General features: G+C 41.4%; 1 protein-coding gene across 2 annotated transcripts; it reads right to left on the reverse strand.

Moving 5' to 3' along the window:
• Nucleotides 1–9,847: 9,847 nt before the first annotated feature.
• On the reverse strand, nt 9,848–28,034 carry LOC118896595 (L-threonine 3-dehydrogenase, mitochondrial). Of its 2 annotated transcripts, XM_036854574.1 has the most exons (10): nt 27,909–27,994; nt 26,949–27,024; nt 19,002–19,199; nt 17,376–17,418; nt 16,660–16,730; nt 15,263–15,412; nt 14,995–15,167; nt 13,919–14,009; nt 10,926–11,195; nt 9,848–10,355 (listed from the first exon to the last, which is right to left on the reverse strand). In XM_036854574.1, the coding sequence occupies exons 3-10, from the start codon at nt 19,183–19,185 to the stop codon at nt 10,216–10,218; spliced, it is 1,122 nt and encodes a 373-aa protein (XP_036710469.1). In that variant the 5' UTR covers nt 19,186–19,199; nt 26,949–27,024; nt 27,909–27,994; the 3' UTR covers nt 9,848–10,215. The 2 variants fall into 2 exon arrangements, with proteins under 2 accessions (XP_036710469.1, XP_036710468.1); XM_036854573.1 differs by lacking the exon at nt 26,949–27,024 and having other exon boundaries at nt 27,909–28,034.
• Between the last annotated feature and the right edge of the window lie 40,442 nt (nt 28,035–68,476).

Raw genomic sequence — 68,476 nt, forward strand, 5'->3', positions numbered from 1 at the left:
TTGTAAATAGTGCTGCAATGAACATTGGGGTGCAAACCATTTTTGAATTATGGTTTTCTCTGGGTATATGCCCAGGAGTGAGATTGCCGGGTCATATGGTAATTCTATTTTTAGTTTTTTAAGGAACCTCCATACTGTTCTCCATAGCAGCTGTATCAATTTACATTCCCACCAACAGTGTAAGAGGCTTCCCTTTTCTCCACACCCTCTCCAGCATTTATTGTTTGTAGATTTTTTGATGATGGCCATTCTGACTGTGTGAGGTGATACCTCATTGTAGTTTTGATTTGCATTTCTCTTACAATTAGTGATGTTGAACATCTTTTCATTTGTTTGTTGGCCATCTGTATATCTTCTTTGGAGAAGTGCCTATTTAGGTCTTCTGCCCATTTTTGAATTGGTTTGTTTTTTTGATATTGAGCTGCATGAGCTGTTCGTATATTTTGGAGATTAATCCTTTGTCAGTTGCTTCGTTTGCAAATATTTTCTCCCATTCTTTTTGGGTTGTCTTTTTGTCCTGTTTATGGTTTCCTTTGCTGTGCAAAAGCTTTGAAGTTTCATTACGTCCCACATGTTTATTTTTGTTTTTATTTCCATTACTCTAGGAGGTGGGTCAAAAAGGATCTTGCCACAATATATGTCAGAGTGTTCTGCCTATGTTTTCCTCCAAGAGTTTTATAGTGTCCAGCCTTACATATAGGTCTTTAATCCATTTTGAGTTTATTTTTGTGTATGGTGTTAGGGAGTGTTCTAATTTCATTCCTTTACATGTAGCTGTCCAGTTTTCCCAGCACCACTTATTGAAGAGACTGTCTTTTCTCCACTGTACAGTCTTGCCTCCTTTGTCATAGATTAGGTGACCATAGGTGCGTGGGTTTATCTCTTGGCTTTCTATCCTGTTCCATTGATCTATATTTCTGTTTTTGTGCCAGTAGCATACTGTCTTGATTACTGTAGCTTGTAGTATAGTCTGAAGTCAGGGAGCCTGATTCCTCCAGCTTATTTTTTAAGTTATGAAGTCAGTCTGGGTTCCCTGATATTTGTTGTAAAAAATGATAGCAAAACAGCACTCATTAAAGTGAGTATTAAAATATAAAATAAAGGACATTATTTATTAATGCAAAGGAATCTTCCCAGGGAGTCATAAATTGTCTTTAAACAGAAGTGTTGAAAACAGTTTCCATACAATTATACAAACTACCGGATGACCAAAATTCAATATGAACAGGGACAGTTTTTTAATCTTTTACTAAAACAGAAAGATTCTAAAAAATCATTTCTCCCCTTCAAACAGAATCCCATCTGTTTCAAGACTGAATAAATATGTCAGCACAGCTGTTCATTTCCAGAGTTTAGTAAACATTGCAAACTTAGTATCAGAGCATATGGGAGATATTTAGCAAAAATTTTCCCCCCAAAACTCAATGACTTAAGGAGAAAATGAGAAATTTTCATACTGTTGCCATATATATATTCTACCTATTTCACTGACTGGAAATCCACACTTCAGCTTTATATATTCTTCAGCAAGACAACCAAATAATTTTGCTTTAATATGAATGTGCTGAATAATTTTAAGGAAACTATTTTTTAATTTAGGTATTTTGATAATTGTTTATTTAAAGGAGAAAAAGGAACAGAAATATTGATTCATCTTCCATTAGAACCCTAATGTCTCACCAGTGAAGTGAGGAAACAGACTGCCACGACCAGCTCTAATGAGCAAAACCGCACAAGAGAAGGAAAATGTGGCAGGTGGGTGGGAAGGGGGCCCGTGGGAATGGGCAGTTCCTGAGCACAGCTGTGGGTTTGTGGCAGTTGATTTTTTCTTTCTTTCTTTTTTTTTTTTTATAATTTTTATTGGAGTCTAGCTGATTTACAATATTGTGTTAGTTTCTGCTGTACAGCAAAGTGAATCAGTTATACATATACATCTATCCACTCTTTTTTAGATTCTTTTCCCTATAGACCATTACAGAGTATTGAGTAGAGTTCCCTGTGCTATACAGGAGGTCCTTATTACTTATCTATTTTATATATAGTAGTGTGTGTATGTCAATCCCAATCTCCCAATTTATCCCTCCCCCAGTTTGCCCCCCAGCTGGTTTTCTTATACTTCATAATTTACATGTTTACAGATATTCTTTCAAATGTACGCAATGTTACTTTTGCAGAAAACATTTAACTATGGGCACGTGTCTAGTCCCTCCACTAAAACCACAGCTTTGGAAGGCGGGGAAGCAGCAGCCCTGCAGGGCCAGGTTCACACCATTTCTCACGGGTGAGGAAGTGGAGACCCAAGACAGGAAGTGGACTTGGTCCAATCCACAACCGGGGGGCAAAGCGACAGCCAGGATTCATTTCTCCTCCAGGTGCAAAGCTTTTTCCCCAAATCAAACCTCCCTCTAAAACCAGATTTTCTGGGACTTCCCTGGCGGTCCAGGGGTTAAGACTGTGCCCTTCCGATACAGGGGGCGCAGGTTCGATCCTTGCTTGGGGAACTAAGATCCCACATGCTGCGTGGCCAAAAAATAAAAATTAAATAAAATCAGATTTTCACACTTTTGTACTTGTTTGGAAGATGTGTAATTTCCAGCATGCCAGACAGGCTCATGTTCAAATACAAAATTGTCATCAAGGAAAGAATGGGGATGACATTTAAAGCGTCGTTGGGTATTTGCTAGGCGATTGGTCTCCTTTGGGTCGTTGGATCATGATTCCTGGCAGATCTAGTGCTGTCTGCAGGCGTCAGTGCAGGGGGCAGGAGGGGCATGGACACCTCCCACCATAGACAAGTGAGTGTCTGTGAACAGCACCTGCTGAGTGATGCTGGGAACACAGGCCTCCCTCCTTCCATCCTCCACTTGCATTTAAGTGTCTATTCATTATCAATTCAACATGATACTTGATGACTTTGTGAAGAAATTGGTATAGTGGATCTGCATATCCTGATAATGCTGGATGATTCTTTTCAGATAATGAACATTTCAAAATGAAAAAATTCAAGAGGATTATTTTGTTGTTATTAATTTGAAATAGAATATAAATCATGAACATCAACAATTAAAACCTAGTAATAATGAAGTAAGGACCCAGAAAATGATGGTTGGTCCACTTCTAAAGCAGCTGCTCTGTCTTAGTAATAGCCTCCCAATTGTAAACCCAATTGAGAAGAACATGAGACATTTATTCTATGTAGCTCTTTTCATAAAAACATTTGGGTAAATACAATAGCACTATGTTCTGAGTTTGTGGTATGATTCAATACATTTTTATTATGGTAGGAAAAAAGGGATATTAAGGAACTTAGTTATTTGTATATAAATAAATTACAAATTTATTCTGTAATTCCCAAAAAGTGTCCTTCAAATTCCCAAAAAGTGACTTTGGTTCTTTCAGACAATAAAAGTTTACCATACTTGCAGTGATGTTCTTTGCAGCACTGCTTGTAATAGTAAAAGACTGAAAAGAGTGTAAATGTCCATCATCAGAGAATCAGTTAAGTATATGTTTGTACATCCATACAATGAAAAGTAATGCAGCTTTTAAAATAAATGAGGAAAATTCAAATGAATCCAGTTTAGTCTCATAGGTTGTTAATGAGAAAGGCATGACATACACACACGCGATATATATATATTTTTTATTTTATATATATTTTATATATTTTAGTTTATTTTTTTATATATTTATTTTATATATATATTTATATACATATATATAAATCTGAATATGCAACTATGTAACCAGTCACGATCACCTCTAGAGAGGTCCACGGGGAGACATTACTTTTCACTATGTTTACCCATTCATGCTGCTTGAATATTGTGAAGTGATCACCATAGTAAGTCTAGTTCACCTCTGAAGATTTTTAAAACTAACTAAAAACTAAAAAAAAAAAAAAAAGGTAGATACCTAAAATGGAACCTCAACTTCTATGGTTATCAGCTAATACTGAAAAAAACTATGCAGTATATAAGTTTTTTCTTTTTTGGAAAATTTCTGGTTTCATGTTGATACATAACCTGCTATAAAATAATTAGTGGATGACCAATTGTGCGTAAATTATTCTAAAAACAATGAAAGCTCCTTGTCTTCTTATTCCAGCCTCTTCCTTTCTAAATTTGGAAGGTGCTGGTGTCATCAAGGCCAGGCCTCCCACTGGCTGTCTCCCATTCTACCCACACCCTGGGTGGCCATTCCCAGCCCTCTGCAGTAGCCTCACCCTCCAAAATACCCAAATAGTTGCAACTTCATTAATGGGAAATTGAAATTTTACCTAACATTTTATGGAACAAAAGGGATGGGTCACCTCAGGGACCATAAGCCTAACGTGACTTAACCCCCTGTTGGGCTGCCCCCCGCAGGCCTACAAGGCCTGCAATTGCCCAGCTTCAAGATCAAAGAAAGAGCCCAGTCAGTAAGAGAGACATGAGTGGCTTAATGGATGGAGTAGCTCACACGTCTGAAGCAAGGTCCTGGAGCGACACCCCACTGTCTGCATCGGATGGGCGGGCAGGACATGGCGGCAGTCTTCGCTCCTGGGGCAGGGCAGGGGTGGGGGCTGGGAGATTGCCAGTTATAGGGGGATTGATGCCAGGTGGGCTCATTAGTTACCAGGGAAACTAGCAGAGGGGCACGCCCCTCACAGCCCCTTAGGTAAGAACAATCAGTAGCTGGGGTCTGGGGCAAGGACATAGGAAGGTCAGTCATGTGCGTAGGGTGTAGGTGAAACAGGCACCAGTTGGGCAGGGGATGTACAGAGAGCAGTATGAGCACACAGCCCCCATTAGACAACCTGCTCTTTCCCTGAAGTTCTCTCCCGGCAGTTCACATCTCCTCTCCTCCTCCGCCGGTGTACACATCCTATCACCCTCAGCAACTCATCTAGCGCCCACTGGATCTGTTAACCCACCAGCAATGCAAAAGGCAGGTGGTGAGCCCAACAGTGGCCCAGCTGCAGGGCTCCCCCTGGCCCTGCCGCGTACAAATGCAGCCCCATCTCGATACGTGCGCTCAGACTCAAATGTTCTTCACACTCAAACATCTTTGAAATCAGGCTCCATTGCACAACCACTATCGACCAGGGGGCAATTGGAATAGCGTCAGTATCACCTACCTGAGCACCATCAAAAACAGCATCAAACCTGCAGGGTGGGCGTCAGCTTTTCAACCCCTAGGAACCAGAGTTGTAGTTTTGGGGTGAGTCCGGTACATTTAGCCACATTCCTGAAGCAGGTGTTAAAAGTAGACTAACTTGATATCCTTGTAAAGCTGGTTTATAGCACCAATGATTTTTAGTTTTTATAAATTCTTTTCAGAAATGCTCTCATCCACACACTTATTGGCACAGAGAATAACACTAAGCAACTAAGCCCATGTGTCACAACTACCGAGCCTGCGCTCTAGAGCCCACGAACCACAACTACTGAGCCTGCATGCCACAACTGTTGAAGCCGTGCACCTAGAGCCCGTGCTCCGCAACAAGAGAAGCCACCGCAATGAGAAGCCCGCGCGCCGCAACGAAGAGTAGCTCCCGCTCGTCACAACTAGAGAAAGCCCCCATGCGGCGACAGAGACCCAACGCAGCCAAAAGTAAATTAATTAATTTAAAAAAAAAACAGATTTGCTAACGCTCCCTGAGATCATAGAGCTACAATTTCAAGTGTTGGGTGTCACCATTTAAAAAGCACCGAAAGCAACACCGTAGGTGATGCGTAGCAATCACAGGATGGATTTTGAATGCCCTGGTGTTATGCGCAGGGGTCCTTGTGGTCTGGGATAAAATTTCCAGTAACAGCATCACACAATGGAAGAAAAGAATGCTGCATCTCAAACAAATCGGAAGGAAAGATCGTTTGCTCTTGATTTGTTAGGTGACTACAAAAGGCAACGTTCAACAGTGAATTTGAAGTGTGTGTAACACTCATGAAACATGAAGGTAATGATGGAAAAGCTCATTTCTTGGTTTATAGATGAACAAATTCGAAACACATAGCTAAAGTTAAAAGTAGATATTTTACCATCTCATCTGCAACCCTAAAAGTTAAATGTTTAAGTTGGGCAGAAAGAAAGCTTTTGGGAGGATCTTCCTTCACGTTGGAAGAAGAGGCATTGTCTGTTCAATTTAGTCTCAGTATAGTCAAGCATACATGATATTAAAACCATAAAAATTGATGAGATCATTCTATTTTCAAAACAGCAAGTACCCTAATTTATCTTGATGAAATGTGATTAAAAAACAGAATTACTATCTCATGGGTGGCTTACGGAACCAATACACTGAAGTTAGAGGCAGTTGCCGTTAGATTAGTCTGAGATTTAGTACCTTTCTTACATTAATTCTAATCTATTTCAATTAGAATCTTAAGGTTATCCAGCAAAAAATAAAGTTTATATTCCCAAACTTTTTAAAAAAATCAAACTTTTAAATACATGTAAACTATATCTTACTAAGTAAATATGTACCAAGGGCTGCTGATAGTAGAGCAGAATTTCATCATCAATTAATTCAACACTCTCAATAGGAATGTGACTATGTAAAATTAAGAGGCAAGGAAAGTGTTTATACCTTTTGACTTAGTAGGCATACGTCTGGGTTTCTAAGTAAAGCAATTAAATAGTGGAATGACTGCATAATTATGATATTCCACTCAATGAATTATTACACAGCTATTTTTAAATGGTAAATATCAACACTATATTTAAGTTACTTGTAACACGTATGAGAAGACTGAATGGGAATATTAAAAAAATAGCTAGTATGTCAGGGAGCAAAAATTGCAAGTGACTCTTCCAAAACTTTCAGCAGTGTTGTCTTAGCACTACTTTTATAGTAAAAAAAAAAAAATTTGACTATCTAATACCATGTTATATAAGCATACGGGGAAAAACATAGGCACACACTATACTGTTTAACATCAGTTATTGACTGGGTTTAGAGAAGACAACTTTTTTCATTACGTATCTTTTAATTTTTAAATTCTTAATAGAAACATTTTTAAATACAAAAAATTTTTAATGCCTCTTGAAAACACTCATGCCCTTACCATAAAATACAATAACAAATTGGCATCTGGCCTATATGAGTTAAAAAAAAATAGTATTAGCACCCATCCCCTTCTACAGTAAGTATCCTAAACGGTGCAATAGTATTCATTGCCCAGAGCCTGCTTCTCGATTTTAAACAGTACACCTTGATGGCAGCCATGGGCTGTGCTGTCTGTGGAGTGACACAAAGGCACATCATGGCAATGCCACATAGAAAACACACCAGCAGATCTAGTAACCACACTGGTAGCCTGTAGAAATCTTCAAGATGAAAAACATCAGAGCAAGGTCAACCTTTGTATTCTTCTTTATTTAAAAATCAAAAAACTATTTTTGTGATGCAACCCACACTTCCCCCTTCCAAGTAGCTTTTCAGATCACTTTCAAATTAACTATAAAAAACCCTTTCTCCCAACAGAAAGGAAAGCTTTTATAGTAAAGTATTGAATCATCTCCTGGGATCCCAAGATATGCACCCGATATTAAGTATCTGGATAGAAAGGGCAACTCTAATTTTAGTCTTAAAGTGCAAAGCTGTCGGTGACTAAGAATCACCTATGTAATTTGAAGGATTCATTTGTTCTTTTATGCTTCTTTGAGGTTCTCCCGGAGGTGCATTTATAGATTTAGAAGGATTAAAGGAAGCCATTCTAGAAAAAATCCCTCCAGAGGGCCCCAATTACAAGGTCATCCAAGGAACCTGGTGGAAATTCTGGAAGACTAGGGTCTGAGGGACAAAGGGTCATTCAATTCAGTTGCTTCTTCCCTTCACATGGAAGGAATTAATTTCTGTTCCTTTAAGATAACTGAGAATAAATTAAGAGAACTTAAGAACTGTTTTTCAAACTGAACAATTAGAAATATTGTTTCTAATGAGCTTCAAAACCAAATTATCTACTCAAGTATTCATAACAGCATTTATTCCTAAAAACTAAAAAAAGTGTAAATAACCTAAACATCCCTCACCTGATGAACTGACAAACAATGTCGTACATTCACACAACGGAACACTGTTTAGCGATGAAATAAAGCATTGACACATGCTACGACATGGATGAACCTTGAAAACATTATGCTAAATTAAAGAAGCCAGTCACAAAAGACCACATATTGTATGATTCCACTTATGTGAAATATCCAGAAGAGGCAAATCCATAGACACAGAAAGTAAATTAGTAGTGGCGTAGGCTGGGGAAGGTTTTTTTGTGAGATGCTGAAATGGCCTAAGATTAGATTATGGTGACAGTTGCACGATTCTGAATATACTGCAAAATCACCAAACTGCAATCTTTAAATGAGTGAATTTTACGGTATGTGAAACGTATCTCAATAAAGTTGAAAAAAAAAAAAAAAAAGACCTTAACACTAGCTGTTTGGTTTTAGCAAATAAAACGTACAAATGTAAGCTTAATTATACTAAGTAGGGAAGGAAACTGTATCAACATAACTATTAAATAATTATCTAGAAGTTCAAATCTAATTATGTCTCAAAAGAAAAAAATTCACGCTTCTACCCAGCAGTTACAAGTTCCAAATACATAACACTGTCATCAAGCAGATAGTAGAAATGCCTTTTAATCCTTGACAGCTGTGTCCGTGAGATCCATGATTAGTTAACTGGAGTTTCACTTTCCAGTGATTTCAGGGGCAGCACATCCTGAGGTAGCTGGAGAAAGTAAGTCTATATATTTAGACAGTAACTGCTTCAGAGGGTTAGCGTAGCTTTTCTGAAGGGTCATCTAAGAGTGTATAGAAAGGCTGTAGTAAGGAAGCTCTCTTTAGAAAATCGCGTTTGGAATTGGTCTAAATTAGGGGGCTGAAGCTGGAAGAGAATAACCAGTGGTGCTTCGAGATTGCCATCTCTATCAATTGAGTCCACCTGAAGGGGTGGAGCCCAGGAACCTGTATATTGAGACAAGCTCCTCCGGAGGCTGACATGGCAGGTAAGGGACCACAGTCCCGGTCACCACCCCTCAGCTCACCAACAGGAAGGCAATCAAAGTAAGAGGTGCTCCCCTTTACTAGTTAGATCATCTCTTTTCTTTCTTTTCTTTTTTTTAAATTTTATTTATTTATTTTTGGCCAAGCTGTGCGGCATATGGGATCTTAGTTCCCTGACCAGGGATCGAACCTGTGTCCCCTGCATTGGCAGCATGGAGTCCTAACCACTGGACCGCCAGGGAAGTCCCCTAGATCATCTCTTGATATTCTTAGTTTCCTACCAGTATATCTTCTTACAGACAAATAAATTAGAAGTGATCATTTTTGACACATTAAAAATCTCTCGAACAGGGGCTTGCCTGTTGGCACAGTGGTTAAGAATCCGCCTGCCAATGCAGGGGACATGGGTTTGAGCCATGGTCCAGGAAGATCCCACATGCCACAGAGCAACTAAGCCCGTGCGCCACAACTACTTAGCCTGCGCTCTAGAGCCTGCGAGCCACAACTACTGAGCCCGCATGCCACAACTACTGAAGCCCGTGCACCTAGAGCCTGTGCTCCGCAACAAGAGAAGCCACCGCAAGGAGAAGCCTGTGCACCGCAACGAAGAGTAGCCCCCACTCGCCGCAACTAGAGAAAGCCCACACGCAGCAACGAAGACCCAACACAGCCAAAAATCAATCAATCAATCAACAATCAATCAACCTCTTGAACGTTGTGAATATGGGATTAATACATCAGGCATTTTTTATGTTCTGATGGGATAGTAAAGAATTCTTTTAAATTGGGAGATTATCTTTGATAGTCTTTAAAATGTAATCTTCAGTCTTAGTCAAGAGAATAATGGAGTCTTAGGAGCAATATTTAAGTTTAATTTAGTACAAACATCACATACTTCTACCTTCTCGGAAATGGTTGCTTCATCTTAACTAAGGAAATGGAAAACTATTATGACTTAAGTCTTCATTCTGTGATTTGTGTGTTTGGACAAGTTTAGGCAGACAGCAAAAGCTCCAGAGGTCCTGCCACCAAACCTACAGCATTGGGAAAATGCTAAAGCCAAGTCAATTCTCCATCTGGCAGTTCCATATGAGCTGCGAAAACTCAGTCCAGTTAGTCCTTCAACCCCACATCATCTAGATTCCTCGGGGTCCGGAACCTCGGGGTTGTTTTGACTTTCCCTGGACAGCCGCCCAGGACTCACGAGCGCTTCCTCCGGCCCCTTCAGTTAGCCTGGGCAACTCTGCTCTCGGAACCGTGGAAGTTCAACATCGTCGTCACCAGCTCCGGGAGGTCAAAATCGTGCTTCCACCCCCAGTCCTTCCGGGCGTTGCTATCATCAAAGTTCATTGGCCAACTATCGGCTAGGACAAGATATGGAAGAGGAGCTTAAGTTATTCAGGCTCTAGATTTGCAAAAAGGTCTAGAACATTTTAAACAAAGGATTATCATCCACGAAAGAAACGTCCTATTTGAAATCCCCCCCTGAGCAGAGCAGAGCAGCTATTACGGGCACACACACAGTCACCTTCTTAGATTAGAAGTCTGTCACCTCGGAGGAAAGTCTCGTGCAGACTTGTAAGGTGGGACTGCATGCTCAGATGGCACTCACACAGGGGCACAGTCACAGCCCTTGAGAGCCCAGGGCTGCTCTCATACTACACCTGCTTGTTTCACGTTTAAACTGGCAAATGGTGAAGTGCCGACAAGCTGTTTATTTGGAATGGTTCCCGTCTACCCATTTTAGGCATCATTTCCCAAAACCGCAGCATCTGCCGGCTCTGGTGCAACAGCAGCTCCTTCTCCAGAAGCTGTCGGGCCCCTTGGGAAGGTGCTGAGCTCTCCTTATCCTCCACCGGTTATGTTCTCAAGGACTCGTGGGGCGGACTGAAGCTTAATTTTGGCTTTGAGGGGTTCTGCAACGGTGTACCAACCTATGGCCTGTCGGACAGGATCCACGTTGTAGGTGATCTGGAATTCTGGAACGTGCTTGAGAACCTCCTGGGCCAGCTCCGCGGGGGTGAAGCTCATGGCATTGACATTGTAAGTCCTCATGGAGAGGGACTCTGCCGGGGCCTCCATGACCTCCAGGGTGGCCCGGAGGCAGTCATCAATGTACATCATCGGGAGCCTCGTGTTGGGTTCCAGGTTGCACTCAAATCTGCCATGCTTGACGGCGTCATGGAAAATCTGGACCGCGTAGTCTGAAAGAGAATCTGGCCTGTGGGTCTTCTCGTAACAGAAAGGTGAGTGAGCCTCCTGCATTAAGGCAGTGGTTCTCACATGTCTTAAGTCTCAGGACCTCTTTATGCGCTTAAAAATCACTGAGGATCCCCAAAGAGGTTTTATTAAGGTGAGCTGTAGCAACATCTACTATATCAGAAATCAACTGAGAATTTAAAAAAATATTTCTGCATTTTAAAATGACAATAATAAACCCACACATTCACATGTATAATATTTTATGTGAAAAAGAACCTATTTTCCAAACAAGAGAAAATTTAGAGAGAAGAATAGCGTGTTTTACATTCTGAAAACCTCTCTGCTGTCTTAATGGGCGACAGCAGGAATCTCTGTTTCTGTGTTCAGTCCACTGTGCTACACACATCATGTAGCCTCTGAAAAACTCCACGGTGTACTTGTAAAGGAGAGTGAAAAGGGCAAATAACATCTTAGTACTGATATGAAAATTGTTTTGACCTCCGGGACCCCCTGAAAGGGTCTCAAGGATTCCCAGGGGTTCCTAGTGCATACTTGGAGATGCACCACATTAAGGCAAAATTTTTTAAAGTAACCAAAACCAAAGGCTCTTTTAAAATCCCTCAAATTTTAATTGAAGATATTCAAAGAAATGGGAAGATATCCCATGCTCTTGGACTGGAAGAATTAGTATTGTTAAAACGGACATAGTACCCAAAGCACTCTACAGATTGAATGCGATCCCTATCAAATTACCCACGACACTTTTCACAGAACTAGAAGAAATAGTCCTAAAAGTTATATGGAGCCACAGGAGACTCAGAATTGCCAAAGCGATCCCGAGGAAAAAGAACGAAGCTGGAGGCACAACCCTCTCGGACGTCAGACAATACTACAAATCTACAGTAAAAAATCCCTTGGATTTTGTCAAGTATCTTTTACATTTTACATTGTATCTCAGAAGCCCTCATATGGGAGGGATCTCTAATACGGGAGTTACTGAATATAACAGCATGCTCAAGTCCAAACTGATAACAACGACAGTGTGGAAACAGTAGGGAGGGTCCTCAAAAAACTAAAAATAGAACTACCATATGACCTGGGTACATATTCGAAGAAAAACGAAAACACCAATTCGAAAAGATACACGCAGCCCAACGTCCCTTGCAGCACCATTTACAATAGCCAAGACATGGAAGCAACCTAAGTGTCCATTGACAGATGAATGGCTAAAGATGTGGCACATATATATATATATATGTGTGTATACACACACACACACACACACACACACACACACACAATGGAATACTACTCACTCATAAAAAAGAATGAAATTTTCCCATATGCAACAACATGGATGAACTTGGAAGGTATTTTGCTTAGTGAAATAAGTCAGAGAAAAACAAATATATGATATCACTTATATATGGGATCTAAAAAATAAACTAGTGAATATGACAAAAAAGAAACAGACTCCCAGACATAGAGAACAACTAGTGGTTACCAGTAGGGAGAGGGAAGTGGGGAGGGGTAAGATGGGGGTAGGGAATTAAGAGGTACAAACTACTATGCATAAACCAAATAAGCTACAAGGATATATTGTACAGACAAGGGAATATAGCCAATATTTTATAACTATAAATGGAATACAACCTTTAAAAACTGTGAATCACTATGTTGTACACCTGAAACTTACATAATATTATAAATTAACTATTCCTCAGTGAAAAAAAAAAAGAAAAAAATGAAGTTAACCAGGCCTGGTGGTCCACTCACCAATGAATAATACAGGCTCCTAAACAGGCAAGTAACCAACTGCACTAGAGATGAGCAGTAACCCACTCTCATTTTGGGGCAAGCTTTTCTGAAATAAAAACTAAGACAGGGCTTCCCTGGTGGCGCAGTGGTTGAGAGTCTGCCTGTTAATGCAGGGGACACGGGTTTGAGCCCTGGTCTGGGAGGATCCCACATGCCGTGGAGCAACTGGGCCCGTGAGCCACAATTACTGAGCCTGCGCGTCTGAAGCCTGTGCTCCGCAACAAGAGAGGCCGCGACAGTGAGAGGCCCGCGCACCGCGATGAAGTGTGGACCCCGCTTGCCGCAACTAGAGAAAGCCCTCGCACAGAAACGAAGACCCAACACAGCCATAAATAAATAAATAAATGTTAGCTTAAACTTAAAAAAAAAAAAAAACTAAGACAATTTGGATAAATAGTAATAAGCACAATAACAAGAGCAGGAGGAGCGATGCTTATGTTCTTTCTAAACATGCAGAGTCCATTTTAATAGAACTCTCTGTATTAAGAAACAAAGGTATATTCAAAGAAAGAGGCTTTTCTTTTCTGGCGGCTTGTGGGATCTTAGTTCCCCGACCAGGGATTGAACACCCAGGCCCACAGCAGTGAAAGCGCCGAGCCCTAACCACTGGACCGCCGGGGAATTCCCAAGAGGTGATTTCTCATTTGGTGTCTTCCTACATGGTGGGTAACAAACTCGAATGTCAGTTTGACTCCGGCACTGTGGGTGGCCAATCCCACTGGACTTACAGCATCGGCATGAGTTTAAGACAGTAGGGTTCAATGAGCTTCTCAGATGCACTTCCCAGAAAGGATGCAAAAACTCCGGTCAGCCATACGATTAAAAAGACAACAGATCCATCTCCACTTCGCCTGGCCATTAGAAAGCTTATCTTACGTAAAAAAAAGAAATCGAAGATAACACTTACCAGTCGTTCCTCCTCCAGGTTGGGAGTCAGCAGAAATGATTCCAGGATATCTCAGGCATCGGAAATCTAACCCATACCGGTAATAATAATACTACAAAAAAGAGAAAACTTAACTTTAAAAAGAATCTTTTAAATCAGGTAGAGCAATGCAAAGAAATAACAGCCTTTTCCTGAAACTTCATCCCATACAGTCATATTAAAATCCTCCTAGAACTTCCCTGGTGGTCCAGTGGCTAAGACTCTGTGCTCCCAATGCAGGGAGCACAGGTTCAATCACTGGTCAGGGAACTAGATCCCACATGCTGCAACTAAAAAAAAAAAAAAAATGATCCTGCATGTTGCAACGAAGATCCCGCACAGCCAAATAAATATTTTTTAAGTGAAAAAAATAAATAAATAAAAATAAATCCTCCTCAAGGAAATGAAGACTCTAGAATTGCTAAGAGTCACTCATTTTTCTTTAACAAATAACACTGAAGTTTTTATCTTCAAAGAATCGTCATTCTGGTGATAACATCACTAGATAACACTGTAAATAACAAATCAGCCGACAGCAAGGATTTCCAGCCTTTCTTTGGAAGGGAGACCCTGCTCCTAGTCCTGAACAACTCTCCACAAGCCTGTCCTGCAGTGCAGCGCTGGGAAGAGTACAGGGAAAGATGGTGACTGTGATACATCAGATGAAGGCTCAGAAACCGGCTAAAATGTGCTATAGAGTTATAAAGACAAAGCGTATTAAAACATAAAACCAAAAAGATGTCTGAGGTTATTTTAAAATTATCTGATAACTACCAATATCGGGAACCTGAAAGAACAGTGCCGTACAAATAAGACGGGCAGCAAACGAAAGACGGGGTGCCATTCGAGGGGCGTGTACGAAGTCTTGTGTTAGCATAGGACTGAAGATTCCTCTGGAGCTGTCGGTACTGACCACTTGGCAAACACACTCAGTCCCCGAGCATTTCTGGGGGCAGAGATTAAGGGAGGGAGAGAGTCCCCTCCAAGGATGAACCAGCAGGTGTCTGAGGCAGAAATAGAAAAGGAAACACTGAGTCATCTTGCCAAGTGATGCTTACCTCGCCCATGAGCTCCGCGTGGACCTTGGACACCCCGTAGATAGTCCTGGGTCTCTGGATACAGAGGTCGGGGGTTGGGTTCCGCGGAGAAGTAGGTCCAAACGCCCCGATGGTGCTTGGCACAAACAATCGCAGACCGTGCTCCTCGGCAACGTCCAGGACATTGTGCAGTCCTGAAACAAGCAGATGTCGTAACCTGGGAAACCTCTTCCCAAAGAACTGGGAAATCTGGCAGACGGGTCACCTGGGGCAAGATCCAGAGACTCACCAGTGATGTTCACAGCTCTGGCCAGGGACACGTTTGCCTCTCCCACTGCACTGAGCAGGGCGCTGTAATGAAATAGCCAGGTGACACGGTTGTTCACCACGATCTCCCGCAGATTCTTGTAATCCAGGATGTCGGAATAAATAAACGGGCCTGCAAGGAGCAGTGAAACCAGGAAGTAAAAGAGTTCCGGGCTTGGAAAGCTCAACAGATCTTTTCCCCTCCCCCGCTGACTTTGAATTCCATTGGTACCGACCTGGTAGCAACAACTTGGACACTCCCCAGCATTTTCCTTATGGAGAATAACGAATCCCAGCCACCCCACGGCTAACAGCCCCTAATGCTTATACAGGACATACACCTGCCGGGTGCTGTTCTAAGGGCTTTCTGTATATTTAAACTCTCACAGCCTTCGAGGTGGATATTTTGTTGATGAGGAAACTGAGGCATAGAGAAGTTAAGTAGCTTGCCAGTATCAAACAGAATAAAATTAAGAACTGGAGTAATGACCAGGCAACTGGCTTGAGTTGCCAAACCTATAGGCACACAGAGATTTCACCCTGCTTAAAAGTTGCACAGTTTAGGACTTCCCTGGTGGTCCAGTGGTTAAGACTCTGCGCTTCCAGTGCAGGGGGCACGGGTTCAATCCCTGGTTGGGGAAGATCCGCATGCCGCGCGGTGCAGCCAAAAAAAAAAAAAAAAAAAAAGTTGCATATTTTAAAGGAATAGAGAAATGGGTTTACAAAAACAAAAAACCCACCATGGTATAAAAGAACTATAAATTAAGAGTTCGCCACACCTGGTTAGGCTAGAGGTAGAGCCGATTTTGTGCCAATTTCCCCCACTTTCAGTGAATTACTGCTCTTCCCCATGGTAAATAGCAAAAGGCTGACACAGAACCAGGAAGGACTAGGAGAATTATAAAAACATCTTTGAGGTGTAGACAACCTGACTAGAGGAGTCTGGGGTCTGTGTGTGTGCACAGTAGTTTAAGAACAAGTCCACGCTGAAATATGAGGATTAATTTCTCCAAAATTTAAAGTTCCTTTTCATTTCAGAACTTGATTTTTGTTTGCTTTCTCTCTCAGCTAAGTTCACTAAAAACTCTGAAAGATAGGAATCCGTTTTATTCCACAGATACTGCTCCAAATAATATCCAAAGATACTATTCCACAACTTCATGTCAAGGTCTGAAGAACTCTCCTGTCCTTGGATCCCTTGAACAAGCAGTAGCTGTACCGTAGGCGTTTTACAGAACTAAAGAGGACAAAACCATGAAACATTTTTAAGTGGCACACGTGTGCCTCAAATACTCCTCCTTCTTTAATTCACAAGCCTGGTTATGAGCGGTGACACCGATTCTGGGAGCTGCCTCTCTACCTGCTCTGTGGGCCTCTTACCACTAAGGAAGACGTGCTCAGGGGGCTTCCGAATGTCAGACAGAATCACGTTGTCCTTCCCAAATCGTTTCCTAAAGGGAAAATCAAAACACACGAGTTGGTACACTGAGGACATAACAGGTCCTATGAAAACAGTCTTTCCAACAGGAACTGTCATGTCCCGTCAGCCTCCAAATCCCTCCTCTCCACACCTTTCTTCCCTCTTCGTCCTCAACTCACAGCCCTGCAGTTGCAGCCACACTCAGGGCTGCACCTCCTGCTTCTACCTCAGCCCATTATCATCCCGGTATCTGTCACCAATTTCTTCCCAGTGCCCCTGAGTTTCTCCATTTCCCTCCCCGTTCTTCTCTCCTCTTATCCTTTTATCCCACTCTCCAAATCCCACACTGTTCCTTTTCAGTTTCTACACATACAATACTTCCCTCTGCCCCCAAACATCTGAAAACCAAGTGATTTACTGGGAGCCAGGTCTTACTTTGCCTAACCTAGGAAAGGCAGAGGGCGAAGGACCAGCTTGGGGGATGCTGAGTTGCGGACCTGAAACAATGTCTGTGATATGAAGAGGCACAAGGAAATGCATTCCAAACGGTCATTTACATACGATATCTTAAAGTGGTCAGAAGCAAGAGGGGAGAGAAAAGATTCAATGGTTAAATGGGGCCAAAGACAAGCCCCGAAAAACTCAGAATTTAAATTTAAACTTTGCGAGCTCTTACCTCAAAAAGCTAGCAAGCCCCACTCCAAGCTGGCCAAGACCCCCTGGATAAAGAAGAAAAAAGTGAATCTTTAATCTAAATCTAACCAATTCAATTATTCCCAGCATGTAATAATAGAATAAAACTCTACTGGCACTCTTAGCTAACTAGGTAAAGCCCCAGGTTGGCCTGATAGAACTGAAATACCTTCTCGGAGCTAGGACAGAGATCGCTACAGGTAAGATCAGTTTCAGAGACAAAAGTGCTCTCCAGCACAGAGCGGCTGAGGGGAAGCCAGGGAACAGGTAAGAGAACAATCACAGAAGAGCAGGACCACCTCCTGGTCAGGAAGTCACTACCAGCTTTGCCTTTGTTATTTGATGGGCTGTGAAAATTATCTGCTACGGGTACCAGAACACTCAAAGCTAGATATAATAGTTTGATGTCAACCTCTGCTGGGATTATCCAGAGCACCCTCCTTCCATTAGACCTGGAGAGGAACAGGAAGGGAGAAAGAAAGAAGGGACAAACCAAGAAGTCACCTGAAAAAAGGGGCAGATATCTGGACGGGCAAGGAGCTGCTAAGAACATTAAAGATGAGTATTACGGCATCTTAATTTGGACGCTTACAAATGCCATTGATGGAAATGGGAGAGCTAGGGGTCTGGGAGCACATTTAGGGGAATACAACCCTAAATTCCATTTGGGAGAAAGTAAGAGGCAGGAATATATGGACAGTGGGATTTCCTGTAAACATGTGTTAAGATGGGACTGAAAACAGCCCACTGACAGTAACACTGGGTCCTGGAAGATGCTTTGTTGGTGCCGGGAGGAGGGAATCAAACAACACACAGACAAGAAGCTGGGAGAGTCAGGGGGGAAGTGCAGAGGGAACCGGCCTCACTTGAAACCCATTTACAGCAGGAGAGGAGGAGGAGGTGCCAGTGAAAGAAACACACACACACTGAGGAATGTAAGAAGGATAGGACGTGAAGCCAAGGGATGAAACTCTGGCAAACGGAGGACAATAAAACATGTCAGTCAAATCAGAGGTGGGCTTGAGTCAGGTGGAAGGACTTGCGGACAGACGGCCAAGTTTGCAGTGAGCAGATACAGAACCAGGTGTTGCGTGGATACGAGGGGAGAGGGGTCAGCAAGCCAGTCTGCGGACAATGAGATGCAAGTGTCACGAGGTGATGGTGAGGAGTTCCTCGGGCCCTGGGCAGGCCCTGGCTATCTCCTCCACACAAATGTGCAGGAACCGCCTGGCCTGAGGAGCTTGGCCAAGGAAAGATGCGCCTGATTCCAGAGGCCACGTTCTATCCACACACCTTGGCTCCCAGGCCATTCCTAGCAGGAAAGGGGAACTGAGTCCCACAGCCGCTTTTTGGTCCTCTTCAGGTGCCCAGGTCCTCCCCCTTCAGAGAATAAAAAATTTGGGCAGGGAAACCAAGCCCTGGCAACAGCGACAAAATAAGGACAGGGGGACTTGTGCTATTTCGGAGGGAGCCAGGAGTGGAAAAGGGAGTTTCTGATTAATAAGTGTTACCTGGCGGCATGTTACCTGGTGACATTCCAAAAACAAATACACGGCCACACAAAGAAAATAACACAGCCACAAATGTGGAAAAAAGAAAAAAACCCAACCTGTAATTAAGACGCGTGGTTGGTCTGCTTCAGAGAACGAGGTAGAGTGGAAGTTGGCATCCGCTGGAATCTGCTGAGGGGAGGTGCCCAGAAACCGGCTGGGCAGGACAGGAGCCTGGCAGCCACAGGCCGGTCTCTGCAGCAGCCGGCTGGCAACCCGCCGCAGCATCCAAACGACCGGCATGATCTCTGCAGACACTGTAACACAAAAGGCGCAGAGTTGAGAAAAGATACATGCACCCCAATGTTCACTGCAGCACTATTTATACTAGCCAAGACATGGAACCTAAGAGTCCATCAACAGATGAATATGGATAAAGAAGATGTGGTGTGTGTACACACACACACACCTCGGAATATCACTCAACCATCAAAAAGAATGAATAATGCCATTTGCAGCAACATGGATGGACCTAGAGATTATCATACTAAGCGAAGTAAGCTAGACAAAGACAAATACCACATATCATTTATATGTGGAATCTAAAATACGATACTAATCAACATATCTACGAAACAAAATAGACTCACAGGTATAGAGAACAGACTTGTATCAATAGTTGCCAAGGGGGGTGGGGGGTAGGGGAGGGAAGGATGGGGAGTTTGGGATTAGCAGAGGCAAACTATTATATATAGGATGGATAAACAACAAGGTCCTACTGTAGAGCACGGGGAACTATATTCAATATCCTGTGACAAATCACAATGGAAAAGAATATGAAAAAGAATATATATATCTGTATAACTGAGTCACTTTGCTGTAGAGCAGAAATTAACACAACACTGTAAATCAACTATATGTCAATAAGATTTAAAAAAACAAACAAAAGAAGCAGAGTTCAGTATGTAACTGCTTACCCTCCCGACCCCTCAAAACACAAACCCTTTAACCACAACTAACACTACGATCGCCAGCTCACGGGCAAAGCCATGTTCTGGATTCATGAATCGAACTAAAGAGACTGCTGATTGCGCAGACAGGGAGCTAGTCAAGAGCCGGCCGTGAGCCCAGCCCTGTGAAAAGGGGATAAACGTCACTGGTGCAAAGTGCAGGCAAACAAAGCCTGGCTGCGATTTAGAACTGGAGCCGCACAGCGCTGACATCAACTGGGATCTAAAGTCGCCGCGGAGGTTACCGCGCACAGAGCCGTCCACGCCAGGAACATCATGGATCCCGGCAAAGGCCTCAGATCTTCACCACTGTAATCATCTGTGCACGTACCATCGAGGTGCGAACAGGTCCCCGATTAAGTAACACAGAGCCCTGTGACTCTCGTGCTAACTCAGATGTTATCTTTAGGATGAACCAGACTAGAAAAGCAGATAGTTAAGGTAAAAAGGCCCCCGGCAATACTGAGTTAAGCTGTGACTAATTTCTGTTTCACTGCCAACTCTTTAGAAAGGATCATTTAGAAAAGCCATTTTCTCCTCTGTGCCCAGATCATGTATATTTTATTGCAGTCCAGCTCCCCTTCCTTGTCAGCTTTACCCAGACAAGCATGTCACAAGAGCAGATCAGAGCTGCTCAGTTCTAACAGCGACCTTCCTGCCCCCAAAGGTCAGGCCTTTGCACTCTGCACACCGTCCCGTGGCCTCCACCTCCGGCAGCTGTCAGATTTGCAACAGCACTGGCGGATGAGCCTTCAGAGCGACCCCAGTGCCCAACCCCCTCACAGAGAAGTGGCCAGATCTCAACCATCTCATATTTTGCATCGTAAAACAAGAAAAAGTAAACCACACTTGGAGACATTTCCCATTTAGGATCTGAACTTAGCCTGGCATCACACTCAACCCACTGCCTTGAGTAGGTAACAGTAATTCTAAGTTAAAACCGCCAGAGGTATCAGAAGCTTTCCTGCAATCCCTAAAATCCAGATTATAGAAAACAAAAGGGCAATACAATCTGCTGAAACCCTATGCTTGAACACCCTTTTGTGAGCCACAGAGGTCTTGTTCTTCAGGACACCGAAATACGGCGGGCAGAGCCCGATGGCTTCTGTCGGGTCAGGGGCTTGGCCCATCAGGTCCCCAGCCTGAGACGCAGCCCCGCCAAGGTCCTGAGGCCCTGCCTCCCAGCTAACTTTCCCAAACAGGCAGAAGACAACCTTCTGATGGCGCATCTCAGGATTGGAAGGGAGGTCACTATAGGAGAGACCCAAGCTTTTCTTCCATCATCCCTTCAAACCATCTTTGCAGCCACTGCTGACACCCGAGACCAGGTAAGAACTTTGATTCTTAAAGTCACTTATTTCAGCAAGTTCAAGAGGACGGCGAGGAAGCCAAGAGGCAGCCAGATTTACCAGAACATCTGAACCTCAAAGACAATTCTCAGTTCCCAAAAGCAAAGGAGTGACGGCCACAGGTGAAGAAGTTTGGGGTTCTTTTGTTCTTTTAAAGGTTGAAGACACTGGAGTCTGGGAAAAGGTAAACCCTGAAGACGTGAAACAGGGATGTGAAACACGTACAACTCAGTTCATCTTCTCTTTCCCCAGAAGAGGAAAGCATGAAGGAGGCACAAATTCTTCATTGAATATAAAGTATTTTAGTTTAACAATGTGGACAATTCATGCTTGAGTTGGTTCTTATTCCACAACTATTACGAGCTAACACCTGATGCTCACAACAGGCCAGAGGCCTGTGAATGCCTTTCTGAATTATGGCATTTCACCATGGCAAGCACCATCTCTCTCAGGGAATCCAGTTCTTAACCATCGTCGAGCAGCTCTACTGTCCCTATAATGGGATTGCTTTGATTAACAATGCATGTACATTAAAAACGAAACCAAAAAACCCTCCAACCATCTACCGCATGTAGCTTTTTCAAGTCAGGATTATTATCTTGCCACTGCCAAACTCAATTTAATACTTTTAAGGCAGCAGCTCTCAAATTTTCTGGTCTCTGGACTCTTTTACACTCTTAAAAATTGGGGACTACAGAGAGCTTTTGTTTAAGTGGTGTCTATCTAACACTGTTTGCTGTAGTAGAGAGCAAATCTGAGAAACATTTAACCTACGAATGAGTTCACGTTCACCAATAAACGTGTTAAAATAAACGTATTTTATGAAAATAACTGTATTTTCCAAAACGAAAAATTTACTGAGTGGCATTGTTTTACATTTACTTGTCTCTTTGATGTGTTCCTTCATAGAAAACAGCTGGATTCTCACATCTGCTTCTAACTCAATCTGTCTGCTGCTTTGATTGAAGTAAATGAAGAAAACCCAGACTCAAAGCAAAGCAGTGGGGAAAGGAAGCTGTATTTTAAAAGCCTTTTCAGATAATCCTGGATACTCATCTTGGATATCCAAAACTCAACACATGGTAGTTTCTTCAAGGTTAGTTGCAATGTAGAATCTGAAGCCATTATCAGTGAACTTTTGTACCTGCTACATTAAAACCCACTGGTATATCTAATGCTTTGAACACATTTTTTTTTTTAAAGATTTTTTTGATGCGGACCATTTTTAAAGTCTTTATTGAATTTGTTACAATATTGCTTCTGTTTTATGTTTTGGTTTTTTGGCTGCAAGGCATGCAGGAATCTTAGCTCCTGGACCAGGGATTGAACCTGCAACCCCTGCATTGGAAGGCAAAGTTGTAACCACTGGTCCGCCAGGGAAGTCCCTTGAACACATCTTTTACTCCTGCATGGTTTTGTAATTTCATACATTGTTTTTTTGGAAAATATTGGTTCAGTGAGTTATGCAGAGCTTCCAACTGTTAACACACTTCACTGTACAATACCCAAAAGTCATACTGGTTGATATCACTGATCTCATCAAAAAATGCCTAAGTATTGGGAAGCTGTCAAATTCATGGTAGTGGATACAACTTAACTTGCAACAAATACCTTGGCAGGCTCGCTTGGTTCATTTTTTTAGAAAATGTATGCCGATTATCCAGGTATGAATAACCATCATTTGTCGGTCATTCTTTCAAGCAAAAATGGTTCTCTATGAAAAACAGGGACCAGTTCAGCTCACAATTCAATCACACAAAATGCTTTATTCTCAAGACAACCATCATATTTCAATATGGAACAAGTACATCCACTTACCACATGACACGTTAAAAAGATGTCTCTAGGGTCAAGATTTAATAAAATCAGTCATTTTTACTGCTTCATAAAGGGCATTCTTACGTAAAGCTTTCCATTTTTTATTTTACTTTTCACTGAAAGCACATGGCAGTGAAGAATACCATGACTTCTAGTACCACGTGGTGCCACTGCCTTGATTCCTGCAAAGGCACCAGTACTTTTAGCAGGTGTGACTTGTGCACCGTCAGTGCAAATTCAACACAGTTGTTCCGGAATAAACCATGAAATTCAAAAAAGTTATTCCACGCTGAATACTTTGGCACTATTTTTGTTTGCTGTCAAACGTTCACCAAAAAGATATTCTTTGATAATTGGTTTGGCACTGATACCAGATAAATACAAACAAAAAGGCAAGTCCAGCCAAGACTACAAATTCTTCTATTTCTAAGGTAAAAATACACTTCTCTGTCAAGATACCAAACTAGTCTTCATGTTTGCAGCTAAATCTTTAATTTGACAAGTTACTGTATTATTAGAAAGTGGCAGTGCTATTATTTCTTTCAATGCTTTTTCATCCAAACAAGGCTTTATTGTGTGTTTCTCCAGCCACTGCAATTTGATAACCTATCTTATTAGCTTTTTCTTTTCTAGTTTGGAAAGCTGTAACAAATAATTTTTGGCTTTTAAAGAGCTCATCATACCTACATTTAATTCATTCGTTTTGTTTTTCTTTAGATGATGAATGGTTGGTCTAAGAATAATGCTATTGCGACCAAAATACTATTCAAAAAGTTCTGTGGCATCAGACACATAAGGTAAATTTCTGACCTCTGTAAAACTTGACCAAAGCCTTCATATTTTCATGTATTATTTAGTTCTGCACATTTATTTGGAGTAAATTCCTCTTTCCATGAGTCAGAGAACTCTGTTATTTCGTCGTTTCATTTTTTCTTCAGCATTTATACATATGGTACAGCTTTGAGTTGAAAAAAATCGAGTCCTCTAATATCCCCCCTTTTAAACCATTGATCTATCCTAAATATAAAAAATATATAAATTAATATCCTTTTATGTTAGAATAAAATATTAAGTTCAAAAGAATTTTTATACCATTTAAAATTTTAGAAAAGTTTTAAAATCAAGAGTATAAACTTTTTGTTCTTTTTCCATATACCCACAAGACTCAATTTAGGGATTTCAAAGTTATGACTTATTAAAAGAAAACAGGCCCCAGAGATGATAGCAGATATAACTGTAGGTAGATAGTAAGAATGCAAATAAGTACTAAGAACAAACAGAATTCATCTCTGAAAATGCACATATTTATATTCTAAGCCTACTATCCTTAGAAGATTCTAGAAACACGAGAGTACACAAGCACACATCTCATTAGCCATCAGAGGAAAAGCTCATCACAAGCCATTTGGCCTCTAGAAAACTCCAGCATACACCTGAGAGAGGAAGAATGAAAAAGGCAGACAGTCTCTTAGTATTTTTTAAAAAATAGCCTTGACCTCATGGACCCTACAGAGGTCTCAGGGAACCCCAGGGCTCCCCAGATCACACTTGAGAACAGCCGTTCTAAAGTAAAACTTGCTTTGCCAAGCTAGTTATTAAACTTATACAGGGGAACCGTCAAAGATGACTGAAGATCAGAAGAGAGTCCATAGACCTTCTCCCCTAAGCACCTTGCTTACTTTAACTCCAAGGGATGAAAAAGAAACAGGCCAACAGACATTCCTCCTTAAATAATGGAGCGTCTCCCCAGCCCAAGCCTCTCTTACATGACTCTTCCCATCTCTCGGCATTTACCCTTTCTGCACTGACCACAACAGAACTCTAAGAAAGCAGTGGCATCAGGAAGACAGCGGGGTGATAGAGATACAGACTAAGAGCCCAGCTGGCCTTGATTGCTCGGATGTGGGGCAACTTGTGAAGGAATGGAGAAGAATAACACAGGCTTCCGAGTTGTGCTGCTGCAAGCATGGGCTTTCTGGAGGAGCAGGTCAGGTAAGAAGACAAACGAGCTTGTTTTTGGACATGTTGGCTTTAGATGCCAGGAGCCAGGATGGCTGCCTTTCCCAAGGAGCTGTGAGTCCCACTAAGCAGTTCCTAGCAGTGCCTGATGCATGTCAGAACTCAAACACCATGTCAAACAGGTAGGCAGGAAGAAGAAACCAAGAAATATCAGGGGTTTGTCTACACCACAATAAACAGAATGTCCCCTGCTGTCAGAAAACATTACTTCTGTTTCTTGGGGAAAAAAACCTTAATTCAATTGTGATTGCTCTGAAGACAGATAATTCTATTTCAGAAATATTAAAAGAAACTCCAATTTGAAATATTGAAAACCAACGAAATAGGCCTTTTCCCTGAGAATGCACCATCAATTTCCCTTAATATTCTTGCTGTCCTGTGTTTTCCCCAAATGTCTAGCTCTAATCATCCTTAGCCACGGAGACAGTAAATAAAGATGTATTAAGTAATGTCTCCAGCACATTAAGCATGAAGTTAAAAGCATCCAGCCTCCAACAGATGAATGGATAAAGAAAATGTGGTATATACTACAATGGAATATTATTCAGACTTGAAATAGGAGAACCCGTCACATGCAACAACATGGATGAACCTGGAGGACATTATGCTGAGTGAAATGAACTGGTCACAAAAGGCCAAATGCGGGCTTCCCTGGTGGCACCGTGGTTAAGAATCCACCTGCCAGTGCGGGGGACGCGGGTTCGACCCCTGGTCCGGGAAGATCCCACATGCCGCGGAGCAACTAAGCCAGTGCGCCACAACTACTGAGCTTGCGCTCTAGAGCCCGCGAGCCACAACTACTGAGTCCATGCACCTAGAGCCCGTGCTCTGCAGCAAGAGAAGCCACCGCAATGAGAAGCCCGCGCACCGCAACGAAGAGTAGCCCCCACTTACCGAAAGCCGCACGCAGCAACAAAGACCCAGTGCATCCAAAAATAAATAATAAATAAATAATTTATATTTTAAAAAAGGCCAAATACAGTATGATTCCATTCATATGAGTTATACCAGTTATCTAAAGTAATCCAAAAATCATAGAAACAGGAAGTAGAAAGGTAGTTACCAAGGGGTGGGAGAAAGGGAGAGGGGATACGAGTATTTAATTAACAGGCATAGCTTCAGTTTTGCAGGATAAAAAAATTCTAGAGATCCACTGTGAATATACCTGACAGTACTGAACTGTACTCTTAAAAATGGTTAACATGGTAAATTTTATGTTATGTAATTGAAGCCACAACTTAAATTAAAAAAAAAATCCAGCCCCAAGAAATGGTCAGTGCATACATATACTACTGAGGAGCTAGAAAATTCGCCCAGTGGAGACCAGCGCCACCCCAGAGACCCATCAAACCCCCGTCCCATCCAAACTCCCCAGCCCTTGTCTCACCGAACCCCCTAAATGGTTCTTTTCCCTCTGCTTATAAACCTGCTGAAACCTATTATTCTCCTCCAGGCTTTACCTTTCCTTCCCATCTCAAGGATCTCCAGAGAGTTCTCTGCCCCTCCAAGTGGGGCCTCTTGCTCTGCACCCAGTGGAACTGCTTTCACCAAAGGTCAGCCACTGCCCAGTTGACAACTTCCTGGCCCCGGGGGCTAATAACGCTTGTAAGACACATTTGCAAGGCAGTCTCCGCTTTACATTCTCCAGTTCATTAAATCATAAAAGCAAACGTGTCCTCTTCATAGTAATGACCCAAGGAAAAATCAGGCACCTCAACTACTGAGCGCTGACGAAGCACCTGCTTTCCTGAACTCTTATTTAAGCCTCAGAGTAACTCTGAAGCTGGAATCTTTTCTCCATTTTGCTGAACGAATTTTGACCCGCCCAAGGTCAGGCAGATACTAATTACGAAAAGGAGGGGTTGCAAACCAGGTCCGTTGAGTCTCAAACCCTCCTTCCGTCACCCCCACTCTTCTCCCTCAAGAGAAGAGATAACATCAGGTACCTAAGAGAGAGGACAAAGAGGAAACATCCTCGAGGTGGCGCAGGGGGCACCTTCCCCGCCGCCCCTCCTCCCCTACAGCTCGGCTCCTCCTCCTCGCCGCTCCCCAGGAGGAGAGCACCCACGAGCCGAGGGCGTTCAAGGCCAGACACGGCCCTCCCTCGCCGTGCGAGCCTGCGCACACTACCTTGCCAAACCTCAGGTTTCCCCATCCTTAGAAAGGGGAAAATGATCGGACCACCACGTTAGACTGTTGGGAGGATTTAATACAAGCAGTTTAGAAAAGCACTTAGCAAACTGCTCAGTCAGTGTAAAGACTCCATCAACCAGCTGGTAAAGTCCAGACTTAATGTGGGGTTGATCCGGAAGCCAGAAAGGGTCGGGGGAAAAAATTCCGGAGCTCTCAGCGTGAGCTACAGAGGGTTTTAGAGGGAGATCTGGTTTCGCGGAGCGGGCGCCCCCATACTCCCTCCTACGCGCGCCGGCCGGGGAGAGGGAACCCAAGAAGACGCGGGGACTTGGGCCGCACGCGGGTCTCCGGCCTCCGCCTCCCAGCAAGGCTGGATAAACCGGTTTTATGAGAACAGCCGCTCCCGCCCCTATTCCCTGGCAGGGTGTGCCCTTCCGAAAAGTACGAAGGACCGGGAGCCGCGCCTGGCGACCCCAGCAGTGCCCCGCCCCTCCCCCAGCCTCCCAGCTCCGCGGCGACTGCTGGGGACCCCCACTCGCGCCCGGGAGCGCTGAGTCCCCAGCCCCGCGCCGCGTCACACCGATCGGGCCAGCGGGACCGAGTGGTCAAGGGGACCTGCACCGTCAGCCTCGGTTCTGAAGAGGCTCAGCTCCCAGGGTCAGCCGCCGGGGAAGCATCCGGCCGCCTCCGCACTGACCTTCCGACGCAGCCGCCCAGAGATGCTGCGCTGCTGCGGCGCCGGAGCTGGAGAAGCAGCTGCACGTGGCACGAGGTCCGGAAGCGCGGAACAGCAACTAGAGCTCGCCGCGCGCGGCGCCTTTATCCTCTCTGCGCGCAAACCCGCCCCCCGGCGCACCAATCCCCTTCTTCGGTCCGGGCCGCCCTGGCGTGGACGTCGGCTCACCACGTGGGAGGGCGCCGGTTGCCATGGTAACCCTCCCCGAGGGTCTCCGTAGTGTTCCTGGCGGCGCGCGCCCCTCACGCGGGCTCCGCCCCCGACCCATCTTCCGGAGAGCTCGCGGAAGGAGAGGGAGGTGTTCGAGTCCAGCGTGCGGCGTCCCCGGCAGCGGCAGAGCCATCCCGCAGGTCTTCGCGTGGGACTCTCCAGGTGGGGACAGCTCAAGGGCCTCCCAACATAAGGGGCCCGGCCCCCCCGGAGCCCCAGAGCACCGGTCCGTGCCGGCGTTTAGCGGCTCAGCAGTGGACTTGAGGAGGAATGCGGGACGCCGAAGGGAAAGCTGGAAGGATTGGCAGGGGAAATAGCTCCGGACCGGCGTCAGGAGATACGGTACAAAGAGACCTCGAGAGGGTCATTTCATCTTGGTTTCCCACATGGGAAACATCGCTGTGAGATTAGATGACCTCCAAGGCCACCGGACCAGCAGTCAGCATCACCTAGGAGCTTGTTGGAAATGCAGATTTGAGGCTGCACCCCAGACCTGCTGAGTCAGAATCTCTGCGTTGGGGCCCTGTGAGCTGTGTTTTAACAAGCCCTCCAGGTGATGATGATCTGTGCTAAAGTTGAGAAGCGCTGATCTAGGGGAGTGGTTTCTCAGACTTGGCTGCAGATTAGAATCACCGGGGAGTTCTGGAACCTCCCAAATAAATCAGAATCTTGTCGGCGGGGGAAGGAGGGGCGGCAGGAAGCCCAGGCATAAGTTTGTTTTTAAGCTTCTCTGGTGATCCCCATGTGCTATCGAGGTGAGAAACAAGTGATCCCCATGTGCTGTCATGGTGAGAAACACGGATATACCCTAGAGGCTTGGTCCTCCAAGTGTGGTCCCTGGAGGAAGCAGCCCCCTCCCAGACCTACTAAATCACAGTCTGCATTTCAAGGGGCTCTCCAGGTGGTTCGTGTGCACGTTAGGGTTTTGGAAAAACAGCTCAAAGGCCTCCTCCAACATTAAGAATCCATGATTTTATGAAATATGTCTTTCTGTTTTACAGACTCTTAGAAGGCCCCATTTCTTCAACTTTTTCTCATATGACATGATCTTCATTATGGGTCTCTCTCTAGTGCACTTGAATTTTCAAATTTTAATTAGACTTTTAGCCTCTCAAGAGACCTAGGAGATTATCAAGGCCACTGTGCCCACTTGACAGAGGAAGAGGTGGAGCCCCACCTAGACAGGTGAAGAGATCTCCCCAGAGGCCAGGGGGACCAGAATGCTGCCCCAGGCACTGGGTCACTGCCCTTTCTAACACACCACATCATATCATTAGGAGTTATTTTTGGTTTTCCTCAAACATTGTGGTGAGGTCAGAGATGACACTGAACTTGCTTTGAGTGGGTTGCAGACAGGGATGTTTCAGGGTGGAGCAACCCACTGAGGATGCTGCTTGTTTGGGGGTGGGGGAAGGGGAGGAAGTGTGGCTTCAACCTTTGCTCCTGAGGACAGGGCAAGAAAAAGGCGTGATTACCAAGGGACTGAAAGGTGAGTTGGTTTCTGATGTGGATGAAAAATGTTGCCTGCCATATCAGTAAACAAAGGATGTTGCAGACATCAAGCCAGCAGCCACTGCTGCTGCGCCCCGACTGTGCACCCTGAAGGCATATGGGATGGAGAAAATCAGGATACTGGGCTTAGATAGTTAAGGTGCCTTTCAAAGGAATGATTTCAATGAGCCCAGGCCCTTGCATCTTCCCATACCTAGAAAAGTGCTAAATTCATTAACCTGAGGTGTTTGGTTTTCTTTAACATAATCTTTTGATGTTCCCACTACCTGGTTTTTGTTGCAAAAACCCCTGTATATCCTGGTTCCTCCCTGACCTCTTCGGAGCAATCCCTCAGAGCAGTCTGAGAGGCTATCTTCTGGGCTTAAGTCCTCAGAAAATCTGCTGAATAAAACATAATTCTCAACTTATAGGTTGTGCTTTTTTTTTTTTTTTTTTTTTTTTCCAGTTGACGGTTTTGGTGACCACGAAGGGCCCAGAGCAGACTTGTCTTCTTCACTTGAACTCTACGAGGATCTGGAGCTTGGTACCAGCAGAGGCCTCGTTGGTCCATGCACCTCGTCAGAGAGTCCAGACGAATTTGGGTGAGTCTTTCCTGGTTCTTGGATCTCCCATTATTGGCTGATGATCCTAGGTTTTATTCAGTGGTGTTTAAACTCTCTGGAGGAGTAGGTTATCCTTGAAACTTAGTTTCAAGAAGAGGTACCTGCATTATCCTCAGTGAAAGACACTGGGAAGATTTTGCTCAGTTTAGACACTGAGTGGTTTATCCTCAGTTGAAAGACTGGGAAGGCTTTGCTCATTTGAAAGACAGAGTAGGGTTGGGCTGGGTAATTAAGTAGAAGACTGGCCTATCATTTTTCCCTGAATTGGCTACTTTAATAGAGTTTGTTGAAGTAAAAGTGATCTCAACAAACCAACCTTGGAATGGGAAACAAAGCTTCCAAAACAAAAGAAAAAGGAACAACAGATTGCCAGCTTCCAGCTAATACCCCAGCCAGGTTTATGTACATATAAAGCTTACAAGTACCAGGACTTCCCTGGTAGTCCAGTGGTTAAGACTTTGCCTTCCAGTGCAAGGGGTGTGGGTTTGATCCCTGGTCGGGGAGCTAAGATCCCACATGCCTCACAGCCAAAAAACCAAAACATAAAAAAAAAAACCCAGAAGTAATATTGTAACAAATTAAATAAAGACTTTAAAAATGGTCCACTTCAAAAAAAACTTTTAAAAAATTAAATAAGAAAATAAAGCTTACGAGTACTTATTGGGTTGGCCAAAATGTTCATTCAGTTTTTTCCGTAAGGTGGCTCTAGTAGCGCTTAATTGTCTTTAATGCCATTTGAAACAATTTTGTTAGATTGTATTGTGACAGCTGTCCTATCAGCGTGCATTTAAAAAGAAAACTTTTCGAAATTGGTGAATTTTTGTGTAGCCATTTTAATATTGAAGATTGAAGAAAAAAACATTTTTGGCATGTTATGCTTTATTATTTCAAGAAAGGTAAAAAACACAACTGAAATGCAAAAAAAGATTTGTGCAGTGTATGGAGAAGGTGCTGTGACTGATCGAACATGTCAAAAGTGGTTTGCAAAGTTTCATGCTGGAGTTTTCTCGCTGGACGAGGCTCCAGGACGGTCAGACCAGTTAAAGTTGATAGCGATCAAATTGAGACATTAATTGAGAACAATCAACGTTATACCACCTGGGAGATAGCTGACATACTCATAATATCCAAATCAAGCATTGAAAATCATTTGCACCAGCTTGGTTATGTTATTCGCTTTGATGTCTGGGTTCCACATAAGTTAAGCGAAAAAAACCTTGGCCGTATTTCCGCATGCGATTCTCTACTTAAACATAACGAAAACGTCCCGTTTTTAAAACAAATTGTGATGGGCGATGAAAGTGGATACTGTACAATAATGTGGAACGGAAGAGATCGTAGGGCAAGCGAAATGAACCACCACCAACCACACCAAAGGCTGGTCTTCATCCAAAGAAGGTTATGTTGTGTATATGGTGGAGAGTGGAAGGGAGTCCTCTATTATGAGCTCCTTCCAGAAAACCAAACGATTAATTCCAGCAAGTACTGCTCCCAGTTAGACCAACTGAAAGCAGCACTCAACAAAGAGTGTCCGGAATTAGTCGACAGAAAACTCATACTCTTCCATCAGGATAACGCAAGGCCACATGTTTCTTTGATGACCAGGCAAAAACTGTACTGGCGGCCAAAAGTACACCATATGTATACCTTTTGGATGGCAGAGACCGAGTGCTCAAAACATATACACACACGCAAAATGTTAACAGCTTGGCTGGGAAGTTCTGATTCATCCACCGTATTCACCAGACGTTGCACCTTCGGATTTCCATTTATTTCGGTCTTTACAAAATTCTCTTAATGGAAAAAATTTCAATTCCCTGGAAGACTGTAAAAGGCACTTGGAACAGTTCTTTGCTCAAAAAGATAGAAGGTTTTGGGAAGATGGAATTGTGAAGTTGCCTGAAAAATGGCAGAAGGTAGTGGAACAAAACGGTGAAAAAGTTCTTGGTGAAAGTGGAAAATGAAATGTGTCTTTTATTTTTACTTAAAAACCAAAGGAACTTTTTGGCTAACCCAGTACTTAATTGGGAATTAAAGAAAATCTCACCCTGAAAATGCTAAGATGGGGCTCTTTTATTGTGTACGCAGTTAACATTTTGCGTGTGTGTATATGTTTTGAGAACTCAGTCTCTGCCACCCAAAAGGTATACATGTGGTGTACTTTTGGCCGCCAGTAGATTAGACTGGGATTCTGAGCGGTCTTTTGTCTAACTGTGCGAACTCTCAGGGGCTTTTTACCATTTTAACTTTCTTGCATCAGGAAGTACAATGAAGGCCTTTACTTTCTTAGACTGTTTTTGGGAATAAACTTTCTAGATCTTGTTTAGGTGGCATCTTTCACACTCTCGTGTGGGGAAGCCTCTTGTGTCTTATTGGTTTGAGTCACTGTTAAGATATATCTCATTAATGGCAGATGATGGATCCTTTAAATTGGAAAAACTCTAAATTGGTAAATTTTTAGAGACCTCTCATCATAAACAGCTGTTTTATTGGTGCCTATTAAAAAAAAAGTGGAAAAAATATATATCTAATGGTTAACCTAAGAACTCCTTTAGTTTAAAACAAACAAGAAAAACCATTTTGGGAATCCTATTTATGGTCTCCTCTTTCCCTCAATGGGTCTTACAGATGCTAATGAAAACATTAGAATAATTAATATTAATTAGATTGATTAACAGACTAAGAAAAAAAACTGAAGGAAGTCTAGAGACTTTTTCCCAACCAGGTGGAAATTTTAAAGGGGCTTGTCCCAAATGGATAAAGAAATCTTTAGGTGGTTATTTTAAGATGAGAGAAATAAAATGGACATTAATGGGATTAAATCAAAGGTTTGATACTACCTAAGGTTGGATGGGCCAGAGGAACCCCCTATTGGTCCTCAACATTAAATGGCCCCAAACAAGTCTGCTCTATTTACCCCAGTTTAAAAAACATATATGGCTGGAAGAAAATTATATTGAGATACCTGACCAACAATTACTTGGGACAACAGTTAGGCCAATTAATCAAGTTAAAAGATTGACAAAAGGGCCTGAGTCTCTGGGCTTAACCCCTCACTGGGGACCCCAGAACCTTTTATACAAAATAGATAAAATAAGTAAGGAAAGCTCTAGAACTCGTTGTAAAACCAAGGCTTGTTGTTTGAGTCCTAATGGAAACGAAAATATATAGAATTGAGATTAAAGTTTGTAAGAATTGGTATGTTTAAATGGGCGTTATGTTGCAGGAAGGGGGACCCCTTCCAGGGCCCGAGAGTGGGCTCTTGTCTAACACTCGGAAATGAATTGTCCGAGGACACACACATGCTGACAACGCAGGAGACCTTATTGGGAAGGGGCGCCCGGGCAGAGAGCAGGAGGGTAAGGGAACCCAGGAGGACTGCCCTGCCATGTGGCTCGCAGTCTCGGGTTTTATGGTAATGGGATTAGTTTCCGGGTTGTCTCTGGCCTATCATTCTGACTCAGGGTCCTTCCAAACACTCAGCCAGGATGGATTCCAGCGAGGAGGATTCTGGGAGGTTGGTAGGACATATGAACTGGTGTGTCCTTTTGACCTTTCCCGAATTCTTCCAGTTGGTGGTGCCTTGTTAGTTCCATGTTCCTTACCAGGACATCCTGTTTAAGATAACACGTGCAAATGGTTACTGTGGTGCCTGGCGAGGGTGGGCGGTTTCAGTCAGTGTTTCCCCTCACAGTTACATCTCCTTTGCTTAATTACGTTGCGGGATAGACATGTTTCACTGGGGAATACTCCCCCAAGTAGATTTGCCCCTCAGTAAATATTAATGAAACATACTAAAGGAAACTAATAGGGTTACCTGAGCTCTTTACAAAAAAAAAAAAAAAAATACTGGGAACCAATATTCAGGGGCAAATTAATAGTAGAGATTTTGCTCTGAGTTTAACCTGTGCACTCAGAAAGAGGGCCTTTGTTGACTGCCTTACGAAAGCTTTAGAAGGCATGATGAATTAAACCCTAAAGTTCTAGAACATAGAACTCTTTTTTATTTTTATTTATTTTTTAACACCTTTATTGGAGTGCAATTGCTTTGCAACGGTGTGTTAGTTTCTGCTTTATAACAAAGTGAATCAGCTATACATATACATATATCCCCATATCTCTTCCCTCTTGCATCTCCCTCCCTCCCACCCTCCCTATCCCACTCCTCTAGGTGGTCACAAAGCACTGAGCTGATCTCCCTGTGCTATGCGGCTGCTTCCCACTAACTATCGGTTTTACATTTGGTAGTGTATATATGTCTATGCCACTCTCTCACTTTGTCCTAGCTTACCCTTCCCCCTCCCCATGTTCTCAGTTGCACTCTCTAGTAGGTCTACGTCTTTATTCCCATCCTGCCCCTAGGTTCTTCATGACCTTTTTTTTTTTTTTAGATTCCATTAGAACTCTTTTTTAAATTTTATATATTTTTTGGCTGCATTGGGTCTTCATTGCTGCACGTGGGCTTTCTCTGGTTGAGGCGAGCAGGGGCTACTCTTCGTTGCGGTGCACGGGCTTCTCATTGTGGTGGCTTCTCTTGCTGCAGAGCACAGGCTCTGGGTGCGTGGCCTCCAGTAGTTGCAGCACTCAGGCTCAGTAGTTGCGGCGTGTGGGCTCTAGGACATGCGAGCTTCAGTAGTTGTGGCACATGGGCTCAGTAGTTGTGGCTTGCAGGCTCTAGAGTGCAGGCTCAGCAGTTGTGGCACATGGGCTTAGTTGCTCCGTGGCATGTGGGATCGTCCCAGACCAGGGATCGAACCCGTGTCTCCTGCATTGGCAGGTGGATTCTTAACCACTGTGCCACCAGGGAAGTCCCTAGAACATAGAACTCTTAAATTGTGGTTTAGTTGGAAGTCTTCTCACTAATATAGAAAATCAAATTAATGAAAATATAGCTGTGCAAATCAATCTTTTAATATCATTTAGGTGACAGACCGGTTCTTTGGGGAATTAAAAGCAACTGTTTTTGTCTTGCAAATCTCTACAAGACAGAAGTGTAAATAGAGCCCAGGAGAACCTGAGACTGAGCCTAATTAGCTCATCAGGTAGAACTTGAAACCAAGGGGGCAAAAAGGGAAAAAGTGGCCTTTTTAAACTCATACCACTGGAGGGCTTCCCTGGTGGCACAGTGGTTAAGAATCCGCCTGCCAATGCAGGGAACACAGGTTCGAGCCCTGGCCTGGGAAGATCCCACATGCCACGGAGCAAAAAAACTCAAACCACTGGAAAGGCTCCCTCAGCCAAAATCTAATTCATAGCCCCTTTAAAAGTTTATTAAGAACAAATACAAATCTTAGTGATAAACCAGAATGGAAAAGAATATGAAAAAGAATGTTTATATATGTGAAACACACACACACACACACACCCCAAATAGCAAAAGCAATCTTGAGAAAGAAGAATGGAGCTGGAGGAATCAGACTCCCTAACTTCAAACTACACTACAAAGTGACAGTAATCAAGACAGTATGGTACTGGCACAAAAACAGAAATACAGATCAATGGTACAGGATAGAAAGCCCAGAGATAAACCCATGCACATATGGTCGCCTAATTTACAACAAAGGAGGCAAGAATATACAATGGAGAAAAGACAGCCTCTTCAATAAGTGGTGCTGGGAAAACTGGACAGCTACATGTAAAAGAATGAAATTAGAACACTCCCTGACACCATACACAAAAATAAACTCAAGATGGATTAAAGACCTAAACGTAAGACTGGACACTATAAAACTCTTAGAGGAAAACATAGGAAGAACACCCTTTGACATAAACCACAGCAAGATCTTTTTTGACCCACCTCCTAGAGTAATCAAAATAAAAACAAAAATAAACAAATGGGACCTAATTAAACTTAAAAGGTTTTGCACAGCAAAGGAAACCATAAACAAGACACAAAGACAACCCTCAGAATGGGAGAGAATATTTGCAAATGAAACAACGGACAAAGGATTAATCTCCAAAATATACAAACAACACATGGAGCTCAATATCAAAAAAACAAACAACCCAATTAAAAAATGGGCAGAAGACCTAAATAGACATTTCACCAAAAAAGACATACAGATGACCAGGAGGCACATGAAAAGCTGCTCAACATTACTAATTATTAGAGAAATGCAAATCAAAACTACAATGAGGTATCACCTCGCACTGGTCATAATGGCCATTATCAAAAAAATCAAGAAACGATAAATGCTGGAGAGGGTGTGGTGAAAAGGGAACCCTCCTGCACTCTTTGTGAGAATGTAAATTGATACACTTACATTATGTAAATGTGTAATAGCCACTATGGAAAACAGTATGGAGGTTCCTTAAAAAACTAAAAATAGAACTACCATACGACCCAGCAATCCCACTACTGGGCATATACCCTGAGAAAACCATAATTCAAAAAGAGTCATGTATCACAATGTTCATTGCAGCTCTATTTACAATACCCAGGACATGGAAACAACCTAAGTGTCCATCGACAGATGAATCGATAAAGAAGATATGGCACATATATACAATGGAATATTACTCAGCCATAGAAAGAAACAAAATTGAGTTATTTGTAGTCAAGTGGATGGACCTAGAGTCTGTCATATGGAGTGAAGTAAGTCAGAAAGAGAAAAACAAATACCATATGCTAACGGATATATATGGAATCTAAAAAACAGTGGTACTGATAAACCTAGGGGCAGGACCGGAATAAAGAGGCACACGTAGAGAATGGACTTGAGGACACGGGGACGGGGAAGGGTAAGCTGGGATGAAGTGAGAGAGTGGTATTGACATATATACACTACCAAATGTAAAATAGATAGTTAGTGGGAAGCAGCTGCATCGCACGGGGAGATCAGCTCAGTGCTTTGTGACCACCTAGAGGGGTGGGATAGGGAGGGTGGGAGGGAGATGCAAGAGGGAGAGCATATGGGGATATATGTATACATATAGCTGATTCACTTTGTTATACAGCAGAAACTAACACAACATTGTAAAGCAATTATACTCCAGTAAAGATGTATTAAAAAAAAAAGAACAAATACAAATCTTCAAAATCTGACCCACAAATAGTAAAGCCTTAGTCACTTGAGCAAATAAATTTTTACTTATTCCAACTGTTATAAATAACTAGTAAGATTATGTTGTAATACTTGATTCATAACTGTTAAAATGAAGCTATGAGATCTCTAGTTTTGTCTGTTTATGTCTTTGTGTACATTATATGAGATGTCTCTACCTCTGGAAAATATTATCAAAATTAGATTTATAAAAGAGCTTTATTTAATTTACTTAAAAGTAAACACTTACAAACTGAATATATCTAAATACGAGAGAAACTGGCCAGAATGAATTTCAGGTTCACGTGATCTAGGAAATATTCAGTATTAAATTAACATTTGGTGTTAAAGCTAGCTTAAGCTTACTGGTGTAGTCAATATAGACATGTTTTACTTTTGTTGTATCTAGGTTTACTGAAGGTCAGTACGTTCATGTTTTTTCTGTTACAGAGTTTGTCAACACCAACAACAAAAAATTAACTTGGTATGGTTGTGTTTTCATAAGTTGTAAAATAAAGGTAAATGAGAGAAGAGTTTTAGTTTAATTTTATTTATTTATTTTTATAAATTTATTTATTTTACTTTTGGCTGCGTTGGGTCTTCATTGCTGCGCATGGGCTTTCTCTAGTTGCAGCGAGCGGGGGCTACTCTTTGTTGCGATGCGCGGGCTTCTCATTGCGGTGACTTCTCTTGTCGTGGGGCATGGGCTCTAGGCGTGTGGGCTTCAGTAGTTGTGGCATGTGGACTCAGTAGTTGTGGCTCACAGGCTCTAGAGTGCAGGCTCAGTAGTTGTGGCACACAGGCTCAGTAGTTGTGGCGCATGGGCTAAGTTGCTCCGCAGCATGTGGGATCTTCCCGGACCCACATTAAGGTTTAAGATTTTAACCCTTAAAAACCATAAAATTAAGGTTTTTAAGGGTTAAAATTGTAATATGTAATTAAAGCTATAAAGATAATAAGGGAAACATTTCAGTATGCAAGGAAAGTAGGATATGCGTTTTCAGCAAAAGAAGGTATGAGGAATGGAAAAACATTTTGTTAAGGGGAAAGAATGATTGTGTCCTAGAGCTGGTTGGTTGGTTGTTTTTGGATGGGAAAATAAGGGACAAACTAATATGGAAACAGAAAGTTGTAGAAGGTTTGTAGAAAGGGAGCCCTGAAAAGGAGTTTTGTACATGGTCGGTCTGGGATTAGATTAAATTTAGTTAGATAAATGGATTTTGTTATAAAAGTAGGCTGATGCAAGACTAGATTTTGTTCCTCTCTCTGTTAAGAGAACAAAGTTTTCTTGGAATACTGCTTTTGGTAACAGATTGTGTGAGTTTCTTTGCCTTTAAGTGATCTGTATTTGTTTTTTGAAATCTTTTTGTCACTTTGGTTAAGTGAATAAGTATTGTTTCACAGTGACCTATGATTCTATTGGACCAAGTGTTTTGAAACCTTTTATATATATATATATATTTTTTAAATTTTATTTATTTATGGCTGTGTTGGGTCTTCGTTTCTGTGCTAGGGCTTTCTCTAGTTGCGGCAAGTGGGGGCCACTCTTCATCGTGGTGCGCGGGCCTCTCACTATCGCGGCCTCTCTTGCTGCGGAGCACAGGCTCCAGATGCGGAGGCTCAGCAATTGTGGCTCACGGGCCTAGTCGCTCCGCGGCATGTGGGATCTTCCCAGACCAGGGCTCGAACCCGTGTCCCCTGCATTGGCAGGCAGACTCTCAACCACTGCGCCACCAGGGAAGCCCCCCTTTTTTATATTTTTGACAAGCTTTCCAAATATCAAATTCTAACTAAAGTTTTTTTGACCTCTAGCTAATTCTGGGAGGCTTCAAAGGAACCTTGAGACATCTCAGAGAGGAAAATTAAAGTAATTGGGCTTATTTGGTATGTTAAATTACTTGAGAAGCATTGTCAAGTGATTGGAGATAAGCCTTATATTGTATGGATAAATGTCATTAATATATCAATAGATATTCTAAAGTTTATATGGAATTCCTAAAAATGTGATATGTCCTGGTATAATGTTTTCAGTCATGATTCTAGTTATTATCTTAAAATGTTGTATGTCACAGAAATATCCAAGTTTCTTGTCAATTGCATTGTGATCAGATCTTTAACCATGCTATTTTAAGTCTTTTGTGGTTTATAGACAATCATTGTTTTACTCTGATGCTTTTATAAAATGAAGATGTTCAAGAAAATTCATCAAACTTTTTGATAAATGTAAGTTTCTGATAGCTTTTAGATCATACCACTAAACTGCATAAGAAATTACAAAACTCTGATGGAAAACCTGACGATTTCATCCAGATCAACAGGGATTAATTACATGGGACCGAATGAACTGATAAATATGATTTATAATTATATGACTTTTTCTGAAATATACCGGCTTTTAATCTTTGTTTTCTAGAAAAACATTTCCTCTTATGCTGTGACCTACAATGAGTTGATAAAGTATACCTTGGTAAACAAAGATGAAACATATATTTTTTTTCTCTACCTGATCCTTCCCGAATTTGGCTTCTCCAGCTGACTCCCCTGTGGACTTGATGGTTTATTGCAACCAGGTTACGACTAGTTATACTAATCATTGTTTTAATTTGTTCTCTTTATTTTCATTTTGTTTATGGTTTGTGTCTCGCTCTGCTGAATTATGACTCTATTAATGTTACTATCTGTATTACTTATATCCTGTCTGTTTTATAAGATTGTTGTCTCTTGCATTTCCCAATGTGTATCCAGGCCTCCAACAAAATTAATGATGCCTTGAGAGAGTTAATCATATATATAACTCTACATAGAATAATTGTAATTATGCAACTCTAGGTATGGGAAGAAGCAACAAGGGAAAACATTTCCCAGATCATAATAGGCTACTAAGACAGGCAATCCAGAGAATTATAGATTATCAGTAGGGCCTGATCCAGAAAAGATTAGCACATTGAATGGCCTGTCAACAGAATCTTCACCTGATAGAGGAGTGAGAACTCCTAGTGCCATGGGACAAAATTGTTCATGAAATGCCTCCCTAACATTGGTTGAATTTATGACCAAGGGGAGGCGCTGTGGATGAAGAGTGTTGCCTGCCATATCAGTAAACAAAGGATGTTGCAGCAATCAAGCCAGCAGCCACTGCAGCCGCCCTGCCTGTTCACCCTGAGGGGATTCAGGATGGAGAAAAGCAGGAGACTTGCCTTAGATAGTTAAGGTGCGTATCAAAGGAATGATTTAAATGAGCCCAGACTCTTGGATCTTCCCATACCTAGAAAAGCGCTAAATTCATTAACTTGAGATGTCTGGTTTTCTTTAACAGTAATCTTTTGATGTTCTGTCTACCTGGTTTTGTTGCAAAGCTCCTATATATTTTGTATAACTTTTTAAAAATTTTATTTATTTATTTATTTTATTTATTTATTTTTGACTGCATTGGGTCTTTGTTGCTGTGCGCGGACTTTCTCTAGTTGCAGCGAGCGGGGGCTACTCTTTGTCGCGATGTGTGGGCTTCTCATTGCAGTGGCTTCTCTTGTTGTGGAGCACGGGCTCTAGGCACGTGGGCTTCAGTAGTTGTGGCACGAGGGCTCAGTAGTTGTGGCTCGTGGGCTCTAGAGCGCAGGCTCAGTAGTTGTGGCATGCGGGCTGAGTTGCTCCACGGCATGTGGGATCTTCCTGGACCAGGGCTCGAACCTGTGTCCACTGGATTGGCGGGCGGAGTCTTAACCTCTGCGCCACCAGGGAAGCCCTCCTATATATTTGGCTCCTCCCTTACCTCTTCGGAGCAGTCCCTTAGAGCAATCTGAGAAGCTGTCTTCTGGGCTTAAGGTCTTAACATCTATTTCTTCTCTTCCCCACAGACACAGCCTGGTATGAATGTCACCAGCCCTCTGCCTCCCCCAGTCAAGGGACAGACACTCCCTCAGGATTTGAATCCTGATTGGACTGACTGAGAGTCTGAAGACAGCAGGTGCAGTCCCTACCAGCAGAGGCCCTCTGAGAAGGTCAGTCATGCCCGGGGCCATTGCCTGTGGGCTTCCTGCCCCTTTCCAGGCTGTGTCCTCTTCATATCCTTTGGCTTAAGTGAGGGAAGTAGGTTTCTCTTACCCTAACTTAGATAGTGAGATAATGATAATTTTCAGACTTTCCTTCCATTTTCAGGGTTGAGATTTTGGCTCTCAGGTCACAAACCCAAACAATAAGAAGTGAAATAAATATCCCCTAGTTCATATTGATATAAGGAGTGAATGAATGAATGAATGAAGGAGAAGAGACAACTCTTTCTTATAGAAGAATTTCAACTAATAAGCATGGAGGGAATGAGGGAAATAGACATTCCCCATAGAGCACCACAGCTGTAATTGCTGCAGGCAAGTTCACAGATAGATGCTAAAATTAGTGGGTGAAGGCTTAAGGAGAAGCAGGATATTTGCATAGTCTCAAGGTATCTGTCCCCAAATAGATGTTTATTAATAACAAGGGAAAAGACAGTAACTTTACGGTAAAGAAGACTGGCAGTCACCACCTTAACCAAGCAACTAAGGTTAACATCGTTAGAAATAAGACATGTTGACATCATGTACCCCATGATGTGATGCCCTGGGAACAGCTTATCACCCTGTGGTGTCCTTCCCAATAGTGCATAATCTCAATCTAATCATGAGAATACATCAGACAGCACACATAGAGAAACAGTCTACAAAGTAACTGACCACTCCTTTCAAAAGTCTCAGCTGGGGGACTTCCCTGGTGGCACAGTGGTTAAGATTCTGCCTGCCAATGCAGGGGACACGGGTTCGAGCCCTGGTCTGGGAAGATCCCACATGCCACGGAGCAACTAAGCCCGTGTGCCACAACTACTGAGCCTGCGCTCTAGCGCCCACGAGCCACAACTACTGAAGCCCGCGCGCCTAGAGGCCGTGCTCCGCAACAAGAGAAGCCACCGCAATGAGAAGCCTGCACATCGCAAGGAAGAGTAGCTCCCACCTGCTGCAACTAGAGAAAGCCCGCGCACAGCAATGAAGACCCAACGCAACCAAAGATAAATAAATTAATAAATTAATTTTTAAAAAGTCTCAAAGCTAGGAAAGATGGGAATGGTCACAGATTAAGGGAGAATAAAGAGACGCAATGACTAAGTGTAAGGTGGGTCCTGGAACGGATCCTGGAAGTGAGAAACAACAGTGGAAAAACTGGCAGAACCTGAATAAAGTTGGTAGTTTAGGTCATAGTATTGTCCCGATGTTACTTCCTTAGTTTTGAGAATTGTCCTATGGTTATGCAAGATGTTAATATGAGGGGAGGTTGGGTGAAGGGTATAAAGGAACTCTGTACTATTTTTGCTCTCTGTAAGTCTAAAATGATAGCAAACATTTTAAAAGTATTCTTTAAAGTAAAAAGAATGCATGCAGTATAACCTGTCACTTAATAAAAATGACTAAAAATCTTTTAACAAAATGTAAATATGTAAAATTTCACTTGGGAAAAATAGACTTTGTGGAAATAATGACCAGGAAAGGAGATTCACCATAGGAGAAGTTGTATTTGTTTAAATATAAAATTAGCAAAGAAAATGGGAGACGAATCAAATCTTTGTTGTAAAATTTAATGGAAAGTAATTAATTCCAAATAATTCAGTAAAGGAAGATTGAAAAGGAGAGAAAAACAAATAATTTATAGAAAACTGATCACAGGCTTATAATGACTTATTAAAAACATTTTTCTTTCTATGCAATTAGACAATATGTAAACGTTTATGACCATAAATTCCTAAACAGGGCCTGTCCAAAGGTAATGTTTTTGTTTGTTTAAGATATCTCCGTGTGTAGTTAAGGAAGAATGAACAGCACGTGTAAATTCCATGCTTTCCTTTTAGGATTCCATAGTGCTTTAATCTAAAATATGAATGGAGGGGCTTGTTTCTGTGTAAAGTCTAATAGATTGCCTCAATAGGGACTTGGGCCCAGAAGGAATAATAATAAGCCACACGGAACAAGTGAGTAAATTACATCACTGGGCCACAACTTCTGTGCCCAGTTATTGAAAATAGCACCAGGGTTCCCCTTCCAGTTGTAGGAGTAGATGGTCTAGTTGGGGACCACACTGTCCCATAGCCACCCACACCCCACATATGGTGCTGAGCACTTGCAAGGTGATCAGTTGGAATTGAGATGTACTGTAAATTTAAAGTACACACCATTCTGTAAGTTGTCTTTTTGTTTTGTTTATGGTTTCCTTTGCTCTGCAAAAGCTTACATAGGTCCCATTAGGTCCCATTTGTCTATTTTGCTTTTATTTCTTTTGCCTTGGGAGACTGACTTAAAATATTGCTACAATTTATGTCAGAAAATGTTTTGCCTATGTTATCCTCTAGTTTTATGGTGTCATGTCTTATATTTAAGTTTTAAGCCGTTTTGAGTTTATTTTTGTGTGTAGTATGAAAAAGTGTTCTAACTTCATTGATTTACATGTGACTGTCCAGCTTTCCCAACACCCCTTGCTGAAGAGACTGTCTTTTATCCATTGTATATTTTTACCCCTTTGTCATAGATTAATTGACCGTGGGTGTATGGGTGTATTTCTGGGATCTCTGTTCTGTTCCATTGATCCATATATTTGTTTTTGTGCCAATACCATGCTGTTTTGACTAATGTAACTTTGCAGTGTAGTTTGAAGTCTGGAAGGGTTATGCCTCTGTCTTTGTTCTAATTTTTCCTCAGGATTGCTTTGGCAATTCTGGGCTTTCTGTAGGCCCATACATAATTTAGGATTTATTTTCTAGTTCTGTGAAAAATGTCATGGGTAATTTGATAGGATCACATTAAATCTGTGTATTGCTTTGGGTAATATGGCCATTTTAACTATATTAACTTTTCCAATTCAGGAACATGGAATATCTTTCCATTTCATTGAAGCATCTTCAGTTTCCTTTATCAGTGTTTTATAGTTCGCTGAGTGTAAGTCTTTAACCTCCTTAGGTTTATTCCTAAATATTTGGGGTTCTTTGATGTGATTTTAAAAGGTATTGTTTTTTTACATTCCCTTCCTGACATTTCATTGTTAGTGTAAAGAAATGCAATTGATTACTGTATATTCATCTTGTATCCTGCTACCTTGCTGAATTCATTTATTAGTTCAAATAGTTTGTGTGGAGTGTTTAGAATTTTCTATATAGAGTATCATGTCATCTGCATATAATGACAATTTTACCTCTTCCCTTCCAACTTGGATACCCTTTATGTCTTTTTCTTGTCTGATTGCTGTGACTCGTATTTCCAATCCTATGTTGAATAGAAGTGATGAAAGTGGCCATCCTTGTCTTGTTCCTGAATTTAGTGGGAAGTCTTTCAGCTTTTCACCATTGAGTATTATGTTGGCTGTGGGCTTGTCATAAATAACTGTTATTATGTTGAGATATGTTCCCTCTATACCAAATTTGGGAAGAATTTTTATCATGAATGGATGTTGAATTTTATCAAATGCTTTTTCTGCATATATGGAGATGATCATGTGGGTTTTGTCTTTTGTTGGTGTGGTGTATCACATTGATTGATTTGCGTATGTTGGACCATCCTTGTGGCCCTGGAATGAATCCAACTTGATTATGGTGTGGGATCCTTTTTATGTGTTGTTGGATTCAGTTTGCTAATATTTTCTTGAGGATTTTTGCATCTATATTCATCAAAGATATTGGCCTGTAATTTTAGTTTTTGCTAGTCTTTGGTTTTTGTAGCAGAGTGATGGTGCCTTCATAGAATGAATTTGGGAGTGTTCCCTCCTGTTCAGTCTTCAGAAGAGTTTGAGAAGGATAGGTATAATTTCTTCTCTGTATGTTTCGTAGAATTCGCCTGTGAAGCCATCTAGTCCTGGACTTTTGTTTGTAGGGAGTTTTTATTCTAATTTTTTAATTACAGATTCTATTTCACTTCTAGTGATTGGTCTGTTCAAACTGTCTGTTTCTTCTTGATTAAATTTTGGCAGGCTGTATGTTTCTAGAAACTTTTCCATTTCTTCTAAGTTGTCCATTTTGTTGGCATATAACTGTTCATAATATTTTCTTATGGTATTTTGTATTTCTGTGGTATCGATTGTTATTCTACCCTTTCGTTTCTTATTTTGTATATTCGGGTCCTCTCTCTTTTCTCCTTGGTGAGCATGGCCAGAGTATGTTGATTTTCTTTACCCTTTCAAAAAAACAACTCTTGGTTTTATTGATTTTTTCTATTGTTTTTATCTCTATTTTGTTTATTTCCTCTGATCTTTATTATTTCCTTCCTTCTGCTGACTTTAGGTTTTGTTTCTTCTTTTTCTGATTCTTTTAGGTGGTACATTAGATTACTGGGGATTTTTCTTATTTTTTGAGGATGGCTTGTATCACTATGAACTTCCCTTTTAGAATTGCTTTTGCTTTATCTCATAGATTTTGTAAGGTTGTGCTTTCATTATTGTTTGTCTCGAGGTATTTTTTTTAATTTCCTTTTGAATTCATTGTTGACCCATTGGTTTTTTTTTTTTTTTAATAACTGAAAGTAGATCTATTTTTTAAAAATTTATTTATTTACTTATTTATTTATTTATTTTTGGCTATGTTGGGTCTTCGTTTCTGTGCGAGGGCTTTCTCTAGTTGTGGCAAGCGGGGGCCACTCTTCATCGCGGTGTGCAGGCCTCTCACTATCGTGGCCTCTTGTTGCGGAGCACGGGCTCCAGATGCGCAGGCTCAGTAGCTGTGGCTCACGGGCCTAGTTGTTCTGCGGCATGTGGGATCTTCCCAGACCAGGGCTCGAACCCGTGTCCCCTGCATTAGCAGGTAGATTCTCAACCACTGCGCCACCAGGGAAGCCCCCCATTGGTTTTTATAATAGCGTATTGTTTAGTCACCATGTAATCATTTTTTTTCTCATTTCTTTTTCCAGTGGTTGATTTCCAGATTCATACTGTTGTGTTCAGAAGAGATGCTTGAAATAATTTCTATCTTCTTAAATTTGTTGAGGCTCGCTTTGAGACCTAGATGTGGTCTGTTCTAGAGAATGATCCTTGTGCACTTGAAAAGAATGTGTTCTGTTTTGGTTTTTGTTTTTTGTTTTTTGTTTTTTTTGGTATGTAATATCCTCTAGATAACAATTAAGTCTAACTGTTTCATTCAGGGCTCTCTGGTGCCTTATTGATTTTCTGTCTAGAAGATCTGTCTATTGATGTCAGTGGGGTGCTAAAGTCTCCTACTATTACTGCATTACCATCCATTTCTCCCTTTATGTCTGTTAGTGTTTGTTTTTTTAAATTGAAGTATAGTTGATTTACAATGTTGTGTTAATTTCTGCTATACAGCAAAGTAACTCAGTTATACATATATATACATTTTTTAATATTCTTTTCCATTATGGTTTATCACAGGATATTGAATATTCTTCCCTGTGCTATATAGTAGAATCTTGTTGTTTATCCTTTCTATATATAATAGTTTGCATCTGCTAACCCTAAACTCCCACTGCATCCCTCCCCACCCTCTTCTTCCCCTTAGTAAGCACAAGTCTGTTTTCTATGTATGTGAGTCTGTTTCTGTTTCACAGATAAGTTCATTTGTGTCATATTTTAGATTCTACATATAAGTGATATCATATGGTATTTGTCTTTCTCTTTCTGTCTGACCTCACTTAGTATGATAATCTCTAGTTCCATCCATATTTTTGCAAATGGCATTATTTCAGTCTTTTTATGGCTGAGTAGTATACCATTGTATATATGTACCACATGGTCTTTATTCATTCATCTGTTGATAGACATTTAGGTTATTTCCATGTCTTGGCTATTGTCAGTAGTGCTGGTATGAACATTGGGGTGCATGTATCTTTCTGAATTATAGTTTTGTACAGATATATGCCCAGTTGTGGGATTGCAGGATCACATGGTAGCTATACGTTTAGTTTTCTAAGGAAGCTCCATAATGTTTTCCATAGTGGCTGCACCAAACTACATTCCCACCAACAGTGTAGGAGGGTTCCCTTTTCTCCACACCTTCTCCAACATTTGTTATTTGTAGACTTTTTAAAGATGGCCATTCTGACTGGTGTGAGGTGGTACCTCATTGTAGTTTTGATTTGCATTTCTCTAAGAATTAGTGATGTTGAGCATCTTATCATGTGCCTGTTGGACATCTGTATGTCTTCTTTGGAGAAATGTCTGTTTAGGTCTTCTGTCCATTGGGTTGTTTGTTTTGTTGTTGTTGTTGAGTTGTATGAGCTGCTTGTATATTTTGGGAATTAGGCCCTTGTTGTTCGCATCATTTGCAAATATTTCTCTCATTTCATAGGTTGTCATTTCATTTTGTTTATGGTTTCCTTTGCTGTGCAAAAGCTTGTAAGTTTGGTTAGGTCTCATTTGTTTATTTAAAAAAATTTTTTTTACAGTAGGTCCTTGTTGGTTATCTACTTTAAATATAGCAGTGTGTACCTGTCAATCCCAGACTCCCAATTTTTGCTTTTATTTCTATTGCCTTGGGAGACAGACCTAAGAAAACACTGGTACTATTTATGTCAGAATATTTTGCCTACATTCTCCTATAGGAGTTTTATGACGTCCTGTTTTATATCTAAGTCTTTAAGCAATTTTGAGTTTATATTCATGTATGGTGTGAGTGTGTATTCTAACTTCACTGATTTACATGCAGCTGTCCAGCTTTTCCAACACCACTGGCTTAAGAGACTGTCTTTTTCCCATTGTATATTCTTGCCTCTTTTGTCAAAGATTAATTGACCATAGGTGTGTGGGTTTATTTCTGGGCTCTCTATTCTTTTCCGTTGATCCATATGTCTGTTTTTCTGCCAGTAGCATGTGGTTTTGATTACTATAGCTTTGTAGTATTGTCTAAAGTTTGAGAGGGTTATGCGTCCTGCTTTGTTCTTTTTTCTCAAGATTGCTTTGGCAATTCTGGGTCTTTTATGGTTCCATATAAGTTTTAGGATTTATGTTCTAGTTCTGTGAAAAATGTCATGGGGAATTTGATAGGGATAGCATTAAATCTGTAGATTGCTTTGGGTCGTATGACAGTTTTAACAATATTAATTCTTCCAATCCAAGAGCATGGGGTATCATTCCATTTCTTTGAATCATCTTCAGTTTCCTTTATCAATGTTTTATAGTTCTCAGCATGTAAGTCTTTCACCTCCTTTGTCAGGTTTATTCCTAAGTATTTTATTTTTTTGGTGCTATTTAAAAAGGGATTTTTAAAAATGGTTCTGAAGAACCTAGGGACAGGACAGGAATAAAGATGCAGATGTAGAGAATGGACTTGAGGACACGGGTAGGGGGAAGGGTAAGCTGGGACGAAGTGAGAGAGTGGCATGAACATATATACCCTACCAAATGTAAAATAGATACCTAGTGGGAAGCAGCCTCATAGCACAGGGAGATCAGCTCAGTGCCTTGTGACCACCTAGAGGGGTGGGATAGGGAGGGTGGGAGGGAGATGCAAGAGGGAGGGGATATGGGGATATATCAGGATATATACATATAGCTGATTCACTTTGTTATACAGCAGAAACTAACAGACCATTGTAAAACAATTATACTCCAATAAAGATGTTAAAAAAATAAAGACAAAAGTAACCAATAAATTAATTAATTAAAAGGGTTTTTGTGGTTTTTTTTACATTCCATTTCTGATATTTCATTGTTAGTGTAAAGAAATGCAACTGATTTCTGTATGTTAATCTTGTATCTTGCTACATTGCTGAATTCGTTTATCAATTCTAGTGTTTTTTGTGTGGAGTCTTTTGGGTTTTCTATGTAGAGTATCATGTCATCTGCATATAATTATAATTTTACCTCTTCCCTTATTTGTACACTGTTTATTTCTTTTTCTGATTCTGTGGCTAGGACTTTCAATACTATGTTGAATAGAAGTGGTGAGAGTGGGCATCCTTGTCTTGTTGCAGATTTTAAGGGAAGGCTTTCAGCTTTTCTCATTGAGTATTATATTGGCTCTGGGTTTGTCATAAATACCTTTTACTATGTTGAGATACGTTCCCTCTACACCCACTTCGGTAAGAATTTTTATAATGAATGGATGTTGAATTTTATCAAATGCTTTTTCTGCATCTGTTGAGATGATCATGTGGTTTTATCTTTTCTTTTGTTGATATGGTGTATCACATGGATAGATTTGTATATGTTGAACCATCCATGTGAACTTGGGATGAATCCAACTTGGTTGTGGTGTGTGATCTTTTTATGTGTTGTTGGATTCAGTTTGCTAATATTTTGCTCAGGATTTTTGCATCTATATTCATCAGAGATACTGACCTGTAATTTTCTTTTTTGTTGGTATCTTTGTCTGGTTTTGGTATCAGGGTGATGGTGGCTTCATAGAATGTCTTAGGGAGTTTTCCCTCCTCTTCAATCTTTTGGGAGAGTTTGAGAGGTCTCGGTATAAGTCCTTTGTTTGTATGGTATAATCCAACTGAGAAGCCATGTGGTCCTGGACTTTTGTTTGTAGAGAGTTTGTAAATTACAGATTCTATTTCACTTCTAGGAATAGGTCCATTCAAATTATCTATTTCATTTTGATTCAGTTTTGGTGGGCTGTGTGTTGCTAGAAATTGTCCATTTCTTCTAGGACAAATTTGTAGGCATACAATTATTCATAATATTCTTTTATGGTTTTTTGTATTTCTGCCACATTCGTTATTATTTCTCTCCTGTCATTTCTTATTTTGTTTATTTGGGTTCTCTCTCTTTTCTTCTTGGTGAGCCTGGCCAGAGGTTTGTTGATTTTTTTGTTTGTTTGTCTCAAAGAAGCAGCTCTTGGCTTTATTGGTTGTTTTTCTGTTGTTTTTTAAGCTCTCTTTTGTTTATTTCCTCTAATCTTTATTTCCTTCCTTCTGCTGACTTTTGGTTTTGTTTGCTCTTCTTTTTCTAATTCTTTTACGTGGTAGGTTAGGTTGTTCATTTGATACTTTTCTTGGTTTTTTTTGTTGTTGTTTTTTTAATTTATTTATTTTTGGCTGTGTTGGGTCTTTGTTTCTGTGCGAGGGCCTTCTCTAGCTGTGGTGAGCGGGGGCCACTCTTCATCGCAGTGCACAGGCCTCTCACTGCCACGGCCTCTCTTGTTGCGGAGCACAGGCTCCAGACGCGCAGGCTCAGTAGTTGTGGCTCACAGGCCTAGTTGCTCCGCGGCGTGTGGGATCTTCCCAGACCAGGGCTCGAACCCACGTCCCCTGCATTGGCAGGCAGATTCTCAACCGCCGCACCACCAGGGAAGCCCCCTTTTCTTGTTTTTTGAGGAAGGCCTGTATCACTATGAAGGCCTTTATCCCTGTAATACCTGCTTTTGCTGCATCCCATAGATTTTGTATGGTTGTATTTTCATTGTCATTTGTCTCAAGGTATTTTTAAATTTCCTCTTTGATTTCATTGTTGACCCATTGGGTTTTTAGTAGCATGTTGTTTAGCCTCCATGAAATCGTCTTTTTCTGTAGTTGATTTCTAGTTTCATGCCGTTGTGGTCAGAAAAGATGCTTGAAATAATTCCTATGCTCTTAAATTTGTTGAGGCTTGTTTTGTGCCCTAGTATGTGGTCAGTCCTCGAGAATGTTCCACGTGCACTTGAAAGGAATGTGTATTCTATTCCTTTTGGATGTAACGTCCTGAAAATATCAGTTAAGTCTAACTGTTCTACTGTATCCTTTAGGATCTCTGTTGCCTTATTGATTTTTTTGTCTAGAATATCTGTCCATTGATGTGAGTGGGATGTTAAAGTCCCCTACTATTATTACTGTATTCCCATCAGTTTCTCCCTTTATTTCTGTTAGTATTTATTTTGTGTATTTGGATTCTCCTATATTGGGTGCGTATATGTTGATGAGTGTAGTATCCTCTTTTTGTATTGATCCTTTTATCAATATATAGTGTCCTTCCTTAGCTTTCTTTATGGCCTTTGTTTTAAAGTCTGTGTTGTCTGATAAAAGTATTGTGACCCCCGGTTTCTTGTCATTTCCATTTGCATGAAATATCTTTTTCTATCCCCTTCACTTTCAATCTATGTGTGTCCTTTGCCCTAAAGTGGGTCTCTAGTAGGCAGCATGTTGTAGGCTCTTTGTTTTTTTATCCAATCTGCCATTCTTTGTCTTTTGATTGAAGCATTTAGTTAATTGACATTTAAGGTAATTATTAATAGACAAGTATTTATTGCCATTTTATACCTTGTTTACTAGTGGATTCTGTGTTTCTTCTTTGTTCCTTTTTGTTTTTCCTTTTGTGGTTTGATGATTTCCTTTTATTTTATGATTGTGTTCTCTTCTTTTTGGTTTTTGTGAATGTGTTGTATGTTTTTGATTTGTGATTACCCTGTTTTTCAAGTATGTTAACCCCTTACTATATCTAATTGCTTTAGACTGACAGTTATATAGGCTCAAGCACATTCTAAAAACAAAAAAGGATCTACGTTTTCTTACTCTCCATTTTATGATTTTGATGTCCTCTTTTACATGATCGTGTTTATACTTTTGCTGTTCATTATGCTTATCGTCACTTTCCTATAGCTTCTTGCTTCTTTTCTATTTAGAGAACAACTTTCAATATTTCTTTTAACGTTAAGTTTAGTATTGCTGTATTCTTTTAGTTTTTGCTTGTCTGAGAAATTCTTTATGTCTCCTTCTATGCTAAATGATCATCTTGATGGGTATAGTACTCTAGGTTGCAGATTTTGTACTTTCAGGACTTTGAATATATTTTGCCACTCCCTTCTGGCCTGCAACATTTCTGTAGAGAAATCAGCTGATAGCCTTATGGGGGTTCCCTTGTACTGACTCTTTGTTTTTCTCTTACTGCCTTTAGAATCCTCTTTTTATCTTTAACTTTTGCCATTTTAACTATAGTATCTCTTGGTGTAGGTCTGTTTGGGTGCATCTTGTTTGAGACCCTCTGTGCTTTCTGCACCTTGATATCTGTTCCCTTCTTTAGGTTTGGGAAGTTTTCAGCCATAATTTCTCCAAATACATTTTTCATCCCCTTTTTCTTCTCCTTCTGGAATCCCTATTATGCGTAGATTGGCATGCTTTATATTCTTCCATAGGTCTCTTGTACTGCTTTCATTTTTTTCACTAGGCTTTCTTTTTTAAAATTTTTATTGGAGTATAGTTGATTTACAATGTTGTGTTAGTTTCAGGTGTACAGCAAAGTGAAGCAGTTATACATATACATATATTTACTCTTTTTTAGATTTTTTTTTTCATATAGGCCATTACAGAGTATTGAGTAGAGTTCCCTGTGCTATACAGTAGGTCCTTATTAGTTATCTATTTTATATATCGTAGTGTGTATATGTCATTCCCAATCTCCCAATTTATCCCTCCCTCCTGGTAGCCATAAGTTTGTTTTCTACATCTGTAACTCTATTTCTGTTTTGTAGATAAGTTTATCTGTAACCTTTTTATAGATTCCACATATAAGCGATATCATATGATATTTATCTTTCTCTGACTTAACTTCACTCAGTATGACAATGTCTAGGTCCATCCATGTTGCTGCAAATGGCATTATTTCTTTTTTTTAATGGCTGAGTAATATTCCATTGTATATACATCCCACGTCTTCTTTATCCATTCCTCTGTTGATGGGCATTTAGGTTGCTTCCATGTCCTGGCTATTGTAAATAGTGCTGTAATGAACATTATGGAGCATGTTTCTTTTCAAATTATGGTTTTCTCTGAATATATAACCAGGAGTGGGATTGCTGGATCATATGGTAGCTCTATTTTTAGTTTTTTAAGGAACCTCCATGTAGTTCTCCATAGTGATTGTACCAATTTACATTCCCACCAACAGTGTAGGAGGGTTCCCTTTTCTCCACACCCTCTCCAGCATTTATTGTTTGTAGATTTTTTTGATGATGGCCATTCTGACCTGTGTGAGATGATACCTCATTGTAGTTTTCATTTGCATTTCTCTAATAATTAGCGATGTTGAGCATCTTTTCATGTGCTCTTTAGCCATCTGTATGTCTTCTTTAGAGAAATGTCTATTTAAATCTTCCGCCCATTTTTTGATTGGGTTGTTTGTTTTTTTGATATTGAGCTGCATGAGCTGTTTGTATATTTTGGAGATTAATCCCTTGTCGGTTTCTTCATTTGCAAATATTTTCTCCCATTCTGAGGGTTGTCTTTTTGTCTTGTTTATGGTTTCCTTTGCTGTGCAAAAGCTTTTAAGTATAATTAGGTCCCATTTGTTTACTTTTGTTTTTATTTTCATTACTCTAGGAGGTGGATCGAAAAAGATCTTGCTGCAATTTATGTCAAAGAGTGTTCTGCCTTTGTTTTCCTCTAAGAGTTTGATAGTGTCTGGCCTTACATTTAGGTCTTTAGTCCATTTTGAGTTTATTTTTGTGTATGGTGTTAGGGAGTGTTCTAATTTCATTCTTTTACATGTAGCTGTCCAGTTTTCCCAGACTGTATTTTCTCCATTGTATATTCTTGCCTCTTTTGTCATAGATTACGTGACCATAGGTGCATGGGTTTATCTCTGGGCTTTCTATCCTGTTCCATTGATTTATATTTCTGTTTTTGTGCCAGTACCATACTGTTTTGATTACGGTAGCTTTGTAGTATAGTCTGAAGTCAGGGGGCCTGATTCCTCCAGCTCCATTCCCTGGCGGTCCAGTGGTTACAGCTCAGCACTTCCACTGCAGGGGGGGCAGGTTCGATCCCTGGTTGGGGAGCTAAGATGCTGCATGCTGCACGGTGTGGCCAAAGGGAAAAGAAAGAGAACCTGGGCTTCATTTGGTTTTCTGTCTGCTGTTACGATTGGGTGATTTCCATTATTCTATCTCCTAGATCATTTATTTATTCTCCTGCATTATTCATTCTGCTATTCATTGCCTTTAGCTGAGCTTTCATTTTGACAAGTGAATTTTCTGATTTTTCTTGGCTCCTCCTGATAGTTTCTAGTTCCTTTTTACAGTCGTTTGCAATTGTTTACAGCCTTTCTTTGATCCTTCAGTATTTTCATTATCTCCTTTTTGAACTCAGCGTCTATTAGACTGAAGAGTTGTGTTTCATTGTTTGTTCCTTCAGGGAGAATTCTTTTAGTCTTTTAACTGGGAGTGGTTCCTCTACTTCTTCATTTTACTTATATTTCTTTTAGTCTGTGACTTTAGGAGAAACGATTATCTACTGTGGTCTTGGGGGGTATTTTTATGTGAGAGTGTCCCTGTGTAGCTTATGTGAGTTTAATATTTTTGGTGCAAGAGCTGTTTTTAGTTCGGATGCCTGCTGCCTCATTCCTCATTGTGTGCTTGCCATTATCCCCTTGATAAGGGGTGTGGAGATGCGGCAGCTGGTACCCGCTGCCTGAGCCAGCATCAGTGGCAGTGTCTGGCACCTGAACCAGGAGCCCAAGGTGGCAGTGGCAGTGGCAGCTGCTTGCACCCACTCCCAGAGCCTGCAGAGGGGGTGCCCTGTTGGCTGACATCATGCATGCGAAGAAAGAGGCTGCTGTAGAGGACCCTACCTTCCCTTCGTGCCCTCCAACAATGATGCCTCACCTCTATGGCAGGCCCGGTCTCCGTCTGTGTATACCTTTGGTTGCACCCTCACCACACTCCAGCCCCTTCATGCTGTCTCCATGCAGCCAACCCCAGTCCCTCCTCCCCCGGGACTGACCTCCAAAGCTCGAGCTTCAAGCATCCAGCCCCTCCCTACACCAGTGGACACGTATCTCCATCTGGGGAATACAGGGCTGTGGCATGGACCATCTGTGCAGGTCTCTGTCTGTTCTGCATACCAGTTGCTGCACTAGTCTCCAAGGCTCTGAAGACCTCCCTCCATCCTGGCTGATCTCCCCACCAGTGATGGGGCTTCTCAGGGTGCGGGAAACTTTCCCTCTTCACAGCTCTCTCTCAGGGGCACAGGTCCTGTCATGATTCCCTTCTCTGTCTCTTTTTTCTTTTATCCTCTCCTGCCACCTGGAGATACTTCTTGCCCTTTCAGAAGTCTGAGGTCTTCTGCCAACATTCAGTAAGTACTCTGTGAGAATTGTTACACATAGAGATGTATTTTTGATGTATTTGTGGGAGGAGATGAGCTCCACATCCTTCTACTCCTGTGTTAGTATTTGTTTTATGTTTTTAGGTGCTCTTATTGAATGCATATATGTTAACCAGTGTAATATCCTCTTCTTGTGTGGATCCTTTCATCATTATATAGTGTCCTTTTTCTTTCTTTCTTTTTTTAAACATCTTTATTGGAGTATAATTGCTTTACAATGGTGTGTTAGTTTCTGCTTTATAACAAAGTGAATCAGTTATACATATACATATGTTCCCATATCTCTTCCCTCTTGCATCTCCCTCCCTCCCACCCTCCCTATCCCACCCCTCTAGGTGGTCGCAAAGCACCTAGCTGATCTCCCTGTGCTATGCGGCTGCTTCCCACTAGCTATCTGTTTTACGTTTGGTAGTGTATATATGTCCATGCCACTCTCTCACTTTGTCACAGCTTACCCTTCCCCCTCCCCATATACTCAAGTCCATTTTCTATCAGGTCTGTGTCTTTATTCCCGTCTTGCCCCTAGTTTCTTCATGACCTTTTTTTTTTTCCTTAGATTCCATATATATGTGTTAGCATACTGTATTGTTTTTTTCTTTCTTACTTACTTCACTCTGTGAAGGTATTTTTTGATTTCCCCTTTGATTTCTTCAGTGATCACTTCGTTATTAAGTAGTGTATTGTGTAGCCTCCATGTGTTTGTATTTTTTACAGATCTTTTCCTGTAATTTATATCTAGTCTCATAGTGTTGTGGTTGGAAAACATACTTGATACGATTTCAATTTTCTTAAATTTACCAAGGCTTCATTTGTGACCAAGATATGATCTATCCTGGAGAATGTTCCATGAGCACTTGAGAAAAATGTGTATTCTGTTGTTTTGGATGGAATGTCCTATAAATATCAATTAAGTCCATCGTGTTAATGTATCATTTAAAGCTTGTGTTTCCTTATTTAGTTTCATTTTGGATGATCTGTCCATTGGTGAAAGTAGGGTGTTAAAGTCCCCTACTATGATTGTGTTACTGTCGATTTCCCCTTTTATGGCTGTTATTATTTGCCTTATGTATTGAGGTGCTCCTATGTTGGGTGCATAAATATTTACAATCGTAAATCTTCTTCTTGGATTGATCCCTTGATCATTATGTAGTGTCCTTCTTTGTCTCTTGTAATAGTCTTTATTTTAAAGTCTATTTTGTCTGATATGAGAATTGCTACTCCAGCTTTCTTTTGATTTCCATTTGCATGGAATATCTTTTTCCATCCCCTCACTTTCAGTCTGTATGTGTCCCTAGGTCTGAAGTGGGTCTTTTGTAGACAGCATATATGCGGGTCTTGTTTTTGTATCCATTCAGCCAGTCTGCGTCTTTTGGTGGGAGCATTTAATCCATTTACATTTAAGGTAATTATCGATATGTATGTTCCTATTCCCATTTTCTTAAATGTTTTGGGTTTGTTATTGTAGGTGTTTTCCTCCTCTTGTGTTTCTTGCCTAGAGAAGTTTCTTTAGCATTTGTAGTAAAGCTGGTTTGGTGGTGCTGAACTCTCTCAGCTTTTGCTTGTCTGTAAAGGTTTTAATTTCTCCATCAAATCTGAATGAGATCCATGCTGGGTAGAGTAATCTTGGTTGTAGGTTTTTCTCCTTCATCACTCTAAATATGTCCTGCCACTCCCTTCTGGCTTGCACAGTTTCTGCTGAAAGATCAGCTGTTAACCTTATGGGGATTCCCTGTGTGGTATTAGTTGTTCCCTTGCTGTTTTTAATATGTTTTCTTTATATTTAATTTTTGATAGTTTGATTAGTGTGTGTCTTGGCATGTTTCTCCTTGGATTTATCCTGTATGGGACTCTCTGTGCTTCCAGGACTTGATTAACTCTTTCCTTTCCCATATTAGGGAAATTTTCAACTATAATCTCTTCAAATATTTTCTCAGTCCCTTTCTTTTTCTCTTCTTCTTCTGGGACCCCTATAATTCGAATGTTGGTGTGTTTAATGTTGTCCAGAGGTCTCTGAGACTGTCCTCAGTTCTTTTCATTCTTTTTTCTTTATTCTGCTCTGCAGTAGGTATTTCCAGTATTTTATCTTCTATTTTTATCTTCCACTTATCCGTTCTTCTGCCTCAAGTTATTCTGCGATTGATCCCTTCTAGCGTGTTTTTAATTTCATTTATTGGGTTGTTCATCATTGCTTGTTTCCTCTTTAGTTCTTCTAGGTCCTTGTTAAATGTTTCTTGCATTTTGTCTGTTCTATTTCTAAGATTTTGGATCATCTTTACTATCATTATTCTGAATTCTTTTTCAGGTGGACTGCCTATTTCCTCTTCATTTGTTAGGTCTGGTGTGTTTTTACCTTGCTCCTTCATCTGCTGTGTGTTTTTCTGTCTTCACATTTTGCTTAACTTACTGTGTTTGGGGTCTCCTTTTCGCAGGCTGCAGGTTTGTAGTTCCCATTGTTTTTGGTGTCTGTCCCCAGTGGCTAAGGTTGATTCAGTGGGTTGTGTAGGCTTCCTGGTGGAGGGGACTAGTGCCTGTGTCTGGTGGATGAGGCTGGATCTTGTCTTTCTGGTGGGCAGGTCCACGTCTGGTGGTGTGTTTTGGGGTGTCTGTGGCCTTATTATGATTTTAGGCAGCCTCTCTGCTAATGGGTGGGGTTCTGTTCCTGTCTTGCTAGTTGTTTGTCATAGGGTGTCCAGCACTGTAGCTTGCTGGTCGTTGAGTGAAGCTGGGTCTTGGCGTTGAGAGGGAGATCTCTGGGAGATTTTCACCGTTTGATATTACGTGGAGCTGGGAGGTCTCTTGTGGACCAGTGTCCTGAAGTTGACTCTCCCACCTCAGAGGCACAGCCCTGATGCCTGGCTGGAGCACCAAGAGCCTTTCTTCCACACTGCTCAGAATAAAAGGGAGAAAAATTAGAAAGAAAGAAGGAAAGAGGATAAAATAAAATAACGTTATTAAAATAAAAAATAATTATTAAGAAAAAAATTAAAAAAAACAAAAAAACCGGTCAGACAGAACCCTAGGACAAAATGGTGTAAAAAAGCAAAGCTATACAGACAAAATCTCACACAGAAGCATACAGTACACGCTCAAAAAAGAGAGGAAAAGGGGAAAAAATAATACATCTTGCTCCCAAAGTCCACCTCCTCAATTTGGGATGATTCGTTGTCTATTCAGGTATTCCACAGATGCAGGTACATCAAGTTGATTGTGGAGCTTTAATCTGCTGCTTCTGAGGCTGCTGGGAGAAATTTCCCTTTCTCTTCTTTTTTCGCACAGCTCCCGGGGTTCAGCTTTGGATTTGGACCCGCCTTTGCGTGTAGGTCGCCGAGGGCGTTTGTTCTTTGCTCAGACAGGACGGTGTTAAAGGAGCAGCTGATTCGGGGGCTCTGGGTCACTCAGGCCGGAGGGAGGGAGGGGTATGGAGTGCGGGGAGAGCTTTGGGCGTCAGAGCCCAGCGTGAAGTTGCACCAGCCTGAGGCGCGCGGTGCGTTCTCCCGGGTAAGTTGTCCCTGGATCACGGGACCCTGGCAGTGGCGGGCTGCACCGGCTCCCGGAGGGTCGGTGTGGAGAGTGACCTGTGCTCGCACACAGGCTTCCTGGTGGCGGCAGCAGCAGCCTTAGCGTCTCATGCCCGTCTCTGGGGTCCACGCTGATATCTGCCGGCTCGCACCCATCTCTGGAGCTCCTTTTAAGCAGCGCTCTTAAGCCCCTCTCCTCGCGCACCAGGAAACAAAGAGGGAAGAAAAAGTCTCTTGCCTCTTCGGCAGCTCCAGACCTTTTCCCGGACTCCCTCCCAGCTAGCTGTGGTGCACTAACCCCTTCAGCTGTGTTCACGCCGCCAACCCCAGTCCTCTCCCTGCGATCCGACCGAAGCCCGAGCCTCAGCTCCCAGCCCCGCCCGCCCCGGCGGGTGAGCAGACACGCCTCTCGGGCCTGGTGAGTGCTGCTCGGCAACCAGAGCCTCTGTGCGGGATCTCTCGCTTGCCCTCCGCACCCCTGTGGCCTGCCGCTCTCCTCCGTCCGTGGCCTCCGAAGCTTCCCCCCTCGCCCACCCGGCAGTCCTCTGCCCGCGCAGGGGCTTCCTACTGTGTGGAAACCTTTCCTCCTTCACAGCTCCCTCCCACTGGTGCAGGTTCCGTCCCTATTCTTTTGTCTCTGTTTTTTCTTTTTTCTTTTGCCCTACCCAGGTACGTGGGGAGTTTCTTGCCTTTTGGGAGGTCTGAGGTTTTCTGCCAGCGTTCAGTGGATGTTCTACAGGAGCAGTTCCACATGTAGATGTATTTCTGATGTATCTGTGGGGAGGAAGGTGATCTCCACGTCTTACTCTTCCACCATCTTCTCCTCTCTACCTTTTTCTTTCTTTATGCCCTTTGTTTTAAAGTTTACTTTGTCTGATGTATTTCTCATTTCCATGTGCATGAAATAGCTTTTTCCATCCCCTCACTTTCAATCTATATGTGTCTTTGTGCCCTATAGTGGGTCTCTTGTAGGCAGCATATTGTAGGTTCTTGTTTTATTATCCAATCTGCCACTCTGTGTCTTTTGATTGGAGCACTTAATCCACTGACATTTAAATTAATTGTTGCTAAGTATGTATTCCCACTTTAAATCTGTTTTCCAGTTGCTTTTGCATTTCTTCTTTGTTTCTTTTTGTTTTTTCCTTTGTGGTTTGATGGTTTCTTTTGTTTTATGCTTGAGTTCCTTTCTTTTTGGTTTTTGCAAATCTACTGTGTGCTTTTGATTTGTGGTTGCGCTGGTTTTCAGGTATATTAACCCCGTAGCCATATACATTTGCTTTAGACTGATAGTCATATAAGCTCAAACACATTCTAAAAAAATCTGTGTCTTCTTACTCTCCTTTCCCACATTTTGTGATTTTGATGTGCTATTTTACATCTTCATGTTGATCCTTTTCCTGTTCATGTCTTGTTAAAATCACTTTCACAGAGTTTTTTTGATTTTTTTTTAATCTATATACTGGCTTATTTAAGTGATCTTCAATCCTTTTATATATTTACCTTTCCTATTGTGACTTTACCTTTCCTATAGGTTTTCTTTTCTATTTAGAAAACACCTTTCAATATTTCTTTGAACATAGGTTTAGTATTGCTGTATTTTTTTAGTGTTTGTTTGTCTGAGAAATCCTTTTTTCTTTTTTTTAACATCTTTATTGGAGTATAATTGCTTTACAATTGTGTGTTAGTTTCTGCTTTATAACAAAGTGAATCAGTTATGCACATACATATGTTCCCATATCTCTTCCCCCTTGCGTCTCCCTCCCTCCCACCCTCCCTATCCCACCCCTCTAAGTGGTCACAGAGCACCGAGCTGATCTCCCTGAGCTATGCAGCTGCTTCCCACTACCTATCTGTTTTACATTTGGTAGTGTATATATGTCCATTCCACTCTCTCACTTTGTCCCAGCTTACCCATCCCCCTCCCCGTGTCCTCAAGTCAATTCTCTAGTAGGTCTGCGTCTTTATTCCGTTTTGCCCCTAGGTCTTCATGACCTTTTTTTTTTTTTTTAAGATTCCATATATATGGTTAGCATACTGTATTTGTTTTTCTCTTTCTGACTTCTTCACTCTGTATGACAGACTCTAACTGCATCCACCTCACTACAGATAACTCAATTTCATTTATTTTTATGGCTGAGTATTATTCCATTGTATATATGGGCCACATCTTCCTTATCCATTCATCTGTCAGTGGACACTTTGGTTGCTTCCATGTCCTGGCTATTGTAAATAGAGCTGCAATGAACATTGTGGTACATGACCCTTTTTGAATTATGGTTTTCTCAGGGTATATGCCCAGTAGTGGGATTGCTGGGTCGTATGGTATGGTAGTTCTATTTTTTTTAGTTTTTTTTTTTTTTTTTTTAAATAAATGTTTTTTTTTTTTTAAGTTATACAATTTTTATTTATTTATTTATGGCTGTGTTGGGTCTTCGTTTCTGTGCGAGGGCTTTCTCCAGTTGCGGCAAGTGGGGGCCACTCCTCATCACGGTGCACGGGCCTCTCATTATTGCGGCCTCTCCTGTTGCGGAGCACAGGCTACAGATGCGCAGGCTCAGTAATTGTGGCTCACGGGCCTAGTTGCTCCGCGGCATGTGGGATCTCCCCAGACCAGGGCTCGAACCCGTGTGCCCTGCACTGGCAGGCAGACTCTCAACCACTGCGCCACCAGGGAAGCCCCCTATTTTTAGTTTTTTAAGGAACCTCCATACTGTTCTCCATAGTGGCTGTATCAATTACATTCCCACCAGCAGTGCAAGAGGGTTTCCTTTTCTCCACACCCTCCCAGCATTTATTGTTTGTAGATTTTTTGATGATGGCCATTCTGACCAGTGTGAGATGATATCTCATTGTAGTTTGATTTGCATTTCTCTAATGATTAATGATGTTGAGCATTCTCTCATGTGTTTGTTGGCATCTGCATATCTTCTTTGGAGAAATGTCTATTTAGGTCTTCTGCCCATTTTTGGATTGGGTTGTTTGTTTTTTGATATTGAGCTGCATGAGCTGCTTATAAATTTTGGAGATTAATCCTTTGTCAGTTGTTTCATTTGCAAACATTTTCTCCTTCTGAGGGTTGTCTTTTCGTCTTGTTTATGGTTTCCTTTGTTGTGCAAAAGCTTTAGTGAAGTTTCATTAGGTCCCATTTGTTTTTTGTGTTTTTATTTCCATTTCTCTAGGAATTGGGTCAAAAAGGATCTTGCTGTGATTTATGTCATAAAGTGTTCTGCCTATGTTTTACTCTAAGATTTTGATAGTGTCTGGCTTTACATTTAGGTCTTTAATCCATTTTGAGTTTATTTTTGTGTATGGTGTTAGGGAGTGTTCTAATTTCATTCTTTTACATGTATCTGTCCAGTTTTCCCAGCACCACTTATTGAAGAGGCTGTCTTTTCTCCATTGTATATTCTTGCCTCCTTTATCAAAGATAAGGTGACCGTTTGTGTGTGGGTTTATCTCTGGGCTTTCTATCCTGTTCCATTGATCTATATTTCTGTTTTTGTGCAGTACCATACTGTCTTGATTACTGTAGCTTTGTAGTATAGTCTGAAGTCAGGGAGCCTGATTGCTCCAGCTCCATTTTTCGTTCTGAAGATTGCTTTGGCTATTCGGGGTCTTTTGTGTTTCCATACAAATTGTGACATTTTTTGTTCTAGTTCTGTGAAAAATGCCAGTGGTAGTTTGATAGGGATTGCATTGAATCTGTAGATTGCTTTGGGTAGTCGAGTCATTTTCACAATGTTGATTCTTCCAATCCAAGAACATGGTATATCTCTCCATTTATTTGTACAATCTTTAATTTCTTTCATCAGTGTCTTATAGTTTTCTGCATACAGGTCTTTTGTCTCCTTACGTAGGTTTATTCCTAGGTATTTTATTCTTTTTGTTGCAGTGGTAAATGGGAGTGTTTTCTTCATTTCACTTTCAGATTTTTCATCATTAGTGTATAGGAATGCAAGAGATTTCTGAGCATTAATTTTGTATCCTGCTACTTTACCAAATTCATTGATTAGCTCTAGTATTTTTCTGGTAGCATCTTTAGGATTCTCTATGTATAGTATCATGTCATCTGCAAACAGTGACAGCTTTGCTTCTTCTTTTCTGATTTGGATTCCTCTTATTTTTCTTCTCTGGTTGCTGTGGCTAAAACCTCCAAAACTATGTTGAATAATAGTGGTGAGAGTGGGCAACCTTGTCTTGTTCCTGATCTTAGTGGAAATCGTTTCAGTTTTTCACCATTGAGGACGATGTTGGCTGTGGGTTTCTCATATATGGCCTTTATTATGTTGACGTAAGTTCCCTCTTTGCCTACTTTCTGGAGGATTTTTATCATAAATGGGTGTTGAATTTTGTCGAAAGCTTCTCTGCATCTATTGAGATGATCATATGGTTTTTCTCCTTCAATGTGTTATATGGTGTATCACATTGATTGATTTGTGTATATTGAAGAATCCTTGCATTTCTCGGATAAACCCCACTTGATCATGGTGTGTGTATGATCCTTTTAATGTGCTGTTGGATTCTGTTTGCTAGTATTTGTTGAGGATATTTGCAGCTATGTTCATTAGTGATATTGGCCTGTGGTTTTCTTTCTTTGTGACATCTTTGTCTGGTTTTGGTATCAGGGTGATGGTGGCCTCATGGAATCAGTTTGGGAGTGTTCCTCCCTCTGCTATATTTTGGAAGCGTTTGAGAAGGATAGGTGTTAGCTCTTCTCTAAATGTTTGATAGAATTCACCTGTGGAGCCATCTGGTCCTGGGCTTTTGTTTGTTGGAAGATTTTTAATCACAGTTTCAATTTCAGTGCTTGTGATTGGTCTGTTCATATTTTCTATTTTCCTGTTCAGTCTCGGCAGGTTGTGCATTTCTAAGAATTTGTCCATTTTTTCCAGGTTGTCCATTTTATTGGCATATATTTGCTTGTAGTACTCTCTCATGATCCTTTGTATTTCTGCACTGTCAGTTGTTACTTCTCCTTTTTCATTCCTATTCTATTGATTGAATCTTCTCCTTTTTTTTTCTTGATGAGTCTGGCTAATGGTTTATCAATTTTGTTTATCTTCTCAAAGAACCAGCTTTTAGTTTTATTGATGTTTGCTATTGTTTCCTTCATTTCTTTTTCATTTATTTCTGATCTGATCTTTATGATTTCTTTCCTTCTGCTAACTTTGGGGGTTTTTTTTTCCTTCTTTCTCTAATTGTTTTAGGTGCAAGGTTAGGTTGTTTATTTGAGATGTTTCCTGTTTCTTGAGGTAGGTTTGTATTGCTATAAACTTCCCTCTTAGAACTGCTTTTGCTGCATCCCATAGGTTTTGGGTCGTCGAGTCTCCATTGTCATTTGTTTCTAGGTATTTTTTGATTTCCCCTTGGATTTCTTCAGTGATCACTTGGTTATTAAGTAGTGTATTGTTTAGCCTCCATATGTTTGTATTCTTTACAGATCTTTTCCTGTAGTTGATATCTAGTCTCATAGTGTTGTGGTCAGAAAAGATACTTGATACAATTTCAATCTTCTTAAATTTACCAAGGCTTGATTAGTGACCCACGATATGATCTATCCTGGAGAATGTTCCATGAGCACTTGAGAAGAAAGTGTATTCTGTTGTTTTTGGATGGAATGTCCTGTAAATATCAATTAAGTCCATCGTGTTTAATGTATCATTTAAAGCTTGTGTTTCCTTATTTAGTTTCATTTTGGATGATCTGTCCATTGGTGAAAGTAGGGTGTTAAAGTCCCCTACTATGATTGTGTTACTGTCGATTTCCCCTTTTATGGCTGTTATATTTGCCTTATGTATTGAGGTGCTCCTATGTTGGGTGCATAAATTTACAATCGTAAATCTTCTTCTTGGATTGATGCCTTGATCATTATGTAGTGTCTTTCTTTGTCTCTTGTAATAGTGTTTGTTATAACATCTATTTTGTCTGATATGAGAATTGCTACTCCAGCTTTCTTTTGATTTCCATTTGCGTGGAATATCTTTTTCCATCCCCTCACTTTCAGTCTGTATGTGTCCCTAGGTCTAAAGTGGGTCTCTTGTAGACAGCATATATACGGGACTTGTTTTTGTATCCATTCAGCCAGTCTGTGTCTTTTGGTTGGAGCATTTAGTCCATTTTCATATAAGGTAATTATCGATATGTATGTTCCTATTACCATTTTCTTAGTTGTTTTGTGTTTGTTATTGTAGGTCTTTTCCTTCTCTTGTGTTTCTTGCCTAGAGAAGTTCCTTTAGCATTTGTTGTAAAGCTGGTTTGGTGGTGCCGAATTCTCTTAGCTTTTACTTGTCTAAAGGTTTCAATTTCTCCATCTAATCTCAATGAGATCCTTGCTGGGTAGAGTAGTCTTGCTTGTACGTTTTTCCCTTTCATCACTTTAAATATGTCCTGCCCCTCCCTTCTGGCTTGCAGAGTTTCTGCTGAAAGATCAGCTGTTAACCTTATGGGGATTCCATTGGTATGTTATTTGTTGTTTTCCCTTGCTGCTTTTAATATTTTTTCTTTGTATTTAATATTTGATAGTTTGATTAATATGTGTCTTGGCGTGTTTCTCCTTGGATTTATCCTCTATGGGACTCTCTGTGCTTCCAGGACTTGATTAACTATTTCCTTTCCCATATTAGGGAAGTTTTCAACTATAATCTCTTCAAATATTTTCTCAGTCCCTTTTTTTCTCTTCTTCTTCTGGAACCCCTATAATTCGAATGTTGGTGTTTTTAATGTTGTCTCAGAGGTGTCTGAGACTGTCCTCAATTCTTTTCATTCTTTTTTCTTTATTCTGCTCTGCAGAAGTTATTTCCAGTATTTTATCTTCCAGGTCACTTACCTGTTCTTCTGTCTCAGTTATTCTGCTATTGATCCCTTCTAAAGAATTTTTATTTTAATTTATTGTGTCGTTCATCACTGTTTGTTTGCTCTTTAGTTTTTCTAGGTCCTTGTTAAACGTTTCTTATATTTTCTCCATTCTATTTCCAAGATTTTGGATCATGTTTACTATCATTATTCTGAATTCTTTTTCAGGTAGACTGGTTTCCTCTTCACTTGTTAGGTCTGGTGTGTTTTTACCTTGCTCCTTCATCTGGTGTTTTTCTGTCTTCCCATTTTGCTTAACTTACTGTGTTTGTGGTCTCCTTTTTGCAGGCTGCAGGTTTGTAGTTCAAGTTGTTTTTGGTGTCTGCCCCCATTGGCTAAGGTTGGTTCAGTGGGTTGTGTAGGTTTCCTGGTGGAGGGGACTGGTGCCTGTGTTCTGGTGGATGAGGCTGGATCTTGTCTTTCTGGTGGGCAGGTCCACGTCTGGTGGTGTGTTTTGGGGTGTCTGTGACCTTATTATGATTTTAGGCAGCCTCTCTGCTAATGGATGGGGTTGTGTTCCTGTCTTGCTAGTTGTTTGGCATGGGGTGTCCAGCACTGTAGCTTGCTGGTCGTTGAGTGAAGCTGGGTCTTGGCATTGAGATGTAGATCCCTGGGAGATTTTCGCCATTTGATATTACGTGGAGCTGGGAGGTCTCTGGTGGACCAATGTCCTGACCTTGGCTCTCCCACCTCAGAGGCACAGCCCTGATGCCTGGCTGGAGCACCAAGAGCCTTTCATCCACACGGCTCAGAATAAAAGTGAGAAAAAAGAAAGAAAGAAAAAGATAAAATAAAATGAAATGAAATAAAGTTATTAAAATAAAAAAGAAATTATTAAAAAAATTTTTAAGTAATAAAAAAAAGAAAAGAGAAAGAAGAGAGCAACCAAACCAAAAATAAATCCACCAATGATAATAAGCGCTAAAATGTATATTAAAAAAAAAGAAAAAAAAAAGGGCAGACAGAACCTTAGAACAAGTGGCAAAAGCAAAGCTATACGGACAAAATCACACACAGAAGCATACACATACACACTCACAAAAAGAGGAAAAGGGAAAAAAATATATGTATCATTGCTCTCAAAGTCCACTTCCTCAATTTGGGGTGGTTCGTTGTCTATTCAGTTATTCCACAGATGCAGGGTACATCAAGCTGATTGTGGAGATTTAATCTGCTGCTCCTGAGGCTGCTGGGAGAGATTTCCCTTTCTCTTCTTTGTTCGCACAGCTCCTGGGGTTCAGCTTTGGATTTGGCCCCGCCTCTCCCTGTAAGTCGCTTGAGGGCGCCTGTTCTTCGCTCAGACAGGACAGGGTTAAAGGAGCAGCTGATTCGGGGGCTGTGGCTCACTCAGGCCGGGGGGAGGGAGGGGTACGGATGTTGGGCAAGCCTGCGGCGACAGAGGCCAGCATGACGTTGCTCCAGCCTATGGCGCGTGTGTTCTCCTCGGGACGTTGTCCCTGGATCACGGGACCCTGGCAGTGGCGGGCTGCACCAGCTCCCGGGAGGGGTGGTGTGGAGAGTGACCTGTGCTCGCACACAGGCTTCTTGGTGGCTGCAGCAGCAGCAGCCTTAGTGTCTCATGCCCGTCTCTGGGGTCCACGCTGATATGCGGCTCGCGCCCGTCTCTGGAGCTCCTTTAAGCGTTGCTCTTAATCCCTCTCCTCGCGCACCAGGAAACAAACAGGCAAGAAAAAGTCTCTTGCCTCTTCGGCAGCTCCACACTTTTTCCCGGACTCCCTCCCGGCTAGCCGTGGCGGACTAGCCCCCTTCAGGCTGTGTTCACGCCACCAACCCCAGTCCTCTCCCTGCAATCCGACCGAAGCCCGAGCCTCAGCTCCCAGCCCAGCCCACCCCGGCGGGTGAGCAGACAAGCCTCTCGGGCTGGTGAGTGCTGCTTGGCGCCAAGCCTCTGTGCGGGAATCTCTCCGCTTTGCCCTCCACACCCCTGTGGCTGCGCTCTCCTCCGTGGCTCCGAAGCTTCCCCCCTCCACCACCCGCAGTCTCCGCCCGCGAAGAGGCTCCTAGTGTGTGGACACCTTTCCTCCTTCACAGCTCCGTCCCACTGGTGCAGGTCCCGTCCCTATCTTTTGTCTCTGTTTTTTCTTTTTTCTTTTGCCCTACCCAGGTACGTGGGGAGTTTCTTGCCTTTTGGGAGGTCTGAGGTCTTCTGCCAGCGTTCAGTAGGTGTTCTGTAGGAGTTGTTCCACGTGTAGATGTATTTCTGATGTATTTGTGGGGAGGAAGGTGATCTACATGTCTTACCCTTCCACCATCTTGAAGCTCCTCCCGTCTGAGAAATTGTTTATCTTTCCTTCTATTCTAAATGATAGTCTTGTGTGTGTAGAGTATCCTAGGTTGCTGGTTTTTTCCTTTCGGTGCTTTGAATATATCTTGTAACTCTCTTCTGGCCTGCAAAGTTTCTGTAGGGAAATCAGCTGATAGCCTTATGGGGGTTCCCTTGTAACTGACTCTGTGTTTTTCTCTTGATATCTTTAGAATCCTCTCTTTATCTTTAACTTTTGCCATTTTAATTATGATATGTTGGTGTGGTTTGGATTCATCTTGTTTGGGACCCTCTGTGCTTCTCCTACCTGGATATCTGTTTCCTTTAGGTTTGGGAAGTTTCAGCCATAATTTCTCCAAATATGTTTTTGATCCTCTTTTCTCTTTTCTCCTTCTTGTATTCCTATTATGCGCACATTGGCATGGTTTATATTATTCCATAGATCTCATTTGTTGCTTTCATTTTTTTCATTTGTCTTT

The sequence above is a fragment of the Balaenoptera musculus genome, chromosome 6 (assembly GCF_009873245.2).
Source record: "Balaenoptera musculus isolate JJ_BM4_2016_0621 chromosome 6, mBalMus1.pri.v3, whole genome shotgun sequence".
Taxonomy (NCBI): Eukaryota; Metazoa; Chordata; class Mammalia; order Artiodactyla; family Balaenopteridae; genus Balaenoptera; species Balaenoptera musculus.

Bases quoted from the DNA above. Each gene is read 5' to 3' on its own strand.
- LOC118896595 (XM_036854573.1), bottom strand. From the start codon at position 19,185: ATGCCGGTCGTTTGGATGCTGCGGCGGGTTGCCAGCCGGCTGCTGCAG. The intron at 17,419-19,001 runs GTTGGGTTTTTT...TTCTTTATCCAG, and splicing joins ACCACGCGTCTTAATTACAG to GGGGTCTTGGCCAGCTTGGA. The intron at 15,168-15,262 runs GTGAGTCTCTGG...TGCTTGTTTCAG, and splicing joins CAGAGCTGTGAACATCACTG to GACTGCACAATGTCCTGGAC.